The sequence below is a fragment of the Muscardinus avellanarius genome, assembly GCF_963383645.1.
Source record: "Muscardinus avellanarius genome assembly, chromosome: X".
NCBI lineage: Eukaryota > Metazoa > Chordata > Mammalia > Rodentia > Gliridae > Muscardinus > Muscardinus avellanarius.
Window position 1 is genome coordinate 61,686,851 of NC_137792.1, and position 72,089 is coordinate 61,758,939.

Consider the following 72,089-nt stretch of genomic DNA (forward strand, 5'->3'; position numbering starts at 1 on the left):
CTGTGTTGGGGACTCCGAGGCCAGGATCGGAGTCTTCCGAGGGGTTAGGCTGGTGCCGGGGCCAATGGCCGTGAGGCAAGGCCACGACTGAGGCCTCCAAGGTCAGGATTAGAGACTGCTGAGGGGTTAGACTGGTGCTGGGGCCAGAGAGGCCAGCATCAGAGCCTCCTCGGAGGCAAGACCGGTGCTGGAGCCTCCGAGGACAGGATAGGAGCCTGCTGAGGGGTTAGGCCGGTGTTAGGGCCAATGGCCGGCATTGGAGCTGACCGTGAGTCAAGGCCGCTACTGGGGTCTCAGAGTCCGGGTTTGGAGCCAGCCGAGGGGTTAGACTGGTGCTCGGTCCAGCGAAGCCAGCATGGAGCTTGCTGTGAGCAAGGCCAGTGCTGGGGCCTCCGAGCCTGGGATCAGAGCCTGCCAAGGGGTTAGACCGGGGCTGGGGCCAGTGAGGCCGTCATCAGAGCCTGCCGTGAGGCAAGGCTGGTGCAGGAGACTCCGAGGCCGGGATCAGAGTCTGCCAAATGGTTAGGTCCATGCCAGGGCCAGCAAGACCTGGATCGGAGCTCACTATGAGGCAAGGCCTGTGCTGGGGCCTCCGAGGCTGGGATCAGAGCATTCAGAGGGGTTAGGCAGATGCTGGGGCCAGTGGCCAGCAATGGAGCCTGCCGTGAGGCAAGGCCATGCTGGGGCCTCCGAAGCCGGGATAAGAGCCTGCCGAGGGGTTAGGATGGTGCCGGGTGCAATGGCCGGCATTGGAGCCTGCCGTGAGGCAAGGCCGGTGCTGAGGCCTCTGAGGCCGGGGTCTGAGCCTACCGAGGGGTTAAGCCGGTGCCGGAACCAGCAGCCAACATCGAAGACTTCCATGAGGCAATCCTGCTACTGAGGTTTCCGAGGCCCAATCAGAGTCTGCCGAGGGGTTAGGCCAGTGCTGGGGCCAGCAAGGCCGGCATCGGAGCCTGCCATGAGGCAAGGCCGCTACTGGCGCCTCCAAGGCCAGGATTGGAGCCTGCCAAGGGGTTAGGCTGGTGCTGGGGCCAGCGAGGCCGTCATCAGAGCCTGCGGTGAGGCAAGGCCAGTGCTGGGGCCTTCGAGACCAGGATCAGAGTCTGCCAAGGGGTTAGGCCAGTGCCGGGGCCACCAAGATTGGGATCGGAGCTCACCATGAGGCAAGGCCGGTGCGAGGGCGTCCGAGGCCAGCGAAGCCGTCATCGGAGCCTGCTGTGAGGTAAGGCCGGTGCTGGGGTTTCCGAGGCCGGAATCGGAGCCTGCCGAGGGGTTAGGCAGGTGTGGGGCCAGCGAGGCCGGCATTTGAGCCTGCCATGAGGCAAGGCTTGTGCTGGGACATCCGAGGCTGGGATTGGAGCCTGCCAAGGGGTTTGACCAGTGCTGGGACCAGCGAGGCCGACATCGTAGCCTGCTGTGAGGCAAGGCCAGTGCTGGGGCCTCCAAGGCCAGAATCAGAGCCTGCCGAGGGGATTCCAGATGCTGAGGCCAGCAAGGTCAGCATCGGAGCCTACTATGAGGCAAGGCCAGTGCTGGGGACTCCAAGGCCGTAATCGGAGTTTGCTGAGGGGTTACACCAGTGCCAGGGCTAATGACCGGCATCGGAGCTTTCTGTGAGGCAAGGCTGCTACTAAGGCCTCCGAGGCCAGGACTGGAGCCTGCCAAGGGGTTAGACCGGTTCTGGGACCAGCAAGGCTGGCATGGAAGCCTGCTGTGAGGCAAGGCTGGTGCTGGGGCCTCAGAGGCCAGAATAAGAGCCTGCTAAGGGGTTAGGCCGGTGCCGGGGCCAATGACCGGCATCGGTGACACCTGTGAGGCAAGGCCGCTACTGGGGCCTCCAAGGCCAGGATTGGAGCCTGCCGAGGGGTTAAACCGGTATTGGGGCCAGCAAGGCTGGAATGGGAGCCTGCTGTGAGGCAAGGCCGGTGCTGGGGCCTCCGAAGCGGGATCGGAGCCTGCTGAGGGTAAGACTGGGGCTGGGGCCAGCAAGGCCGTCATCGGAGCCTGCCATGAGGCAAGGCCAGTGCTGGGGACTCCAAGGTCGGGATCTGAGTCTGCCGAGGGGTTACCCCTGTGCCGGGGCCAATGTCCGGCATTGGAGCTTTCTCTGAGGCAAGGCTGCTACTGAGGCCTCTGAGGATGGGATTGGAACCTGCCGAGGGGTTAGACCAGTTTTGGGGCCAGCTAGGCTGGTATCAGAGTCTCCTGTGAGGCAAGGCCAGTGCTGGTGCCTCTGATTCCAGGATAAGAGCCTGCCGAGGGGTTAGGCTGGTGCCAGAGCCAATGGTCAGCATTGGAGCCACCTGTGAGACAAGGCTGCTACTGGGGCCTCTGAGGCCGGGATTGGAGCATGCTATGAGGAAATGGCTGGTGCTGGTGCCTCCGAGGCCAGAATTGGAGCCAGCCAAGGGGTTAGACCTGTGCTGCGGCCAGTGAGGCCAGCATCGTAGCCTTCTATGAGGCAAGGCATGTGCCGGGGCTTGTGAGGCCAGAATTGGAGCCAGCTGAGGGGTTAGGCAATTGCTGGGGCCAGTGAGGCAAGCATGGGAGCCTGCCTGTGCTGGATCCTCCAAAGCCAAGAAAAGAGGCTGGGTATTGTCCCCTAAGACTCCGACCCGCAGGGGCTTAGAGAACGACACAGACACCTCTTCAGCTGAAATATGAATTATTCTTTAATGGATCCTTAATATGTCTCTTCTTCTAATATGTCTCACAATATGTCTCTTCTAATATCTGACAATGCGTACAACAAGCACAATATATATCAGCATCGTAATCCCTCCCTCTATTCCCTACCAACCCCAAGTTTCCACAGCTAGGGCATGCACATTTCTGACTCTCTCATAGCACGAGGTGCTGCGTCACTGATCATTCTTCAGGCACGTAGCATGGCACACTGCGCATGCTCAAGGAGACGTCCATCTTGTGAGTCTCATGACTTGCTTGCAAGCCTAGGCGCCATCTTGAATACACGCTGGCAACAAGCCTGGGTGCCATCTCGGTCCAGCCGAGTGGGCCCCAACATCTCCCCCTTTTTGTTTTATTAAAATAAGGCTCGGGATCGTGCCTGTCTTAGGTTGTCGACCCTCAAGGACCATTCTTATCCGTCATTGGGAGACCAATAGCATGATTGTTTCCCTGTCTTAGGTTGATATGGTCCCGGGGACGATCTTACCCATCACTGACTACCGATCCAGCCATGAGCCATACATGGGGAGATGAGCCAGCTTCAAGGGCTGCCATAGCTTGCACCAATATGCGCTGTTGTTGCAGTGTGTGTTGTCGAGTTCGCTTGATATATCCAGTCAGGAAACAGCATGCTACCACCAGCAAGAATGCCCAGAATGCCATGCCACCCCAATCTTTTAAGAAACCCATTGTTCCATGTATCAAGTCCATCCATTGTTGTACTGTGGCGACTTCTACGTGGGTAGAATTAATTGCAACGATGGATGCTCGAAGCTCAATCATGGTGTGTTCAAATTCACGGCTCCAAGTCCCTAGAAGCATCTTGCTTAATTGTCGAGACAAATTACCTGCATGGGAGAAATTCTGATACTGCACATACGTTATACATAATCCAGATAATTTATGAATACATGGTACCATGGCCATTTGCCCTAAAATGTCAACCTGTTCTTGTAACAGGTCTACTCTTTGATTTACCATTAATATGCCAGCTTTAAGTTGTCCATTTATTTGAGCTTGCTGAGCCATGGCAGTAGCCGCATGTGAGGATAGGGCATTCATAGTGGCTGCAGTATTTATAGATGTTGCCAAAGCGGCAGCAGCTGTAACTGCCGTGGTCACAGAGGCCACAATTACAGCAATAAGAGCAGAAATTCCAAAATCCCTCTTTACTCGGTTCAGCAAAACTGGAAGGGAATTTATATCCACTCTTACTGGCCAAGGAACTGCTATAGGCAGTCGCATTACTACTGCCCAAGGGTGCATAGAAGCATTCCAGCAGAAAGTTAGAAAACAGGTATCAATAAAACAACCTAGACTATCATTAACCAAGGAACTATTAGAAACAAGCCAAAAAAATAGAGTAGTTACACAAACAGGAGTGGGTCCAAACGGGAGTTGTGGTTCCATTGAACAATTTACTTTGACGCTATCCTGAAAAGTATCAGAAAAATTCTGAGAATAGCTGCAATTTTTTACAGTTCCCCCTAAAATCATAGACATAGCTGTTATATCAGTACAGCCTCCTGCTATCCCACAGAGAAGCCAAATATTAAAAGGATTGGGCGGCTTATACTGTATAGGATTTTGATATGAATAATTATATCCTGCCCAAGTATGATTGCGCATAGTAGATATGCCTGGAGAAAAACTTAAATCATAGCCTGAAGAGGCCCAGACTACCTTGGAGTCTTGGCAGTAAGTCCATTTAAATGGCCAGCTACGTGGGCTATAACATTTTGGAGCCCACCGCGGCTGCAAAGGAGCTGTCTTATTTTCGGGATGTTCATATCTAGAAAATGCTAAAGGAGCATATCCTTCTAAAACAGTAACATTTCCTATGGGACTGGAATCATTAAATGGCTGAAATTTTCCCATAGTCTGATTATATAACTGCACACATGGATTAGGACTATCATAAGTATCATTCAAAATTTTATTAGCATAAAAACATAAACTGCCACTTAAAGTTATATTGAAGAATGCATAAGGCCTAATTTCTTCATCAAAGGGAATCCAGGGCAAATTTAAGGAACTAATGGTCATAAAGAACCGAGGAAAAATGGTAGCAGTGGTGGACACAGGTAAAGAAAGAGGGAAAGCAGAAATAATTCCCCAAAGATCTTTTTCACCCATTCCAATGTTGAACATTACCAACAGAGTTAGCCATATCCATTTGTTGCTTGGCATCTTCCATTGGTTCCTGTACATGGCGCACCAATCTTTCAGGAACCCAAATCAGCGAGTCTTTGTCCTGTGGGAAAACACACACTGACCCTCGAGCCCATGTTAGCACTGGATCCGGACCATTCCATGCTCCTGTAAGAATATCTTTCAAATTGCTTGCCCTGCATAGCGCTCATGAGGCCTGTAATGTCTTTCCGCTGCTTTAGTTTATCTTTTGGTGTGGTCCATTGAGCCCCTATCCCCCCTTTTGGTTTTATTAAAATAGACTTAATAGTGGCATGGGCTCGTTCTACTATGCCTTGGCCCTGTGGATTATATGGTAATCCATGATTTAATTGTATAGCCATTTGGGCACAAAAATGAGAAAATCTTTGAGAAACATAAGCAGGTCCATTATCAGTTTTAATTTGGTGAGGGATGCCCCAGGCAGCAAAAGCTTGCAGACAATGGGAAATTACATGTTGGGCCTTTTCTCCAGTATGAGCAGAGGCAAAGATAACTCCAGAACATGTATCCACGGAAACATGTACATATTTAAGAGAGCCAAATTCAAGAACATGCATGACATCCATTTGCCATAGGTGAAGAGGTCGCAAACCTCGAGGATTTACTCCTGTAGTAGGCTGTGGCAGTAATGTCAAACAATTTTTGCATTGCAATACAATGCGTCGAGCTTGTTCTTTAGTGATTTTAAATTTTAGTCTCAGCGTTTGGGAATTTACATGAAATTTATTGTGAAATTCTTGAGCCTGTAACACTTTGTCTTCATTTGAAAAAATAAGTACAGTTCGAGTATGAAAATCTGCAATAGCATTGCCTTCAGCAAGCGGTCCAGGAAGTCCTGAATGAGCTCGTATGTGGGTTGCATAGAAGGAACATTTTCGGTTCCAAATATATTGTTGTAACTTAAAAGAATAGTAGATTGTCCCTTAATATGTCCTACACATTCAAGGCTATTAAGTGCCTGTACCACATATAAGCTATCTGAAATTAAATTGAATGGAGTGGAATCATAGAGCATAAATACTTGAATCACTGTCAAAATCTCTACTGCCTGTGCTGATGAATGGGGAAAAAGAAACGTTTGTGGATCTGAGCCTTCTTTGAATATCACGCCCATACCTCCTTTGGATCCATCTGTAAAAATATTTGGCGCTCCAGCAATCGGTGCAGATCGAGTGATTTTAGGAAACATAATAGGATGAGCCAAAACAAACCTGAGCCATGGATGTTGTGGATAATGATTATCAAATTGTCCTGTGGCCATTACATGAACAATGGCCCAGTCAGAATTGGTGGCAGCTAGAGTGGCAAGCTGTTCTTTAGTATATGGAGTGATGATAAGATCAGGCTGCATTCCAAATGCAGTCAGAGTTGCCTTTAATGCCTTAATAATTATTTGTGAAACACAGGCTGGATACCATGGCAACACTTTTTTGGGAGAATGAGGGAGGTGTACCCACCTTATGGGACAGTCTTGCCACAACACTCCAGTGGGTGTGAGATCTGTGGTAAGAATACATAAGAGCAGTTTTTTCTGATAATCTTAAGATAGGCTCCACCAGACAGTACAGCCCTGCACAAATTCATCCAATCACTTGGAGTCATGGAGTATCTTTCAAAGGATTCTACCAGTGACAAGGTAAATGAAGCCTGCACTCCATATGTGGACACAGCTTCTTTTAATCTTTGAACAACCTTCCAATCTAATGGCTCATGATACCTTTGCTGATTCTGGTCAAGAAACACAGGAAATGCTCCTGGTGTAGGCAGAATCTCTGCCCACAGACTAGCCTCAGATGTCTTCCGCCTATCAGACTTTACTTTCTCAGTAAGATATGGCGGCGGACTAGGAGAGGGAGGGGGAGGAGAAGAAGGTTCAGGATGTTTCTTTTTTCTGTTATAAGACATTTGGAACCTGCGCCAAGATTCTAACAAGGCTTCTTCCTCCTTATCTCTTTCTGGTGGAACAGGCCATGTCTCTTGTTCCTCGGAGGAATCGGAGGATTTGCTTTCAGAGGACTCCTCATCCCTGTGAGAATCTGCCTGTTGACCTTGCTCTGAAATCTCTTCTTTTGCTTCCTCTAAAGCATTAGAGCCTTCAGCCAGAACTTGACTATACCTCCCTGTTTTATCTGCCAGGCATGCTTTAATTAAACTCCAGATAGCCAATGTCCCAGGTGGGAGAGCCCCTTTGGCATCGGCCTTAAGAAGATCCTGACCAAGACGTTTCCACTGAGAAGTGTTAACATATCCTTCTTCCAAAAACCATGGAGCTACCGCTTTAACTGTCCTAAGAAAATTTTCTAAAGTGGCTGCTTTCACTTTCACTCCTCCCTTAGACAGAATGTTACAAAGAGCCTCTTTGACCTTCATGGTAGCAACCTTAGACCCCATGATAAGTTTTACTTTGTCACAAACTCCTACACACCTATCGTCGCAATCTGCTGTGAGCCTATCGTTGCAATCTCCTGCGAGCCTATCGTCGCAATCTCCTGCGAGCCTATTGTTGCAATCTCCTGCGAGCCTATCGTCGCAAATTCCTGCGAATCTTTACAGCGCTGTCCCTCGCTTATCCGCGAGCCTTATCATATTTTGTCGCTTACCTGCGAACTTTTTGCTACGTTGTTTTTCCCGGGTTTCGGCGCCACTTATCATCCCCTAAGACTCCGACCCGCAGGGGCTTAGAGAACGACACAGACACCTCTTCAGCTGAAATATGAATTCTTCTTTAATGGATCCTTAATATGTCTCTTCTTCTAATATGTCTCACAATATGTCTCTTCTAATATCTGACAATGCGTACAACAAGCACAATATATATCAGCATCATAATCCCTGCCTCTATTCCCTACCAACCCCAAGCTTCCACAGCTAGGGCATGCACATTTCTGACTCTCTCATAGGCAGGCTGTTGGTAGCATGAGGTGCTGCGTCACTGATCATTCTGCAGGCACGTAGCATGGCACACTGCGCATGCTCAAGGAGACGTCCATCTTGTGAGTCTCATGACTTGGTTGCAAGCCTAGGAGCCATCTTTAATCCATGCTGGCAACAAGCCTGGGTACCATCTTGGTCCAGCCGAGTGGGCCCCGACAGCTGGGGAGCAGTTAGGCCTGTGCCAGGGCAATGGTCGGCATCGGAGACAGCCGTGAGGCAAGGCTTCTACTGGGGCCTCCAAGGCTGGGATCTGAGCCTGTAGAGGGTTAGGCCAGGGCTAGGACCAGCGAAGCCATCATTGGAGCCAGCCATGAGGCAATGCCGCTACTGGGGCGTCCGAGGATGTGATTGGAGCCTGCCGAAGGGTTAGACTGGTGCTGAGGCCAGCGAGGCTGGCATCGGAGCCTGCTCTAGGCAAGGCCAGTGCTGCGGCCTCCGAGGCCAGAATCGAAGCCTGCATATGTGTTAGGCCGGTGCTGGAGCCAGCGAGGCTGGCATCTAAGCCTGCCATGAGGCAAGGCCAGTGCTGGGGCCTCCGAGGCTGAGATTGGAGCCTGTCAAGGGGTTAGGCCTGGTGCTGGAGCCAATGAGACAGGCATAGAAGCCTGCCGTGAGGCAAGGCCGGTGCTGGGGCCTCCAAGGCCTAGATTGGAGCCTGTGGAGGGGTTAGGCCTGTGCTGGGGCCAGCGAGGATGGCATAAGAGCTTGCCGTGAGGCAAGGCCAGTGCTGGAGCCTCCAAGGCCGGGATCAGAGTCTGCCGAGGGGTTAGGCTGGTGCTGGGGCCAATGGCTGTCATTGGAGCTTTCCGTGAGGCAAGGCCACTACTGAGACCTCCGAGGCCGGGATTGGAGCCTTCTGAGGGATTAGACCAGTGCTGCGGCCATCAAGGCCAGCATTGGAGCCTGTGAGGCAAGGCTGGTGCTGGGGCCTCCGAGGACAGGATAAGAGCCTGCCAAGGGGTTAGGCCGGTGCCGGGGCCAATGCCAGGCATCGGAGCCTGCCTTGAGGCAAGGCCGGTGCTGGGGCCTCCGAGGCCTAGATCGGAGCCTGCGGAGGGGTTAGGCCTTTGCTGGGGCCAGCGAGGACGGCATCGAAGCTTGCCATGTGGCAAGGCCAGTGCTGGAGCCTCCGAGGCCGGGATCGGAGTCTGCTGAGGGGTTAGGCCTGTGCCGGGGCCAATGGCTGTCATTGGAGCTTTCCGTGAGGCAAGGCCACTACTGGGGCCTCCGAGGATGGGATTGGAGCCTGTCAAGGGGTTAGGACATGCTGGGCCCAGCAACGGAGCCTGCTGTGAGGCAAGGCTGGTACTGGCGCCTCCGAGGCGAGGATAAGAGCCTGCCGTGGGGTTAGGCCGGTGCCGGAGCCAATGCCAGGCATCGGAGCCTTCTGTGAGGCAAGGCTGGTGCTGGGGTCTCCAAAGCCGGGATAAGAGCCTACCGAGGGGTTAGGCTGTTCCCGGGGCCAATGGCCAGCATCGGAGCTTTCCGTGATGCATGGCCACTACTGAGGCCTCCGAGGCTGGGATTGTATCCTGCTGAGGGGTTAGACCGGTGCTGGGGCCTGCTAGGCTGGCATTGGCACCTCCTGTGAGGCAAGGCCGGTGCTGGGGCCTCTGAGGCCAGGATAAGAGCCTGCTGGGGGCTTAGGCTGGTGCCGGGGCCAATGGCCGGCATTGTAATCTACCATGAGGCAAGGCCGGTGTTGAGGCCTCCGAGGCAGGGATCAGAGCCTACTGAGGTGTTAGGCTGGGACCAGCAGCCAGCCTCAGAGCCTTCCATGAGGCAATGCCGCTACTGAGGCCTCCGAGGCCGGATCAGAGCCTTCCGAGGGGTAGACCAGGGATGGGACCAGCGAAGTTATCATAGGAGCCTGCAGTGAGGTAAGGCTGGTACTGGGGCCTCCGAGGCCAGAATCGGAGCCTGCCGAGGGGTTAGGCCGGTGCTGGGGCCATCGAGGCTGGCATTGGAGCTTGCCATGAGGCAAGGCCAGTGCTGAGGCCTCCAAGGCCAGGATCGGAATCTGCTAAGGGGTTAGGCGGTGCCGTGGCCCATGGCTGGCATCGGAGGTTTCCGTGAGGCAAGGCCACTACTGAGGCCTTTGAGGCCAGGATTGATGCCTGCCGAGGGATTAGACCGGTGCTGGGGCCAGCAAGGCTGGCATCGGAGCCTTCTGTGAGGCAAGGCCGGTGCAGGGGCCTCTGAGGCCAGGATTAGAGCCTGCCAAGTAGTTAGGCCAGTGCCAGGGCCACTGCCAGGCATCGAAGCCGGCTGTGAGGCAAGGCTGCTACTGGGGCCTCACAGTCCGTGATTGGAGCCTGCCGAGGGGTTAGACCATTACTGGGGCCAGAGAGGCCGGCATGGGTGCCTGCTGTGAGGCAAGGCCGGTGGTGGTGCCTCGAGGCCGGGATCAGAGACTGCCGAGGGGTTTGACTTGGGCTGGGGCCTGCAAGGCCATCATCGGAGCATGTCATGAGGCAAGGCCATTGCTGTGAACTCCCAGGCTTGGATTGGAGCCTGCAGAGGGGTTAGACCAGGACTGGGAACAGCGAGGCCATCATCGGAGCCTGCCGTGAGGCAAGGCCAGTGCTGGGGCCTCCGAGGTCGGAATCGAAGCCTGCCTAGGGGATAGGCAGGCGCTGGGGCCAGCGAGGCTGGCAATGGAGACTGCCATGAGGCACGGCCGATGTTGTGGACTCTGAGGCCGAGATCGGAGGCTGTCGAGGGGTTAGGCTGGTGCTGGGGCCAGTGGCCAGCAGCGGAGCCGGCCATGAGGCAAGGATGGTTCTGGGACCTCCAAGGCCAGGAAAAGAGATTTCCGAGGGATTAGGCTGTTGCTGGTGCCAGCGAGGATGGCTTCAGAGCTTGCCATGAGGCAAGGCTGGTGATGGGGACTCCGAGGCCGGGATCAGAGTCTGCCGAGGGTTTGGGCCAGTGCCGGGTCCAATGGCCAGCATCAGAGCCTGCTGTGAGGCAAGGCTGCTACTAGGGCCTGCTAGGCTGGAATCGGAGCCTATAGAGGGGTTAGGCCAATGCTGGGGCCCACCGCCATAAGCAGAGCCCGCCGTGAGGCAAGACCTTTGCTGGACCCTTTGAGGCCTGGATAAGAGCATGCTGAGGGTGTTGCAGGGGATAGGTTGGGGGGGAAAGGTGTGTGGTGTGAAATAATCCCCCCCCCACCACCAGACACACAGACAGACAAACAGAAAAACCGTGGATTCTTGTCCTAAGCTAAGAATAAGTATTCATCACTTGGACAGCTGTTGAAGATTTAAAGAAGTTTATTAAAAAGATAGAAATATAGAGATAGTTACAGCCCTGTGCCGGAGCGGGGCACAGGGGGGCAATTCGAATGAAAATGCCAACGAACTCCAGTTTACTGAGTTTTTATCCTGTCTAAGTTCAGCAGGTCCCTCTGATTTTGGAGATCATGTTACCCCTTATCTCCAACCCCGGCTCTGCTTCTGTTATCTCTCCAGCCAAATGTATGGCCTAAAGGGGGAGACATCTCTGTCTCCAAACACAGGCCCAGATTTATGGCCTGAGAGGGAGGCATCTCTGTCTCTAGACACAGGCTTTTACCTTTCGTCTTCTCCCCAAAATGTGTTAAATTGTTCTTAGGAATGCAAGGACATGTTAGCTAACCCTGGCTTTCTTAGTAAAGAAGACATATTTCAAGATTGGACATCTTTCCCAGTATTGACACATTAATACTTTTTAAACTCTCTTCCCAATACCAGTACAGAGGGGTTAAACCTGTGCCAGGGCCAAGTGCCGGCATCGGAGTTTTCCGTGAGGCAATGCCAGGATGGTGCTGGAAACACTGTGCCGGGATCGAAGTCTGCCAAGTAGTTAGGCCCGTGCCGGGGCCAGCAAGGCCTGGATCTGAGCTCACCATGAGGCAAGGCCTGTGCTGGGGCCTCTGAGGCTAGGATCGGAGCATGCGGAGGGTTTAGGCCAATGATGGGGAGAACGGCCAGCATTGGAGCCTGCCATGAGGCAAGGCCAGTGCTGGGGCCTCCAAAGCTGGGATAAGAGCCTGCCAAGGTGTTAGGATGGTGCCGGGAGCAATGACCAGCATTGGAGCCTGCCATGAGGCAAGGCCAGTGCTGAGGCCTCTGAGACCGAGATCTGAGCCTACCTAGGGGTTAGGCTGGTGCTGGGACCAGCAGCCAACGTCGGAGCCTTCCATGAGGCACTGCCACTACTGAGGTTTCCAAGGCCGGATCAGAGCCTGCCAAGGGGTTAGGCTGGTGTTGCGGCCAGCAAGGCTGGCATTGGAGCCTGCTGTGTGGCAACGCTGGTGCTGGGGACTCCAAGGCCAGGATAAGAGAGAGCTGAAGGGTTAGGCCAGTGCTGGGGCAAATGGTCAACATTGGAGACAGCCGTGAGGCAAGGCTGCTACTGGAGCCTCCAAGGCTGGGATCAGAGCCTGCCTAGGGGTTAGGCCAGGGCTGGGGCCAACGAGACCATCATAGGAGCCTGCCGTGAGGCAAGGCTTGTGCTGAGGCCACCAAGGCCAGGATCAGAGTCTGCCGAGGTGTTAGGCCGGTGCCAGGGCCAGCAAGGCCGGGATTGGAGCTCACCATGAGGCAAGGCCGGTGCTGGGGCCTCCGAGGCCAGGATCTGAGCCTGCCCAGGGGTTAGGCCGATGCTGGGGTCAGCAAAAACAGCCTTGGAGCCTGCAGTGAGGCAAGGCTTTTACTGGGGCCTCCGAGGCCAGGATAAGAGCCACCTGAGGGGTTAGGCCGGTGCTGGGGCCAATGGTCAACATTGGAGATGGCCGTGAGGCAAGGCTGCTACTGGGGCCTCCGAGGCTGAGATCGGAGCCTGCCAAGGGGTTAGGCCAGGGCTGGGGCCAGCGAGGCCATCATTGGAGCCTGCGGAGAGGCAAGGTCAGTGCTGAAGCCTCCAAGGCCGAAAAAATGGAGCCTGTAGAGGTGTTAGGCTGGTGCTGGGGCCAGCGAGGCGGGCATAGAAGCCTGCTGTGAGGCAAGCCCAGTGCTGAGGCCTCCGAGGTCAGGATAACAGCCAGCCGAGGATTAAGACTGGTGCCGGGGCCAATGGCTGACATCGGAGCCTGCCGTGAGGCAAGGCCACTACTGGGGCCTCCGAGGCTGGGATCGGAGCCTGCCAAGGGGTTAGGCAGATGCCGGGGCCAGCCAGCAGCAATGAAGCCCGCATGAGGCAAGGCCACTACTGGGGCCTCCAAGCCTGCCAAGGGGTTAGGCAGATGCCGGGGCCAGCCAGCAGCATTGGAACCCGCATGAGGCAAGGCCTTTGCTGGGGCCTCAGAGGCCAAGATAAGAGCCTGCTGAGGGGCTAGGCCAGTGCTGGGGCCAGCGAGGCTGGCATCAAAGCTTGTCATGAGTCAAGGTTGGTTCTGGGGCCTCCGAGGCCGGGATCAGAGTCTGCAGAGGGGTTGGGCTTGTGCCGGGGCCAATGGCCAGCATAGGAGCCTGCCGTGAGGCAAGGCCTCTACTGTGGCCTCCGAGGCTGGGATTGGAGCCTGTAGAGGAGTTAGGCCGATGCTGGAGCCAGCGGCTAGCAGCGGGGCCCGCCATGAGGGAAGACCGGTGCTGGGGCCTTCAAGGCCTGGATAAGAGCCTGCTGAGGGGTTAGGCCAGTTCCGGGGACAATGGCCGGCTTTGGAGGTTTCCATGAGGCAAGGCCGCTACTGAGGCCTCCGCGGCTGAAATTGGAGCCCAAGAAGGGCCTAGAATGGTACTGAGGCCAACCAGGCTGGCATCAGAGCCTGCCGTGAGGCAAAGCCTGTGTTGGGGTTTCCGAGACCGGGATCGGAGTCTGCCGAGGGGTTAGGCCAGTGCCGGGGACAATGGCCAGCATCAGAGCCTGCCGTGAGGCAAAGCCTGTGTTGGGGTTTCCGAGGCCGGGATTGGAGAATGCTGAGGGTTTAGACCGGTGCTGGGGACAGCGAGGCCAGCATGGGAGCCTGCTGTGAAGCAAGGCTGGTACTGGGGCCTCCGAGGCTGGAATTGGAGCCTGCTGAGGGGTTAGACCAGGGCTGGGGCCAGCGAGGCTGTCATCGGAGCCTGCCGTGAGGCAAGGCTTGTGCTGAGGCCTCCGAGGCCAGGATCAGAGTCTGCCGAGGTGTTAGGATGGTGCCAGGGCCAGCAAGGTCGGGATCGGAGCTCACCATGAGGCAAGGCATGTGCTGGGGCCTCTGAGGCCAGGATCTGAGCCTGCCGAGTGGTTAGGCCGATGCTGGGGCCAGCAGCCAGCATTGCAGCATGCCATGAAGCAAGGCCAGTGCTGGGGCCTCTGAGAACGGGATAAGAGCCTGCCAATGGTTTAGGCTGGTGCGGGCCAATGCCAGGCATCGGAGCTGGCCATGAGGCAAGGCCAGTGCTGGGGACTCCGAGGCCAGGATCAGAGTCTGCCGAGGGATTACGCTGGTGCTGGGGCCAATGGCGGGCATTGGAGTTTTCATGAGGCAAGGCCACTACTGGGGCCTCCGAGGCTGGGATCGGAGTCTGCCAAGGGGTTAGGCCGATGCTGGCCCCAGTGTCCAGCAGTGGGGCTCACCGTGAGGCAAGACCGGTGCTGGGTACTTCTAGTCCGTGATAAGAGCCTGCCGAGTGGTTATGCTGGTTCCGGGCCAATGGCGGGCATAGGAGCCTGCCATGAGGCAAGGCCGCTACTGGGGCCTCCGAGGCTGGGATCGAAGCCTGCCAAGGGGTTAGGAGGATGCTGGGCCCAGCGGCCAACAGCGGGCCCCGCCGTGAGTCAAGGCCGGTGCTGGGGCCTACAAGGCTGGGATAAGAGCCTGCCGAGGGGTTAGGCTTGTGCCAGGGCCAGTGGCTGGCATTGGAGCCTGCCATGAGGCAGGCCGGTGCTGAAGCCTCCAAGGCCGGAATCAGAACCTACCAAGGTGTTAGGCCGTTGCCAGGACCAGCAGCCGGCATCGGAGTCTTCTGTGAGGCAATGCCACTACTGAGGTCTCCGAGACTGGATCAGAGCCTGCCGAAGGGTTAGACTGGGGCTGGGACCAGCGAGGTCGTCATAGGAGCCTGCTGTAAGGCAAGGATGGTGCTGGGGCCTCCGAGGCTAGAATTGGAGCCTGCTGAGGGGTTAGGCCAGTGCTGGGGCCATTGAGACCGGCATTGGAGCTTGCTGTGAGGCAAGGCCACTATTGAGGCCTCCGCAGCCAGGATTGGAGCCTGCCGAGGGATTAGACCAGTTCTGGACCAGCAAGGCCGGCATCAGAGCCTCCTGTAAGGCAAGGCCGCTACTCGGCCCTCGGAGGCAAGGATAAGAGCCTGCTGAGTGGTTAGGCCGGTGCTGGGGCCAATGTGAGGCATGAGACCTGCCATGAGGCAAGGCCGCTACTGGGGCCTCCAAGGCTGGGATTGGAGCCTGCCAAGGGGTTAGACTTATGCTGGGCCCAGCGGCCAGCAGCAGAGACAGGCGTGAGGCAAGACTGGTGCTGGGGCCTCTGAAGCCGGGATAAGAGCCTGGCAAGGGTTTAGGCCAGTGCAGGGTCCAATGGCCGGAATCAGAGCTTTCTGTGAGGCAAGGCTGCTACTGAGGCCTAGAGGCTGGGATTGGAGCCTGCTGAGGGGTTAGACCAGTGCTGGGCCAGCAAGGCCGGCATCAGAGCCTCCTGTAAGGCAAGGCCGCTACTCGGCCCTCGGAGGCAAGGATAAGAGCCTGCTGAGTGGTTAGGCCGGTGCCGGGGCCAATGTGAGGCATGAGACCTGCCATGAGGCAAGGCCGCTACTGGGGCCTCCGAGGCTGGGATCGGAGCCTGCCAAGGGGTTAGGCCAATGCTGGGCCCAGCGGCCAGCATCGGGGCCCGCCATGAGGCAAGACTGGTGCTGGGGCCTTCGAGGCCTGGATAAGAGCCTGCTGAGAGGTTAGGCCGATGCCGGAGCCAATGACCAGCATCGGAGCTTTCCATGAGGCAAGGCTGCTACTGAGGCGTCCACGGCTGGGATTGGAGCCTGCCGAGGGGATAGACTGGGGCTATGGCCAGTAAGGACATCATCAGCGCCTCCTGTGAGGCAAGGCCAGTGCTGGGGACTCCGAGGCCGGGATCAGAATCTGCCGAAGGGTTACGCCGGTGCCGATGCCAATGGCGGGCATCGGAGTCTGCTGTGAGGCAAGGCCGCTGGGGCCTCCGAGCAGGGATTGAAGCCTGCCAAGGGGTTAGGCCGATGCTGGGGCCAATGGCCAGCAGCGGAGCCGACTGAGAGGCGAGGCCGGTGCTGGGGCCTCCAAGGCCAGGATAAGAGCCTGCCAAGTTGTTAGGCTGGTGCCGCGGACAATGGTCAAAATCGGAGCCTGTCATGAGGCAAGGCCACTACTGAGGCCTCTGAGGTGGGATTGGTGCCTGTCGAGGTGTTAGACCAATGCTGCGGCCAGTGAGGCAAGCATCGGGGCCTGATGTGAGGCAAGGCCAGTGCTGGGGCCTCCGAGGACAAGATCGTAGCATGCCGATGGGTTAGGCCAGTTCTGGGGCCAAAGAGACCGGCATCGGACCCTGCTGTGAGGCAAGGCCGGTGCTGGGGCCTGCGAGGCTGGGATAAGAGCCTGCCGAGGGGTTAGGCCGATGCTGGGGCCAGCGAGGCCGACATCAGTGTCTGCAGTGAGGCAAGGCCAGTGCTTGGGCCTCCGAGGCCATGATCGGAGCCTGCCGAGGGGTTATACCAGTGCTGCGGCCACCGAGGCCAGCATCGGAGCCTGCCGTGAGGCAAGGCTGGTGCTTGAACCCCTGAGGCCAGGATAAGATCATGCTGAGGGGTTAGGCGGTACCTGTTCCAGCAGCTGGCATTGGAGCCTTCCATTAGGCAAGGCCGCTACTGAGGCCTCTGAGGCCGGGATCGGAGCCTGCCGAGGGATTAGGGCAGTGTTTGGAGCAGCGAGGCCGGCATAAAATCTTGCCATGAGGCAAGGCCAGTGCTGGTGCCTCTGATGTTGGAATAAGAGCTTGCCGAGGGGTTAGGCCTTTGCCAGGGCCAATGGCCACCATCGGAGCCTTCCGTGAGGCAAGGCCACTACTGAGGCCTCCGAGGCCAGAATTGGAGGCTGCCAAGGGGTTAGGCCGGTGTTGGGGCCAGCAAGGCCAGCATCGGAGCCTGCCATGAGGCAAGGCCGGGGCTGGGGCCTCCAAGTCCGTGATCGGGGCCTGCTGAGGGGTTAGGCAGGTGCTGGAGCCAGCGAGGCAAGAATAGGAGCCTGCCGTGAGGCAAGGCCAGGGCTGTGGCCTCCAAGTCCATGATCAGGGCCTGTTGAGGGGTTAGGCTGGTTCTGGAGCCAGCGAAGCCATCATTGGAGCCTGCCATGAGGCAAGGCCTGTGCTGGGGCCCTCGAGGTCAGGATAAGAGCCAGCCAAGGTGTTAGGCTGGTGCTGCGGCCAATGGCCAGCATTTGAGCCTTCCGTGAGGCAAGGCCTCTAATGAGGCCTCCTAGGCCGGAATTGGAGGCTGCCGAGGGGTTAGGCCGGTGCTGGGGCCAACAAGGCCGGGATTGGAGCTCTCCATGAGGCAAGGCCAGTGCTGGGGCCTCCGAGGCCAGGATTAGAGTTTGCTGAGGGGTTAGGCCGATGCTGGGGCCAGCGGCCAGCACTGGAGCCTGCTGTGAGGGTTTAGGCTGGTGCCGGGGCCAATGGCTGACATTGGGGCCTGCCGTGAGGCAAGGGTGGTGCTGGGGCCCTCGAGGTCGGGATCTGAGCCTACCGAGGATTTAGACCGGTGCCCAGACCAGCAGCTGGCATTGGAGCTTTCTTTGAGAAAATGCCAGTACTGAGGCCTCTGAGCCCGAATCAGAGCCTGCCGAGGGGTAAGACTGGGGCTGGGACCAGCGAGGTCGTCATCGAAGCCTGCAGTGAGGCAAGGCCAGGGCTGGGGACTCCGAGTCCTAGATTGGAGCCTGCCAAGGGGTTAGGCTGGTGCTGGGGCCAGCGGCCAGCAGCGGAGCCCACCATGAGGCAAGGCCGATGCGGGGGCCTCCAAGGCTGGGATAAGAGCCTGCCAAGGGTTTAGGCCAGTGCTGCGGCCAGCGAGGCCAGCATCCAAGCCTGCCGTAAGGAAAGACGCTTGCTGGGGCCTCAGAGGCCTGGATAAGAACCTGCTGAGAGGTTAGGCCATTGCCGGGGCCAATGGCCTGCATCAGAGCTTTCCATGAGGCAAGGCCGCTGCTGAGGCCTCCGAGGCCGGGATCCAAGCCTGCCGAGGTGTTATATCGGGGCTGGGGCCAGCGAGGCTATCATTGGAGCCCGCCGTGAGGCAGGACCGGTGCTGGGGCCTCTGAGGCTGGGATAAGAGCCTGCCAAGAGGTTAGGCTGGTGCCAGGGCCAATGGCCGGCATTGGAGCCTGCCGTGAGGCAAGGCCGGTGCTGAGGCTTCCGAGGCCGGGATTGGAGCCTACTGATGGGTTAGGCAGGTGCTGGGACCAGCAGCTAGCATTGGAGACTTCCGTGAGTCAATGATGCTACTGAGGCCTCCGAGGCCGGATCAGAGCCTGCCAAGTGGTTAGGCCAGTGTCGGAGCCAATTGCCAGCATTGGAGCCTTCTGTGAGGAAAGGCCGGTGCTGTGGCCTCCGAGGCCTAGATCGGAGCCTGCGAGTGGTTAGGCCGGTACTGGGGCCAGCGAGGCCGGGATCGGAGCCTGCTGTGAGGCAAGGCTGGTGCCGGGGCCAGCAAGGCCAGGATCGGAGCTCACCATGAGGCAAGGCCGATGCTGGGGCCTCCAAGGCCAGGATCTGAGCCTGCCAAGGCTTTAGGCCGATGCTGGGTCAGCAGCCAGCATTGGAGCCTGCCGTGAGGCAAGGCCAGTGCTGGGGCCTCCGAGCCCGAGATAAGAGCCTGCCGAGGGGTTAGGCTGGTGCCCGGGCCAATGGCTGGCATTGGAGCCTGCCGTGAGGCAAGGCTGGTGCTGAGGCCTCCGAGGCCAGGATCTGAGCCTACCGAGGTGTTAGGCTGTTGCCGGGACCAGCAGCCGGCATCGGAGCCTTCTGTGAGGCAATGCCACTACTGAGGCCTCCAAGGCCGGATCAGAGCCTGCTGAGGGGTTAGACTGGGGCTGGGACCAGCGAGGCCGGCATTGGAGACTGCTGTGAGGCAAGGCGCATGCTAGGGCCTCCAAAGCCGGAATTGGAGCCTGCCTAGGGGTTAGGCCGGTGCTGGGGCCAGCGAGGCTGGCATTGGAGACTGTCATGAGGCAAGGCCGGTACTGTGGCATCCGAGGCCTATATCAGAGCCTGCTGAGGGGTTAGGCCAGTACTGGGGGCATCGAGAACGGCATTGGAGCTTGCTGCGAGCCAAAGCAGCTACTGAGGCCTCCGAGGATGGGATTGAAGCCTGCTGAGGGATTGGACTGGTGCTGGGACCAGAAAGGCCGAAAAGCTATAGAAAGGGCCCTATTTTGAAGCAACTAAGGTGACCAATCAGAGGGTATGGATTAGGGGAGGATAGAGCATCTTTAAACACAGGAGGTACATAAACAAATATATCAAAGTTAATCACCAAACAAGCATGGGATCAAGGGAGGGGAAGGGAATGGGATGGGGGTTGGATGAGGGCTAATTGGATGATGTGTGCTTGTATATCCTCTCAAGTCTTGTACTCCAATGTGATTGATATATGACTAAAATGCATCAATTAAAAATAAAATAAAATGGAAAAAAATTAAAAACAAATAAAAACAAATTCTAAAAATTTTAAAAATAAATAAATTTACCTGGAGTTGATTTTTCATTTCTTTGTGTAGACTAGACATCATCTAGTATCATGTATATTATACCATGGAATATGCTATACACAAAAATTGAAAACATGATGTGTTCATCTTTTTCTTCATTCTGAACATCTTACCCTCTATCTCCAACTCAGATCTAACACTAGAATCTTATTAAACCTAAACTTCAAAGGAGCAGCCTATGTGTGTGGATGTCTTCTAGGCATTCTGTCAATTTGGATGTTGAGTCTGGTGGACACAGGAACAAGACTGTAAACTCTTTAAACAAAGAAACACTCAAAACACAAGATAGCCGGGCATGGTGGCGCACGCTTGTAATCCCCGCGCTTGGGAGGCAGAGACAGGAGGATCGCGCAGGTTCGAAGCCAGCCGCGCGTGCTGGCTTAGGAGACCCTGTTTCCAAATAAAAATGTAAAAATAGGTCTGGGAGTGTAGCCCGGAGGAAAAAAACAAGATAAATTGATTGCCTTCTTGGAATATAGAAGGATAATATGTCTTCCCCTTCCCCAGGCTTTTAAAAGTCCTATAGTACATCAAGTGATTGCACATATATAGTACATCAAGTGATTGCATCTATGACTTTGTTTTTCACTATGATGTAAAATTAAAATGCACTAATAAAATCATGAAAATTTAAAATCACTTAGCAATGTAAAGCATAAAATAATTTTACACAGGCACAGTCACTTCAATAAAATACTAATATCATATCTGAAAGCAGGATTGGCAGGCTAAGAGTTTTTGAAGGAGGCCAGAAAATTTGTAGAGTATATAGGAAATCAATTCAGTAATTCACCCATACCATAAGAATGTCTTCTGCTCTATGAAAAGCACCGTTTGTTCTAGGCACTTAAATTACAGCTGTAAATAGGAGCTGTATAGATCCTTGATCTAAAAATAATCTCACATTCAACTGGTCATGGTGGCAAATGCCTGTGACCCCAGTACTTTTGATACTGAAATTGGAAGATCACAGGTTCATAGCCAACTCTCAGAAAATTGGGCATGCCCTTATAATGTAGGGAGCCTTTTAAAAATACATCTGGGTGTCTTTCTAAGAATTAGAATTTGCCAGGTGTAGTGACAAACACTTGTAATTCCAGCAGTTGGGAGGCTGAGTCAGGAGGATCCAGATTTGTAGCCAGCCTCAGCTACTTAGTGAGACCCTTTACAACTCAGTAAAACCCTGTTTCAAAATAAATAAAATTTAAAAAAGTAGGTCTGCAGATGTAGCTCAGAGGTAGAATGCCCGTGGGCTCCATTCCCATTAACAACAACAAAAAAAAAAGAGTTAGGATTCTTTTAGGCTCAATTCTCAGTATCACAAAAATAAAGCTAGCATTATTTTAAGGCCTGAAAAAAATAAATTGATGAAATACATAATGTTGCAAATTAAGATAAGTGCTACTGACAAAACAAAACAGATGAGGGGGAGAAAAAGTAAATGGGAAAGGTAAATTTTAAAAGGGCATTCAGAAAAAGTCTTACTAAGAAATTGAAATGTAAGTCAGGGTGGTGGCTCATGGTTGTAATCCCAGCATTCGGGAGGTGGAGACCTGAGGATCGGGGTATGTGAATAGCCTCAGCTACTTAGCAAGGCCCTTCACAACTAGTGATACCTTGTTTCAAAAAATAAATAAATAAGACTAAGGAGGGCATGGTGGCACATGCTTGTAATCTCAGCATTCAGGAGACTAAGACCAGAAGGTTCGCAGAGGATTGCAGCTACTTAGTGAGATCCTCCACAGTTTAGTGAGACTCTGTTTCAAAAACAAATAAAGAATAAAAAAAAATAGGAAGATGGCGACCGAGAAAAGCGGGGCTTAAGAGCCCCGCTAACAACCAATCTCCATTACCACAAAATCAGTGCCTTTCATAGCCAGAAAACACCATCACCAGAGAAACAAAAAATTCACCAGGCTCCAGAGAGAAAGCAGACTGAGAACAGAGCTCAGAACCACAGAGGAGATACACTGGCCTCACGCCCGAGGACGCAGCAGCAGCGCTTTACTGCCGGCGGCAGCGGCGACTTCACCGGACAGCTACAGCAAGCCGAGGTGAGCTGCTGCGGAACAGCCAGGCGGGATTTCTAGGGGCAGGGAGCATCTAAAGCTCCCAGTGGCTGAGCTCAGCACATGCTGCAGGGATTCAGAATGGAACTCAAAACCAAGAAGAAATACGCCAGCCTCACAGCCGAGGGCATAGCAGCGGTGCCATATTGCAGCGATTTCGCTGTAGCAGCAGCGAATTCACCAAGCCCAGTACAACTACATCTGCGTACTCAAGAACAGTGAGTCAAACTGCGGGCCACAGAGGAAAAATCCCAATACTGTACTCCCTGGGACTTGACCCAGTGGGGGAGTGGCGGTGGCAGAGATATCACACCATAGGAGAACATGCAACCTGGCACCCCCTACAGTCTAAAGCAGCCTCTATCGACTCTCTGGGTCGGAGACTCTGTGATACAACCCAGTAAAGGAGTAGTGGGGTCTGAGATACTACTGACTCGAGATCCAGAACAACTTAAGTGAAGTCATAGTGACACAAAGGAAGAACCCAGAGAAGGCACAAACTTCCAAAATCATGGGAAAGAGGAATAATACTAGAGCAATGAATGCCCACAACCCCACAACATCAGAACCCGATAAAACAGAAATTTAGAGATTTCTAGAAGATCAAATCAGGAAAATAACTGTAGAAATAATAGAGGTGCTTCGAAAAGAACTCAGAGAGAGCCAAAAAGAGATAAAGGATGCAATTAATGAAGTAAAGGCCTCAATTCAAAGCACGAACAACTGATTAGACCACATGGAGAACAGAATCTCGCTCTTAGAAGATGAGCAATCCAAAAATGAATGCATAGTTTCTAATCTAGAAAAAAATATCCCAACAGCAGGAATCTGATATTGAAGAAATATGGGCCCATTTTAAGAGAGCTAACCTAAGAATAATTGGAATAGAGGAGGGAAAAGAAAGTGAAACCAAAGGGATCAACAATCTCTTCAAGGAAGTAATAGCAGAAAATTTTCCAAACATAGAGCAAGAGGTTGATACACAGGTCCAGGAAACTTATAGAACTCCCTTTAGACAGGATCGGAGAAGAGGATCCCCATGCCACATAATTGTCAAAATGACCAATGTGGAAGCCAAGGAGAGAATCTTAAAGGCAACAAAAACAAAGGGCCAAGTGACATTCAGAGGCAAACCAATTAGAATTACTTCAGACTTCCCAAACCAAGTCATGAGAGCCAGAATGGCTTGGAGTAACATATTCCAAACTCTGAAAGAAAACAACTTCCAGCCAAAAATTTTCTACCCAGCAAAACTTTCTATCAAATTAGATGGAGAAATAAGAAGCTTCCATGACAAACAGAAACTGAAGGAATTTATGTCTTCAAAACCAGCACTAGAGAAAATACTCAAAGAGATTTACTACAAAGAAGAAATAGGTAACACACACCAGAACCAGAGAAACAAGATTTTCCATCCAACAGACAACTAAGATTGATTATATCTGGAGATTCATTATTTATGTTAGTCCTTTACCTATCTCTAAATGGTATTGTTTGCCTTTATTGTTGTTAATTTTTAGGATTTCTAGTTGGAATATTACTATACCTTCAGATATAGCGTTTGGAAATATTTTATCCCATTCTATTAGTAACTTTTAACTCTGTTTACATTGTCTTTGGATATACAATTTTTTTTAATTTTTTATGGAGTTTGTATACTCTTCTGTTGCCTGTGCCATTGAAATCATATCCAAGAAATCACTGCCAATTTCAGTGTTGTGAGGTTTTATGACCCAGATTTTCTCCTAAAAGTTTATAGTCTTAAGATTTATATTTAGGTCTTTTATCTATTTTGAGTTAATATTTGTATATGGGATTAGGTAAGGGTCCAATTTTATGCTTTTCCATGTAATTATTATTTTTCAACAATATTTAGTTAAAAGATTATTATTTCCACCACCAAATGTTCGTGGAAACCTTATCAAAAATAACTTGACAATATAGGGAAGAATTTAGCTCTAGGCTTTTATTTAACTCCAATGGTTTATATATCTGCCTTTAGAATAGTACTACACTGTTTCAATTATTGTAGCTTTATATGGTTTGAAATCAGAAAATATATATCTTCCAGCTTTGTTCTTTTTCAAGATCGTTTTGGGTATCTAGAGTCCATATTCCATATTAGGATAGATTTTTTTTCTGAAAAATAAATATATAAATATATGATAGTTTCACCTAAAAATAGAAAAAAAAATATTCTCTGGTAAGAAAGAAAGGAAAAAGGAAAAAAAAATAGTGCAGGAGGTGTAGCCCGGAGGTTGAATGCCTCTGGGTTACATCCCCAGATACATAAAATAAAATAAGATAAGACTAAAAAATAGGGCTTGGGTTATATCTTGGAGGTATAATGCCCCTGGGTTCCATCCACAGTACCACAATAATAATATTAATAATAATAATAATAATAATAATAATAATAATAATGTAAAAATAAAATGAAATATGACTAAATATCTAAATCAAATGAGAATATATGTCATAGAGCCTTTGGGGTTAATTAAAAAGCATGGCTGATAGTTCTGAAGTGAGATAGGAGCTTGTCTGATATATTCAGCAAAAAGCAAGAACTATGGATACAGGGTTATACATGAGAAGAGAAGAATAGCTAAGGCAAAGTTGCAGGGCATCATTGATAAAATCACACATTATAGACACAGATTACTCAGGATTAGAGTTTAGAAAATCTTAAATCTCCATTGCTTTAGGCAAGATAAATAATCACTTTGTGTCTCAAAATTGTATTATGTTGTTTAGTAATTTCCTCATAATATTGTTACTGAAGTTTGTAATCTGTTCAGAATTATTTTTGTGAAATGATATAAGGTTTAGTTTTAATTTAAAAAAATATATCAAATGATCTACTATCATTTGTTGATATTCCATCTATTTTCATTTTTCTGTATTACCAACACTGGCATATATGTATAAAATTACCATTTATCTGTAGGTTTCCTTCTGGGCTTTTATTTTTTGGCTCTATGGTTAGTGTTACTCTGTTAATACGAAACTGTCTTAATAGATGAAGCGTAATAGTAGAATGATTTTACATAACTTATTTTTTATTATTTAATGCAATCTTGAATGTTGCCGTTGCTTCTCCATAAAAATGTAGAATAATGTTTTCAATTTTTTAAAACCGAGTTAAAATTTTATTTTTTATTAAATAAAGTTTCTAGAATAATTTGGGAAATATCTTTATGATATTGAGTTATCTTTGAATGAAAATAGTATGTCTCTGATTATTTAGCACTACTAAATATATTTAATTTTAATTCCATCGTACAGTTTTCTTAATACAAGTCTTAGTCATCTTTTGATAGATTCATTCTAAAGAAGTTTTTGTATTTTGTTCATATTGTAGAGCCTACCTTTTAAAATCATTTTTAACTGTTTCAAGTATGGAGTAGTGTAATTTAATATAACATAGTGATTACTAATTTGTTCTCTAGAGTTAGCCTGCTTGGGTTTTAATCCTGGCTCTGCTATTGTTACTGTGTAAGCATTTTTTCTTCATTTTTTTTAAATTTTTGGTGGTACTGGTAATTGGAACCCAGGGGCTTTTCTAAATTGGGCTATACTCCCAGACCTATTTTTATATTTTATTTGGAAACAGGATCTCACTAAGTTGCTTAGAACCTAAGTAGCTGAGGCTGGCATGGAACCTGTTTGATCCTCCTGTCTCAGCCTCCCAAGCACTGGGATTACAACTTGCACCACCAAGCCCTGCTGCATAAGCATTTTTAAATTAACTAAATTTTTTCTGCCTTAGTTTCCTCACAAGTAAATTTGAATAATATCTGGTTGTGATAATTATTGAATGTTGTTAATATTATTAAAGCATATATGATTATACTTACTCTAGGATAATTTCTATGAAATGCTTATACTTCTTGTTATTAAGATTTTTGTTGTTATGAAAATTGAATCCCAGGGCATTATAGCTCTGAGATACACCCTTCAGAATTATTTTTATTTATTTTTTGTTTCTAAATAAGGCCTAGATAGTTTGATAAGTGTTTCACTACTTTCTCAGGTTGTCCTTCAAACTTCAGTCCTTTTATCAGCCTCACAAATACTGGTATTATGGGTATATATCACCATGCTCAGCCTATTAATATTACATACAGGAAATTCAAAATGGTGACTTAAGGACACAGCTCATCTCTGTAGCTAAAACACATAAAGTTAAACTACTGAGAAGGCAGCATCTTAATATACAAATAAATATATCTCATGACCAAAAAACAGATCCAGGGACCAGAGCAGAAGGAATCCAGTAACCCTGAACTGTGAAATCCACTGCAAAAATGCCTGAGCACATGACTGAGCTGCGGCAAATACAGTGGGCCACTGGATCCCTCATGGGCCACTGGCCCAAACCATGAGTCCCAGTGCAGCAGCCCCAAGGAATTCAGAATAAAAAACCCAAGGGTTTGGAAACAGCCATAGACTGCCAACATCTTAAGCCATGAGCTGCACACGAGCACCAAAGCAGTACCATTTGCTCACCAAAGATGGCACCCACAGCAGCACAGTGAGAACTCTAAAGACCTGGAAGGGTACCAGATAACTGTGTGCCCAGAGAAGCCATGGAAACCAGCATTTCAGCATGGTCTCCACAGCCCCAACCCAGGGCAGCCAGGTAACAGTGTGCAACCAGATGAGTCACAAGACCAGGCATGCACACAGTGTGTAACACTGGATATGGCGGTAACCATGTGCCCCCATTGTGCACCATGGGATATGGTGGGCTAGTCCAGTTAGAACATCCAGAAACACAGGAAATGTGCTCAATGTGCGATACCTACACAGGGCCACAAGGGGTTGATCCAAGAATACATTGTATGCCTCTTCCCCTGCAGGTAGAAAAGCACAGAGGGCAGAGGTACAGACTACAGGCTGGAAATACACAGAAAAAGGGACTTGCACAAAACTCATTAACAGTGACTCCCGAAGCATTGCCATGTAAATGCAAAGGTGTCAGAGGTAATAGAGTGGCCCAAATGCTAAGAGCGTGGGTTTAGAAGCTGATAATAGGGTACAGAGCAAATAAGATACATTGGAATATATCCCAGAAGACACCACAGTGATCAGATATTCAGATATTATAGAGACCTGCACCATATCTCTAAAATAGTAAGACTTGTTTTGTTTTGCTTTGTTTGTTTGTTTTTTTTTCTTTCATTTGGGTTTTTGTTTGGTTGTTTTACTTTGTTGTCTCACATGGTCACTAGTTCTTTTTATTTTATTTTATTTTTATACTTTTTTTCTATTTCTTACTCCTTATTATCTTTTGGTTATTTATTTTTTATTGTCTTTGATGTATAAAAGTTAGCTTTTGTATCTTGTTTTGTTACTTTATTTGTGGTTGTTTACTCCTTCCCCATACTCCTTTTACAAATTTCATCACTCTAGCCTATCTACTCCCTTCTCTCAAAACTATTTTTTCCTTTACTATACTGTCGCAGACTAAACTCAGTCGGGTCGTAATTGTCCGCTCCCGGTCAAATCCTCAGAAAGATGGGGCAAAAGGCAGGTGAAGTTCTGCAGAAACTTATCTGTAGTGATTCTTTCCCCTCTATGAATTCCTTAAGTTTTTAGGTACGACACTTTGGAAAGAACCTGAGGTGGACAAAGGCTTCTTGAGCCAATGACACTTTATTACAGAAACCCCGAAAAATTTATACCCTTCACCAGTAAAGTTAATAATAAGAGAAAAGGGAGTGAATGCAATCACTGTGAAATAATAATGAATGACATGTAAACAAAGGTAATAAAACTAGTCCTTCAGCTGGCTGTTGATCTTCGAGAGATTAACTCCTGATCCTCTCCAAGGTCTTGCAGATAAGCAGTTTCAGGGGACGACCTCCCAGGAGAAACAGGCATGCCCAAGGCTTGGGGGCTTCTCGGAGAATCTTCTTTAACTTTCTTGGAACTTTCCATCTTTTGGGCTCAGTTCATATAGCAAGTGTGGGGAGATGTGGTGATTCAGGTGGATGTGATAGGGTTTCTTCAGGTGTTGGCATCTTATCTTGTAAATCTGAAAGCTTAAGCAAACTCACAACACAGTTTGGCAGACAAAATACCACAAACAATACCACAAAGTTCTTGGATTTAATTGTCAGATGTATTTCCTTAACTGCTGAGGACTCATCTTTAGATAACAAGCCTATTAAAAGCCTATCCATCTTTAATAATCCATTTCCCTGTCACAAACTCTCTGCAACCTGCTTCTAACTTTCTAATTTCTTTCTTTCCCAGTTGGGACTTTCTTATGATAAGCTCTTCTTCATGCAAAAATGCTTTTCTTACTCTTACGGTATTTCCTTTCCTTCATACATATATATTTAGAACGTCTGTCCTTTATTTTGTCATATTCATTCCTAACCATGCGGCCAGACTCTCTGTCTCCGGGGATGCTCACACTGGGCATAAAAGTCAACAATCTTTTTCCTTGGGCCTATTGTATTTGGGCAACTAAGTTGTTTATCTTCTCTGTCTCTAGGCAGGATCTCAAGGGTAAACAGAGTTAGCTTACCGGAGTTAATGGCTTAACCTAAATTAGTGATAGGAATGAGGGTCGGAGACCCTTTGTGATTGCTGCAGCTGGAATGCTTATCATAGCATCTGAGTTCTGGCCAGTTTTTCATTATTATTGAGCAAAGCCAAGGACGTTTAGACAAATTATTAGAGAATTTATTTTCACGGACTCAATCTCTTTCATAGTCCTAGTCTCACATCACCGGAGCAATTCGTGTAGAGAGTTAAAAGGAATCATTACCAAGAAAATAACAGTCATGAAGGGTATCTAAAAGTGGGGGGTACTTTGGCCAGAGACGGCACCTCCTTCTCGAGGTTTGTTGCCGATTGGCTATGTGGAGTGGGGTCTCAATACATAGATGCCGAGGCAGCAGGCAGTCTCGGCACTATACCTCTTTGTCAAATAATTAAGTATTCTACTAAATACAAGAGTCCTACTATCTAACCTTCTCCCATTCTCAACCAGATACCACCTTATTATATTAAATTCTTCCTCAATCTAATTATATCCTCTACCTTACCTGACTTCTGCACCCATCATCCCAACTCCACCATCACCCAACCCTCAACATTGGAAAAAGTGCTGCTTACCTGTTGACACCTCTAAATTTCTACTACCAAAATTGGATTAGAATAATATCCACAAATGATGGGAGGACATAAGAAAAATAGGCCTGAAAACCTTGAAAATATGAGACCTAGGAATAGTGAAAAGACAATGGAAATCACAAATACCAACATAAAAGAAATTCAAGAAGGGGAATTCTGAATCCTGATCTACAAAATGACGAAAGGGTTTTAAACATGTCTACAGGATATTAAAGAGGAAATAGAAACACTATGAAATAATCTGAAAGAGGTCTGGAATGAAATGAAAGACTCGATGAATGAAATGAAGACAGAAATAGAAAGTAATTCTGGAAGATTAGATGAAATGGAAAGTAGAATATTACTGTTAGAAGACAGTTCATTGAAAACCAAAAACATAGTCAACATACAGAAGGCATTACAGCAACAAAACCTAAACATCCAACATCTGTGGGACAATATGAAACATCCTAACTTCTGAATAAAAGGCATTAAAGAAGGGATGGAGATACAAAGGTCATTCCTAATCTCTTCAGAAAATTAATTTCAGAGAATTTTTCAAACATGGAAAGAGAATTGAACTTACACATTCAGGAGACATACAGAACAGCAATGAGAAAGATGAAAGATGAACCTCCCCAAGCCATGTAATAATCAAAATGACCAACATAGAGGCCAAGGAAAGAATCTTAAAAGCAGTGAAAACAAAAAAAAAATGGGTGACAGGGGCAAAACATTAAAAATTACCCCAAACTATACAACTCAAGTCATGAATGCCAGGAAAGACTGGTATAATGTGATACAGATTCTGGAAGAAAACAACTTCCAAACTAAACTGCTATATCCAGCAAAATTTTTATTAAAAATGAATGGAGAAACAAAAGTGTTTTAAGATAAGCAGAATCTCCAAAATTCATGACTTGAAAGCCAACACTAGAGAAAATACTTAAAGAAGTAAACCATGAGGAAGAAAAACAAAGCAAGTTACAGAACCAGAAAAGAGATGAGGTTGATCAGCAGGGCATTTAAGTAAAGAAGAAATAATGTTATAACAAATAAAAGAACACAAAATGACAGAAAACAAAAAAAAAACATATTTTAATAGTAACTCTGAATGTCAAAGGACTTAACTCACTAATCAAAAGACATAGACTGGCAATGTGGATTAAAATCATAATCCAAATAAATGCTATTTTCAAGAAACTCAATCTATTGCCAAAGACATTCATAGACAGTGAAAGTATGGAAAAAGAAATGTGTTAATGGAGAGCAAAAGCAGACAGTGGTAGAAACACTGATACCCAACAAAAGAGATTTTAAGCTAAAACACATCAGAAGAGACAAAGCAGAGAACTTCCTTTAATTAAAAGGAACAATACACCAAGAAGATATAATGAGAGTAAATGGTTATGTCACAAGAAACCCTGCTGGACATCAGATCTCAAATAGACCCAAACACAGTAATACTGGGAGACTTCAACACACCTCTCACACCACTAAATCAATCTTCAAGGCAAAAGATGAGTAAAGATTCTTTAGAACTAATGAAAACTATAAACCAAGTGGACCTAATAGACATATACAGAATATTTCAACCAGGAACTACAGAATATACATTCTTCTCAGTAGCCCATGAAACCTTTTCCAAAATAGATCGCATCCTCAGCCACAAAGCAAGCACCAACAATTGCAAAAGATGTAACATAATTCTCTGAAGCTTTTCAGACCATAATGGAATGAAAGTATAAATCAACACAGGAAACACAAAAGAAATTATTTAAATACATGGAGATTGAATGATACATTATTGAAGGATGAATGGGTAATATCAGGAATTAGGGGAAATAAAAAAATTCTAGAAATGAATGAAAGTAAAGAAACAACTTACCAGAATCTATGGGATGCTTTGAAGACAGTGTTCAGAGGAATGTTTATAGCATTGAATGCCTACATAAGATGGACATAGAATCACCAAGTAAACAACCTAATGACACTACTCAAGGACCTAGAAATACTACAACAGTCTAATGAAGAAGGCAGGAAATTATTAAAATCAGAGCAGAAATAAATAAAATAGAGAAAAAAGAACAATTCAAAGAATTAACAAAACAAAAAGCTGGTTATTTGAAAAGATTAATATGATTGTCAAAGCCCTGGCCAACCTAACCAAAAGAAAGAGAGGATCAAATCATTAAAATCAGAACTGAAAAGGGAGACATCACCACAAAAAGTAGAGAAATTCAAAGGATTATTAAAAACTATTTTGAAAATCTATACTTCAATAGACTGGGAAATATGGAAGAAATTGATAGATTTCTAAGCACATATAAACTACCTATACCAAAACAAGAGGATATAGCAAGCCTAAACCATCCAATAGCAAGCAAAGACATAGAAACAGCAATAAAAATTTTGCCACCAAAGAAAATCCCAGGCCCTGATGGGTTTCCAGCTAAATTCTACAAAACTTTCAGTGATGAACTGATACCAATACTTAACAACTTATTTCAAGGAATTGAAAGAGATAGCATTCTCCCAAATTCCTTCTATGAGACCAGTAGCACATTAATCCCAAAACCAAATAAATATACCTAAAGAGAGCAAAATTACATACCAATATCCTTAGTGAACCTAGATGCAAAACTTCTAAACAAAATAATATCTAAATAAATTCAAAACCATATCAAGAGAATTGTACACTATGACCAAGTCATTTTCATCCTAGAAAAGCAAGGTGAGTTCAACATGTACAAATCAATACATATTATTCAGCACATAAATAGAACTGAGAATGAAAACCACATGATTATATCAATAGATGCTGAAAAAGCATTCAACAAAATCCAACACCCTATCATGTTAAAAACACTGCAGATGAGTGGATTGCAAAATTATGGGAAATAGAAACAATGGAATTCTATTCAGCTATAAAGAACAAAATCATGCCATTCCCAAGAAGATGAATAAATCTGGAGAATATTATGTCAAGTGAGTTCAGCCAAGCACAGAAAAAGAAGGGACATATGTTTTCTCTAATATGCCCAAACTATGGAGAATTGGGTATACCAGAGGGACTCCAGATAATGGAGGGGAAATCTCAGCAAAGCTAGAATGGAAGGATAGGAAAGGAAGAAGGCTGAGGTTGATTAATGGAGGAGCTACATCCAAATATGTGTAAAATTATGACTATAGCATGGTTAACCTGGACATTCATTGTTGGGAGGGGGGAAGAGAGGGTGCCAAGCACAGTCTAAATGTATACCATTTTCAATATGTTCCACATATAAAATAAAATAAAAATATTACTTACACATTTTATAGAGATTTTTGCTAAACTTCATGTCTCATGATTTTAGATAATTATTGACTTTTTAGAGAAAGTCAAATTGTTTGCAAATTATAACAGTTTTGTTTATTCTTTACTAGTCCATACACATTGGATAATTTTTCTTTGTACTACCCATATCTTACAGTATACACTTGAATAAAATGGTTATGTTTTATCTCTGACTTCAGATTATGAATATAATTCTTCAAATATGTCATTAATAATAATTTTTGGAATAGATTTTTAATAGGTAATAATTTTATTCATGTTAATCTTTTTCTTTCTATCTCTTTGGATGCTATGGGTGTATCCCTCCTTTAAATTGAAGATTAGAATGGGATGAATCAGTCAAACTATATAATACCTAGTCACTGAACCTTCAAAGTAACAAAATCTCTAGTAACAAATTGTGAAATCTGTGCCAAGAGGCATTTGGTTGGTAGAGACAGCAAGAAATTCTAATTAAATTCTATGTTTCAGCAAGGCTCCTATGTGGTGTTCAAATGTTAGAATTCACTTGGAGCTAATCAGAAATTCCATATTATGAATTAATAATATTCTCTGGTGATCAAGTTTTTCACTAAGTTTCTACCTAAACTAGCAACTCATAATAATGGGACTACCTAGAATTAAGTGTCATGAATGGTAACACTGAGATTCAGGAGTATTACTTAAGGATAAATTAAACTAAGAAAATTACTGCTATGGTTCCTTAAAATTTTAATTATAAAATTAAACTCTGAATTGTAAAAACAGTTTACCTTTAAGAAATTAACACAGTTGTATTTGGAGCAGATATTTTGCCATATAATAAAACCATAGAAGACAAGAAAAAATTCTCGTGATTTATTGAAAACAAAGATGAAAACATACAGTTAAGGGAAAATGAAAGAAGATAGAGCTTAATGTGTCAGCGGTTGCCAAAGGAGTCAAAACATCATTCACTATCAGTGGAGAATAAATTTGACTTGTTTTTTTACTAAATTACTTTTCAATTCCCAGCCCAAGTGCTGCATGCCAATATTTTACCTGGTGACATTTTAAAATTTATCAAAGTAATTTCATATGACACAAACACAGTTCATCTGGAGTCCACTATGTTCAAAGTCTAAATATTATCATCTTTAGATTGCTGTGATTCACAGAAAGAACAAATGATTTTTAAAATGTAGTCTTTTATAGGAAATATCCTTATTTCAGCAATATTTGGGGAGTTGCATTGAGTTTTTGCATATAAAACTGCAAAATTAATTTCCATTTAGATAACAATGGAAGGCTGCGTTTTCCAGTAAATTTTCATTTGATCATTAAGTATTTATTAAGTGTGTATCATGTGCAAGCTCTGAATAAAAGAAAATCTAGTAGTCCAGAAAAGATAGGTAGACAGAAAAAGTCAGTGTAACACAATAATTTTTCCTAAAAGAAAACATTAAAGAATGTAAAATTATTTTGAGGGGTGGTACTGGGGTTCCTGAAAGCCCTTCTACCTCCGGGCTACACTCCCAAACCTATATTTACATTTTTATTTGGAAACAGTGTCTCCTAAGCCAGCGCGCTCTGCTGGCTTCAAACCTGCACGATCCTCCTGTCTCTGCCTCCCAAGTGCGGGGATTACAAGTGTGCGCCACCATGCCTGGCCTAATGTAAAAATATTTTTTAAAGCTCAGCTACTTCTGCCTGCCTGCACTAGAACTGTGGTCAGGGTAGGCTTCAGAAAGGCATTTTTTCTGAATAGTCCTTTGAAAGAAGTAATTGCACCTTTGATTATCAGAGAAGCAGAACTGGTTTGTATGTGTGTGAAATAATCATGGTCTAATACAATACCATATATTGATTTTCCTTTTAGATTCTTGTTCCTTTGGGGTCTTGAGAAAGTTTTTACCTGTGCCTATGTGTTGCAGTGTTGGACCCATGTCCTCCTCAAGGAGCCTCAAGGTCTCTGGTCTAATTTCCAAGTCTTTTTTCCATCTTGAATTGACTCTTGTGCAGGGTAAGAAAGTGGGATTTATTTCCATTTTTCTGCATATGGTTAACCGGTTTTGCCAACACCATTTGTTAAACAGGCTATCTTTTTTCCATTGTACTTTTTGGCCCCTTTGTCAAGTTTCTAAGGTGGAAGTATAATGGATATCTAAGAAAATATGTAAGCCAGTATGGTTAAAGCCTATTCAGGAAGAGAAAGAATAGTTGATGTTGGTGACACGAATAAAGGTCATACATGGATAGTTTGTAGGCTATGGTAAGAGATTTAGGCAGTATTCTAAATGAGATAATTGTTACTGGAGAGTACAAGAAAAGGAAGAGCATCTCTAAATATCAAGGTTAATTTGTGAAAGGTTACCTTGGCAGCTTTGTTGATAATAATCTGTAGAAAGACAAAAGTGAAAGCAGGAAGACTACTTAGAAAGCAATCACAATACATAGTCAAGAGATGACAGCAGCAACATTATTGGGTGTGATTGTGATAAAGATGTTGGAATGTGGTTACTAACATCTGGAGAATGTATTGAAGGCAGAAGCACTATTATTTGCTAACGGATCATATGTGGGAAACTTCAAAAAATATTTCCTGTTTTTATGGGGCAGAAATCATGGGAAATGTACTTGTCATTTACCATGGGGAACACCTGTACACATGGTGCTTAGGAAAAAAAAAGTTTTTAAATTTGTATAAGTAAAGGAAGGGAGGTATAGCTAAAGAGAAAGATAGAAATTTTCATTTAAGATCTAGATTTTAAAAGTTTGGATATTTTTCTAAGGATTTTAAATCACAGAAGAACATTCTGAGTGCTTCATTTGATAATTACTTTTAATGCTATAAAGAAACACCTTTGGAGAGATGAGGTAGAAATTTATTATGAGATCATTTTAATAGTCCATACTAGATATAGTGCACTATTATTCTAAAATACTGGCACTGGATTTGGGGAAGTTGAAATTACTTTGAGAGAAATACATGAAATCTTTTGTATAGCCAATGACTTCTGAAGGCCTATTTTTCAGGCTTTATTTTTAGGATCTGATGACATTCCAGTGAATAAAACAGACTGTAATTTACAACTACATGAATGTTCTCCTCCTCCTCCTCCTCCTCCTCCTCCTCCTCCTCCTCCTCCTCCTCCTCCTCCTCCTTGTCCTTCTCCTCCTCCTCCTTCATTTTATTTGTATGTATTTAGGGAGTACTGCCTGTTGAAATCAGGGGCAATTTAACTCTGAGCTACACCTCTAGAACTTTTTTTTTTGCTTGAACAGGGTCTTGCTCAATTGGAGAGGGTCCCACTATGCTGATGAGGCTAACGTAGAACCTGTGATACTCCTGTATAAGCCTCACAAGTACGATCATGCACAATAGAAGTTACACACCTCCTTACAATAGAAGAAAGACATATAATGGTGTTCACATATTGGTAATTGGCATGAAAAAAATTTGCCAAGAAAGAAAATAGGGACTGTTGGAGAGGAGTTTTAATTCTCAATATGGAGGTCACAGAATGTCTCACTGAAAAAAAAAACGTAAATAAACAAAAGTGACTTTGATTTTTTTATAAATACCTTTTCAGTTAGCATTTTTGTTTTGTGAACAAAACACTGAAAAGAACAACACAGAGAATTCACAGGGTTTATTTTAGGACTGACATTTTTAGAGTTCAGTCAATAATCATCTGCTCACAGCAAAAATGGCTCAGTGGTAAGGCTTTAATAAAAGGTGGAAGAAGAAAGCTGCAAAATCCATTTTCTCAGTTCAAGGCTGTAGAAAAGAAGATAAAGTTTCCAAAATTATACACATTCCTTGGCCATGTTTCTGGGGATTCACCCCAAACAATCACATAAAACTTGACTGCATTGTCTAAAATGTGATCTTGGGAAGCATTTTAAATCTAAACCATAGCATGCATCCATTCTCTCAGCAAATATTTATGGAATGTATACTATGTCCCTAGGTAATTTTCTTTTTTTTAATTTTTAAATGGTGCATTGTAGTCATACATCTTAATGGGATTAAAGATGGTAGACATATATGCACAGATCACCCAATTAGCTCTAACCCAATTTCTGCCCCATTAATTCCCCCTCTCTCCTTCTCATGCTTGGCTTAGTGATCAACTTTAATACGTTTGTTAAAGTACATCATGTGCTTTAGAGAACTTCTCTCTTCCCCCTTCCTTTCCACTCAGGTCGCCTTATTTGCTTATCTGTAGAATCTCCTCCTTCTATGACTTATTTCTCTCTAGGTTTACGTTTTAGGGAGAACATCCAATTTATTTTTTGTGACTGACTAATCTCACTCAGCATAACATACTCCAGTTCCATCCATTTCCCTGTAAATGATGTAATTGTGTTTTTCTTTATGGCTGAAAATTCTGTTCTGTACATATACCACAGTTTTGTAACCATTCATCTGTTAATGGACATCTTGGCTGTTTCCATAGTTTGTCATTGGTGAATTGTGTAGCTATGAACATAGATACACATGCTTGAGTTTGGTAGTTCAGTTTCCTTTCTTTTGGGTAGATACCCAGAAGTGGTATTGCTGGATCATATGGTATGTTTCTTTCAATTCTTCTGAGGATCCTCTGTACTATTTTCCAAAGTGGTTGCACTAACTTGTAATCCCACCAACAATGATTTAGAGTTCCCATTTCTCCACATCCTTGTCAGCATTTGTAATTGTTTCTGTTTTGAATGATTGCCATTCTAGTTGGAGTTAGGTGAAACCTCATGGTAGTTTTGATTTGCATGTGTCTGATTGCTAATGATGTTGAGCATTTTTTACGCATTTATTGTCCATTTGATATTTTTTTCTTTTTGAAGTGTCTAGCTCACTTACCCATTTTTAATTGGGTTATCTGTTTTCTTAGTGCTAAGTTTCTTGAGTTCTTTGGATATTCTAGATATTAGTCCTCAGTTGGAGGGAGGAGTAGTTGACAAAAATCTTCTCCCATTATGTTGGCACTTGGGTGAGGTTCTTGATAGTTTCCTTTATTATAAAAAAAATTCAGTTTTATGCAATATCACATATTAATTCACCTTTTAGTTTCTTGTGGATTTAGGATCTTGTTGAGAAAGTTATCTGTCCCTATGTTTTGTAGTGTTGGACGTATGCCTTCTTCACAGAGCCTTAAGGTCTCTGGTCTAATTTCCAAATCATTGTTCTACCTTGAATTGACTCTTGTGCAGCATGAGAAAGTGGGATTTATTTCCATTTTTCTGCATATGGTTAACCAGTCTTGCCAAAGCCATTTGTTGAAAAGGCTTTCTTTTTCCATTGTATTTTTGGTACCTTTGTCAAAAATCCATTGGCTGCAAGTGTTTAGATTTGTTTCTGAGTCTACTATTCCACTCAATTTGTCTATGTATCAATTTTTGTGCCAGTACCATGTGCTTTTTATCACTATGGCTGTGTAGTGTAAAGTCAGGTATCATTAATCCTGCATAGTTTTTGTTGCTGAGAATTACTTTGGCTATTCTCGCTTTTTTCTTGTTGCAAATGTATTTAAGGACTGATTTTTCTATGCCTGTGAGGAATGATCTTGGTAATTTAATGGGCTTATAGAACTTATCAACTAATTTAGCAAAGTGTCTAGATAGAAAATCAATCTTAACAAATCAGATGTTTTTCTGTACATCAACTATAAATCCACTGAAAAAGAGATCCAGAAAATACTTCCACTCAGGATTTCCCACAAAGAAATAAAATACTTAAATTAACGAAGGAGGTAAAGGATCTCTACAAAGAAAATTATGAAATATTGAAAAAAGAAATTGAAGAATACCTTTAATATGAAAAGTTCTTCCATGTTTATAGATAGGCCAAATAAATATCATAAAAATGGCCATACTTCCAGAAGTGTTCTAGGTACTTTTCTTGGTAATGCCATTCATTCAGTAGATAAAAATTTTTGTTTTTCTATAACATCTGGAAGTGAAAGCTATTCATATTATCTTTAAAAAGGACCTATTTTGGGGTAATGTCTATATTTCAACTGTAATTTTCCTTTGATATCTTAGAAACCTACACTTTATTGCATGTTTCTACAGATCAGAGGCACCTATTAGAATAGTAGTTATAGGAACTCAAGGGAGGAATTATAATTTGGTCTCTGTAGTGAAGAACTCTAATGAAATAAAGTATATACTTAGATTTAATCTAATAATGATGCTCCTTTAAATTTCTTACATAATTGAAATGATGTCAGGAAAAACATTTTAAATTATAAGACAACATCTCATCAGAGACTTTTCCTGAAAACCCTGTCTACAAAGTACTGTCTTTTCTTTTTTTTCTTTTGTTTTTTACTGTACTGGAATGAACCCAGGGGCATTGTACCTCCAATCTACACCCCCAGCTCTATTTTTTTTTTGGTCTTATTTTTTTGAAACAGGATCTCACTGAGTTGCAAAGGGCCTTGCTAAGAATGTCTTGATTAATTTTTATTCATATTACTCCTCACCAGCTGATTTATTATCCATATAATTGTTTTTTTTTATTTTTGTTATTTTTATTATTGTTATTATCAGTAGCAGTAGTATTGTTTTTGTTGTTGTTGTTGTTGTTGTTATTGTTATTTTAGATGTTTATTGAACCAGAATATACACTCCACAACATCAGAAGATTTTTCTATCACATTCATTCACTGCTGAATCTCTAAAATCTAGAACAATGTTTGGCACATAATGTTAACTATTTTTGTTGCTATGGGTATTTTTTTGGTACTGGAGATTAAACTCAGGATAATTTTACCTTTGAGCTAAACCCCCAGCCCTTTTTATTATTTAACATGTATTACTTTTTAATTTTTTAAATTTTTATTCATGTATTGTAGTCACACATCTAAATGAGGTACAAGATTGTGGAGATATACATGTACACATCACCCAATTAGTCCTTACCCATTTCTCACCCTCTTTACTCCCCATCCCTTCTTCTCATGTTTTGCTTAGTCATTGATATTGATATGTTTCTTAAAGTACATCATGTACATTAAATAATTTTTCTCTTCCCCTATCCCATCCATTCAGTTAGGTCACCTTATTTGCACATCTATAGAATCTCCAATCTCCTTCTTCATCTAGAGAACCTCTTTTAACACATTTCTCCCTAGCGTTCACATATTAGGAAGAACATCTGATTTTTATTTTTGTGAATGACTAATCTCACATAGAATAATATCCTCCAGTTCCATTAATTTCACTGTAAATGACATAATGGTGTTTTTATTTATGCCTGAGTAAAATTCCATTGTCTACGTATCCCATAGTTTTATAATCCCTTCATCTGTTGATGGACATCTTGGCTTGTTCTATAATTTGGCAATGGTGGGGGATTGAACCCAGGGGCATTTTACCTCTGAGCTATACTGCAATTCCTTTTTTATTTTAAACAGTTTGTTCTAAGTTGCTGAGGGCATTGTTAAATTGCTAATACTGTCTTCAAACCTGTGATTCTCCTTTCTCAACTTCCCAAGTACTGAGATTAGAGTCATGTGCCAAAACTCCAGGTTTTATTTTATTTTTTGAAGCAGAGTCTCACAAAGTTGCTAAAGCTGACCTTGAACCTTTGACCCTCAGGTGTCAGCCTTCACTGTACTATGATTATAGATGTGCACTACCATACCCAGCCTATTAACATTTTTAAATATTTAAATTTTTTCTTAAATATGTAGATTTTAAACAGAAAGTGGAGGAGGAAGAAGAGAAGGACTAGGAGAAGAATGTTAGGAGACCATAGTCCAGTATAATTCAGTAGTAGTAATACATTTTGTGAGGTGCATCCATATATTCTAAGCTAATCCTTCACTTTTTGTGACTGGTTAATCTCACTTCATATAACATTCTCCAGATCTTTCCATTTTCCTCAAAAGAATATATAATTTTTCCCTCTTTATTGCTGAGTAGAATTTCATTCTGTTCATATTCTATAATTTTATAATCTATTAATCTATTGCTTGATAGCTTGAATTGTTCCATAATTTGCCTATTGCGAACACTGATGCTATAAACATTAATATGCATGTACCACTATAATATTCTATTTCAGTCCCTTTGGAAAAATATCTGGGACTGTTACAGCTGGATGGTAGGGTGTATACACTTCCAGTCTTCTGATGAATCTCCAGATTGATCTCCATAAGGGCTGCAATCCCAACAACAAAGTAGAATTTATTGTTGTTTCTTTTCTTCATGTTTTAAATTTTAATTGTGGTTACTTGAAATCTCAGTGTGGTTTTCATTTGTATCTCCCTGATTTCTAATGCTGTTGAATATTTTTATGAATTTATTGGCCATTTGCAATTTTTTTATTTGTACAGTGCCTATTTAGTTCAATTATGCATTTGTATTTAAATTCTTTGGGGTTTTTATGACAGTACGATTTTTAAGTTCTCTGCAATCTCTATTAAAATACCAATGTCAGCTGGGTGAGCTGGCACATGCTTGTAATCCCAGCATTTGGGAGGCTGAGACCAGAGGATCTCAGTTCGTAGACAGCCTCAGCTACTTAGTGAGGCCCTCTGCAACTTAGTGAGACCCTGTTTCAAATAAAGAATAAAACTCTGGGCTCCGGGCCAGACCGCGCATAGCATGCCAGACCCCCAGAGAAACCGGGACAAGTAAGACCCTGGGTCCCAGGCAGGGTTCCCGCGGCGCACGCCGGAACCCCAGAACAGCTGGGGCCAGGGTCACGGGACTCTGGGCCCCGGGCCAGACTGCGTGTAGCATGCCAGACCCCTGGAGAAACCGGGACCAGTAAGACCCTGTGTCCCAGACAGGGGTTGCTTGGTGCATGCCAGCCGGGGCCCGAGTCGTGGGACTCTGGGCCCCGGGCCGGACCACACATAGCACGCCAAACCCCTGGAGAAACAAGGCCCAATAAAACCCTGGGTCCCGGGCAAGGGTCAGGTGGGTCACGCCGAACCCTGGAACAGCCGGGGCCCGGGTCACAGGACTCTGGGCCCCAGGTGAAGTAGTGCGGAGCACGCTGGACCCATGGGGAAACAGGACCGGGTCACAGTGCTACTGAGTGTCTGATACCACTACCACCTCAAACCACACATACTGTCTTCTCTTATTGAAAAAAAAAAAAGGAAAAGAAAAATAAAAAAGAAAAATATTGGAGAGGGGTTAAGAAGGCCGTGGTGGATGCCAGGATACTGGAGATGCAGACAAAACTTATTCAAATGCACTGGAACTTATGGAAAAATTCCCCGTGAAGGAGGACTGCTGTTTCTCTATATTGTTAAGAATCTTGGACATCACCTGTAAGGAGAGAGTTTAGCCGAGACTAAGGAGAAAGGCAGTGTTGTAAGCAGTCTCCACGATGGTTGTGGAGACTTGTATTCAGGAGAAGCAGAAATCGGATCCTACCAACCTTATTTTTTTGGAGAAATTACACCAAATGATGAATACTACCGTCACGCATGCTTAGGATCACTGGACAACATTCAGAGTGGAAAAAGAGCTTGGGAAAGATTTGAACTGTTGGAGGCAGTGGCAATGGCAGTGGCCAGTACTCAGGGGAGGTAGAGATCTGATGCATCACACCTGGAACCTTTGAAATAATAACCCCAGAAGCAGAATGCTCCCCCCACGTACCCCCGAGAACATGGGACAATTGGTTGGGTGAAGAGGGTGCTCAGATTGGAGCCTGCCAAGAAGTGAGGCTGGCGACGGACACAGCAAAGCGGGGATTGGAGCCTGCCATGAGGCAAGGGTGGTACTGGAGCCTCCGAGACCCGGATCGGAGCCTGCCAAGGGGTTTGGGTGGTGCTGGGGCCAGCGAGGCCGGCATTAGAGCCTGCCATGAGTCAAGGCTGGTGCTGGGGCCTTTGAGGCCAGGATCGGAGGCTGCCAAGGGGTTAGGCTGGTGCTGGGGCCAATGGCCGACATCGGAGCCTGCCATGAGGCAAAGTCTCTACTGGGGCCTCTGAGGCCAAGATCGGAGTCTGCCGAGGGGTTAGACTGGGGCTGGGGCCAGTGAGAACGGGATTGGAGCCTGCTGTGAGGCAAAGTTGGTGCTAGGTCCTCCGAGGCTGGGATTGGAGCCTGCCAAGGGGTTAGACCGGTGCCCGGCACAGCAAGGCTGGGATCGGAGCTCACCGTTAGGCAAGGCCGGTTCATGGGCCTCCAAGGCCAGGATCGAAGCCTGCTGGGGGGTTAATCCAGTGCTGGGGCCAGAGGCCAGCATAGGAGCCTTCCGTGAGGCAAGGCCGTTGCTGGGGCCTCCGAGGCTGGGATAAAAGCCTGCCGAGGGGTTAGGCCGGTGCTGGGGCCAATGACCGGCATCATAGCCTGCCATGAGGCAAGACCAGTGCTGGGGCCTCCAAGGCTGGGATCGGAACCTGCCAAGGGGTTAGGCCAGTGCCGGAGCCAGCGGCCAGCATCGGATCCTTCCGTGAGGCAAGGCCGCTACTGAGGCCTCCGAGGCCAGGATTTGAGCCTGCCGAGGTGTTAGACCAGTGCTGGGGCCAGCGAGGCCGTCATCAGAGCCTGCCATGAGGCAAGGGCAGTGCTGGGGCCTCCGAGGCCGGAATCGGAGCCTGCTGAGGGTTTAGGCCGGTGCCAGGGCCAGCATGGCCAGGATCGGAGCCTGCTGTGAAGCAAAGCTGGTGCTGAGGCCTCCAAGGCCGGGATCGGAGCCTGCTGAAGGATTAGGCTGATGCCGGGGCCAATGGCAGGATCGGAGCCTGACCAGAGGCAAGGCTGCTACTGGGGCCTCCGAGGCTAGGATCAGAGCCTGCTGAGGGGTTAGGCAGGTTCTGGGGCCAGCGAGGCCGGGATCGGAGCCTGTCATGAGGCTAAGCCGTTGCTGGGGCCTCCGAGGCAGGGATCAGAGCCAGCTGAGGGGTTAGGCTGGTGTCGGGCCAGTGAGACCAGAATTGGGGCCTCCCATGAGGCAAGGCCGCTGCTTGAGCCAGCGAGGTCTCGATCAGTCCACCAGGTAGCCAGGCCACTACTGGGGCCATCAAGTGTGGGATCGATACTTGAAACACGGCATGCATATAGAAATATTGCAGAAAATAAAAATCAGGTGCTTCCCCTAATCAGCATATACTAGGAGGAAACGGGCAACAGGAAGAGGTCAAGCTATAGAAAGGGCCCTATAGAGAAGCAACTAAGGTGACCAATCAAAGGTTATGGAATAGGGGAGGATGGAGCCTCTTTAAAAAGCAGGAGGTATATAAACAAATGTATCAAAGTTAATCACCAAACAAGCATGGGATTGAGGGAGGGGGAGGGAATGGGATGGGGGCTGGATGAGGGCTAATTGGATGATGTGTGCTTGTATATCCTATCAAGTCTTGTATTCCAATGTGATATATGATTACAATGCACCAATAAAAAAATTAAGAATAAAAAATAGGGCAGGGGTGTATCTCATAGGTTGAATGTCCCTGGTTTCCATCTCAAGACCCGCAAAAAAATAATAATAATAAATAAAAAATAAAATAAAATAAAATACCAAGGTCATTCTTCACAGGTCTAGAAATATTGTATTAAAATGTATTAAAATTTATTTGAAAAAAAGAAGACCCAGAATAGCCAAAGTAATTTTCAGAAATAAGAAGCATGCATGAGGCATCATAATTCCTAACTTCAAATTACACTATAGAGTTATAGTAATAAAATATTATGACATTAGCATAATAACAAACACATTTACCAATGGAATAGAATTGGACATACAGAAAGAAATCCATATGCTCATAGCCAATTGATTTTTTACAAAGGTGTTAAAAATATGCACTGGAGAAAATTCAGTGTTTTCACTAAATTGTGTTGGTCATCCATTTGTGGAAATAAAATAGAATCTCAACATCTAACCTTGCAATAAAGATGGATCAAGGATGTGCAAATTAGAGAAACTTATAAATTACTATAGGAGTGAATGGGTTCAACACTCTAAAACATAGTAACAGGTAGACAATTTCTTAGTAAGATTCCTAAAGCACAAGAAACTAAAACAAGAATTAATAAGTGAAATTGGATTAAATGTTAGTACTTCTGTACTATGAATAAACCATAACGAACATTAGTAGGGAGTCAGCTACTTCTTCAATGGAGGACAAAGAACTCAGGATAGTTGAGCCATTTTCTAGTCTTAGCATGGTATATTGGAGTTTGGTCCAAGAAAATTACTTCATTGATTTTTATTTGGTTATTTTTTACCTTGGGTTAAAGACTGCAAGAGTAGGCTTTTATTTAATGGAAGCTGAGAAAGATCACTATCTGCCAGATCTTTTCTCTTATATTTACCTGGTGATTGAAGTCTATTTACAATGGGCATTAAAGCCTAAAAAATATATATACTGCTAATGGTCATATCACATTCCATTTTCATTTTTCAAAATTAATGTGCATGGTTGCTGGGTGTAGTTGCACATGCTTGTAATCCCAACGTTTGGGAGACAGAGACTGGAGGATCATGGTTCGTACACAGTGTCAGCTACTTAGTGAGTTCCTTCGCAACTCAATGGTACCCTGTTTCAAAAATAAAAAACTAAACAATGAATAGGGCTGGGGGTGAAGCTTGGAGGTAAAATACCCCGGGTTCCATCCTTAGTACCACAAAAATAAATAAATAAAATAATAATGTCCATAGTAAAACAAATTTACTATCATAGGGAATCATGGGAGAACAGGAAGTCACAGAGGACTAAATGTCCAAGAATGGAATAAAGGGCAAGAAGCTTGCCTTTGAACAAGAAAAGACCATAATATCAAAAATTGTTCTTTTGTCCAAGATATTGTTATGGGCCATGTATTCCTAGGAACTCTAATTCTTTCAGACATAGGTCTCCAGAAAAGTCAAATAGTATTTTTACAATGAAAATGTTTTTCTTAAGATTTTTTTCTCCACTCACCCTCAGACTGATTTACTACTTCAGCATGGATGACAGACATGCATCAGACCTACAATCCTCATGAGTTCTTTTAATTCTAATTAATTCACAGGCAGTGCAAATCAAATTTGGACTCAAACATAATTTTTAATATTTAATGTTAGAATAGAAATTAAATATATTTTGGATAGTACATTTCCTTGGAAAGAGTAAACTTTCTTTCTTTCTTTCTTTTTTTTTTTTTTTTTTTTTTTTTTGGTGGTACTGGGGTTCCTGGAAACACTTCTACCTCCAGACTACACTCTCAGACCTATTTTTTTTTTAAATTTGCAAACAGGGTCTTTTAAGACAGAGAGGCTGGTTTCAAACCTGCGTGATCCTCCTGTCTCCACCTCCCAAGCGTGGAGATTACAAGTGTGCGTCACCACGCCTGGCTGTTTTGCTTTCTTGATGCCATTTGTTTCAACTTCTATTTGATCTTTGTCATTTTCTCTTGTACTTGTACCTTTCCTTCTTGTCTTGTTTTCTGTCTGGGTCCTATTGTAGTGTCCCTTATTGAAATTCACAACTTCCCCCCTTCAGTTTCAAATTGCATTGAGTTTAAACTTTAATAAAATAATTTAGCTTTATATTTTCTTTTTTAACCTTTTTAATTTCATAAGTTTATATAAGCTAACTTCCACAAAGTAACATGAATATTTAAAATTTTAAGGAAGCCACATAAGACACTCTCAGACACATTACAGGAGATAATATGGTGAAAGAAAAAGGAAGAAACTAATACAAAATAGATCAAAGGCTTGAATTATTAAGAAAAATAAGAATATAATATTGTCCTGGATTGTGATAGTGATGGTCCTTTAGGAATTTAGTTTTTTTAAGAATAAAAGAAATAAAATGTTTTGTACTTTTTTAGGTCTGAAAAGTGTATGAACAGAGAGATTCTGTCTTTTTATGTAATTATAACAAAATACCTGAGGCTGAAATTTTATAGAGAGATATGATTTACTTACCTATAGTTCTAAAGATTAAATGGCAAGGTACCAGCATGTGCTTCTTTCTTCTAAGGACCCATTTTTATGTCATCACATAGGCTGGAACTTATTTCAACCATTAATTTATAATACCCAGTTTTTCACACAATACTATGCACTCATTTTTCCCTGTTCTTTTAAATGCAGAATTTTCATAATGGCAAGACTCTAGAGCTAAATAAAAATCATATTTACATACTAATTGAATATTTCAGTCCTGAAGTGCCTCAGAGGCCATTTATTTCCAAAGCCACAAATAATGCTAAAACTCTGCTTTTTCTGTTTGGGGATCTCAACTGATAGGTGCTCAAAACCTGTAAGAAGCAGCTCATTGTAATGTAGGACACTCCTGCTACTGAAAACATATGCTGTACTTCAAACTGAAGTTTATCTCCTTGTATTTCTGGCCACATATTCAGGATCTATCCTTTGATGCCACCAAATATAAAACTTCTCTCTTGTTCAAGTAATAGCTCTTTAGATAGTTGAAGAGAACAATGCCATTATGTTCCTCTTGAATCTTACATTTTCTTATTACATGGAATATTCTGACCTGAATTCTGTGTATAGCATTGGTTAAAGCCATACATCATCACTGATTCATTTCTTTGACTATTCTTCTGGCATTTAAAACAGAATACAATATTTAATAGGTGGGTGTTATAACTAATAGAGAATATTTACACCTATATCACTGCACAATTTTTACTTTTCATTCTAAATTTGTAGTAACTTTTTAGCTATCATCATATACCAATGGTTCTCAAACAGTTGGGCCTGGATCACAAGTATTGCATTAGTGTCACCTTGGAACATATTTTGGGAGTACTATGATTGCTCTCCCCTCAAGCTGCATCCCAGCCCCTTTTTAAAATTCTAAAACAGGGTCTCCATAAGTTTTTATGATTGAACTCCAATTCGTGATCCTCTTATCAGCCTCCCAAGAACTGGGATTATAGGAACGTACTACCATGGCGAGACATGATCTGATTTTTAGTTAAGAGGAACTGGCTTTCTGTTCAGATGAGAATAAGGTGAATGGCATAAAAGAGGTACAGACAAAGTACTCTGGGCATTGAAAGAAATGAGAACTGAGAACTCCTGGATGATTAGGGAGAATTCACAAAAAAAGTACTTTGAATGTGAAGTGGATTTTTTAAGCTGGACAAAGTGAAAGGAATTTCAGGCATGTCAAAAGGCAAGGGAAAAGGCTGGGAAGTAAGAGGATATGTAGAATATTTGGTGAATAGCAAACGTTTACAGCCAGTTCTATGTTAAGTCCAGAAAAGAGGAAAGTTAAGTTGAGGCTCTATTCTTGTAGGTATAAAAGGGCAGATTCAAGGTTTTATACTTTATCCTTCAAGTTAGAAAAAGCTGTTGAAATTTTTCATGCTGGAAACTTACACCACTGAAAGTATGTTTGACTCTTTTTACTGTGTAATATAATTATTTGTCAAGCATCACCATTTTTCTTCCTATGTTTCTTCAAATCTATATTCTCTCCTTTATAAGTAATACCACTATTCCTTAGTGAAAATGGCCCTTGTCAAATGGACTGTTAAAACGTTTTTCCTGACACTTCTACTTATGCTAAGTTTCTCATCTCCAGTATTTATATAAGATCTTCACATAAAATTGATGTGCCTGGAAACCATATGAATTTATACATATGAGGTTATTCAATCAGTGTTTTGCCTTCTGTTTTTGTCTCTTTTTAAATTTTATGGATACTATTAACCATAACTAATATAGAGAACCAACTAAATTTTCCCAATATTTTCAGGTATTTGTGAACATATAAAGCAGTAAGAAGAATTAATCATAATGGATGTTCTCTCCAGTTATTAGACTTATGCTTAAAAAGGATACTTTTTACCAAATCAGAAGTTTTATAAAAGTTCTCAGAAACCCATCTTCTATCATTATTTTATGATTGAATTATTTTATTTTGGTTTAAGCTAAAAAAGAACAATCATATTACCTTGGTTACTAATGTCATGAAATATCCCATTTGGAACAAATACTGTAGCATGACTTTCATATGTCCCATCTGGAGTGCAAATAAAAGCCTTGTCTTCAGTAAGAAGGGAGCCATCAATGTGGAACATCCTAATCTTTTCTCTACTGGGGCATGTCTACTTCTATTTCTCTCTTGCATGACTATATCTCAAGTCTCATAACCTACCTCTCATTCCATCTGATAGAGTTTTAAATATTTGTGTTTATGGTTATATTGGTGTCGACATTACCTAAAAAGGGATGAACATACTCTCAGAGACAATGATGGGCATAACTACTGGTTTTTTTTTTTTTTTTTTTATCAGACTATTATATTGGTGCAGAATATGGGGATCTGCCTCTTTATATTCTTCAAAGCCATGGAGGCTATGCTTTGCACATAATAAATGCTTAATAAATATCTGTCAGATGCAAGCACAATGCTATTTAGTGTAAATAATGTGGCTTCAAAATTGAGTCAAAGGTGTTTAGTAGAATATATTTATGTAAATAATCTGATGAATAATTGTAAAGACTGTGGTGATTTTAATGTCAACTTTATTCATCAGGCAAATTTGTCAATTATTTGTGCCTTGCCCATTGACTGGTTGAGAATAAGCTTCTGGCATAGAGATATTTAGTACTGGTTATGTTGGAGAGGGGAAGATTAGCCTTTTTCTGGATATAGCACTGATTCCCACTTGAGAAGAAGAAAGTTCAAAGAAATCAATATTCAGAATTTATTCCAAAACAAATGAAATCCAACAATTTTGCTTCATTTATCACAATTACAATAATTATTATCTACTGAGTACCTAAAATGTGTCAGATAATTTACTAGTGCATTGCGTATATTATCTCATTATTGTGAAAAAGTATCTTGAAGGGTAGGTTCTCATTTTTTGTAAAAAAAAAAAAAGAAAAGGAAGTTGTAATGGATGAAATAGTTTCCTTCTAAAACTACTATGTTGAATATTAATCTTGGAGACCTTAGAATTTGATGTATGTGTAAACTGGGCCTTTAAATAAGTAATTAAAGGCAAACTGTGCCAGGTATGGTGGCACATGCTGATAATCTCAGTCCTTGGAGGAGAAAATGGAGGAGAAACCTCACCAAAGCTAGAATGGAAGGATAGGAGAGGAAGAATGCTGAGGTTGATTAATGAAGGAGCTACATCCAAATTTGTATAAAAACATAAATATAGCATGGTTAACCTGGACACATAGTTTGATTCTTAGAAAGAAGGATGACAAACTGGGTGTGGTTTATGTTCCTGTAATCCCATTACTTGGGATGCTGAGAAATGAGTCATATGTTCAAGGCCAAATCATGGTAAGGCTGTATTTCTACATTTTAAAAAAATGATTAGAACTGTAGCTCAGTTGTAGAATGCCTCTAGGTTCAATATCTAGTACAAAAAGTTAGAAAGAACGACAGCTTCTATTATACAAACCTTACCACCACCTTTGCCATTTTTTCAAAGCATTCTGACTCTGCCTTGGTGAGTTTTCTTTGGAATAAAAATCAAGAAATTGTTTACCAGAGAAGTTTTAGGAAAATCATATAGATGTGTTTTACGGTTTTAAATGTCTTCAGTTTCAGATAGGCTATTAACAGTCAAAGTTGTATAGTAGTGCTATTTTCACTATCCCTCACATGGGGCTTTCTGTGAAATCCAAATTTTATGTAGAGTAATTTTGCTTCAGCTAAGTGATAGCTGTGCCATCTGTCCAATTTGTCTTCGATATTCAGAATTGCAAATGACTTTTAATATTAAAGTTATTGCTCCAGGAGATTATTTTTATGACATTTAAAATGCTGTTTATAATGAGTTGTAATCTGAAATATCTGCATGTCAAGGCTTTGTTCAAGACAACATTAAAGGGTTAAATCAGATAAGTGGACCTGAGTGAGGTTAAAGAAAAGAAAAAGGCTTACAGGTACAGAGAATGGGCCCCTCTCAATAAAATGAAAAACCTTTTAAGATTCATGTTCTCTACTTTCAAGCAATTATAGTAAGTGCCATTTTATAGATCAGGGTACTCAAGGCATAATGTAGAGGATTTTGGGAATTTGTTTCGAAAAAACTTTGACAGAGTTCTTATAGATTAGAAAATGTATAGAAACTGGATACTCTAGAATGTGGCATAAAATAAGCATGATTCTTGAGAAAAATTCAGCTTTATAACTTATTAACTGTATGACTTTGAACAAGTGATGTAATTTTCTGAGTCTCAGTTTTCTTCCCTGCAATACTGGTTCAATGATGATAGTCTATCTCATATAGTTGTTATGAGGATTAAATCAAAGTATATGTATCTCCTAATAAAGATGTAACACACAGTAAATGTTCAGTGAATATATAGCTTTTATGTTATAAATAAAATAATCATTATTTTCAATATCACCATATATTTTCATGAGCATCTTTGCTATAGTATCACTTTCTAGCTACCAACAGATTGTTTTCTCTAATACATCGGTTTTGTACCATTCTCCAAATAGTGGATTGCTATGGGTATTTTATGATATTGATTACATGAAATATCTTCTGAATTCATCATTAAAATAATTCTTATACACTTGTTTTGCTTACAAAGAAACAGGAGGACAGAGGAGAAAGAGAATTCTCCAGTGCACTGCATTGCAGTTTTGTTTTTAGGGGTTTTGTTTGTTTGTTTTTGTTTACTGGATTTAGCCTTGAAACCAGGCTTATTGGTGCTATGCTAAGGGATCTCTTCTCCATCCCTTTACTATTGCTCTCATTCTTTTTGTTTTATTTTGCTTTTATATACTGTGGTAAGTGCATTTTAGTCTTATATGTAGTTCAGAGTAATAGAAACATACATGCACACAGCATTTGATGAGCTTACCTCTGGTTCTCTTCCAAATCTCTCCCCTTCCCCATACATAATAGCTCAGTATTACTATCTCTTTTTAAAAAGTGCCTTTCTTCTTTGTCCTTGTTATTTCAAGAGTACAAGAGTACATTCAGCTTCAGAAAAGAGCCTCTTTTTATACTCCCTGAAAAAGAAAGGCAATTTTTCGAGTTTTTCTTTTGTCTTCTTTGACACTATATTAAATTAAAAAATCAAACAACCCCTTACTTACTCTAGACACATATAAAATGCTCAAAAGCCACATTTTATTAGGGGTACCATATTTGACAGTACAGATGCTATAGACCAAAAATTTTTGATGTTGCATAGAGTTCTACTGAATATCAAAGACCTACAGTCTTTTCCTAATATGGAGAAGCTTCTTGAAAAACAGATTTTCAATTGGATCAGAACTACCTTGGCTGCCTGATATCTAGATTCAATGAAATCAAATTTACCTTGTCTCTACCCAAGGCCAGATCCACATATATTTTATTTTTATACTTATTTTGAAATACATCCAGAATATATTCATTTAGATATAAATATAGGACTTCCGGGAAGATGGCGACGGAGAAAAGCGGGGCTTATGAGCCCCGCTAACAACCAATCTCTATTACTACAAAATCAGCGCCTTTCATAGTCAGAAAACACCATCAGCAGAGAAACAAAAAATGTAATTACAAGGGACAGAGAAAAAGAGGGCTGGAAAAACAAGACACAGAAAGAAACCAGATCACAGTGCTGTGGCTGGAGCTGCGGCGCGGAGCGGCAGGCGCCATCTTTCCTTGCAGCACCAGGCCCCAGAGAGGAGGGGAACTCTGAACGGAGCTCAGAGCCACAGAGAAGATACGCCGGCCTCACACCCGAGGACGTGGCAGCAGCGCCTTACTGCCGACGGCAGTGGCGAGCTCACTGGACGGCATCAGACCAACGCACTAAACAGCCCACCAGGCTCCAGAGAGGAGCGGTGGACAGCGAGCCTAGGTGAGCTGCTGCGGATCAGCCGGGAGGAATTAGGCAGATTTCTCGGCGCAGGGAGCATCTAAAGCTCCCAGAGGCTGGGCTCAGCGCACCCTGCAGGGACTCAGAGCAGAGTGCAAAACCAGAAAAGAAATACCCCAGCCTCACGGCCGAGGGCTTGGCAGCGGCGCCATATTGCCACCGGAGGCAGCAGCAGCGAATTCACCAAGTCCACTACAGCTCCATCGGCGCACTCAACAACAGTGAGTCAAACTGCGGCCCCTAGAGAAGAAATCCCAGTGCAGCACTCCCAGGGACTTGACCCAGTGGGGGAGTGGTGGCGGCAGAGATATCACACCATAGGAGAACGCCCAACCTGGCACCCTCCATGGTCTAAAGCAGCCTCGATTGACTCCCTGGGTCTGAGACTCTGCCATACAACTCAGTAAAGGAGTAGTGGTGACTGAGATACCACAGACTCGAGATCCAGAGCACCTTAAGTGAAATCTTAGTGACCCAAGGGAAGAACCTAGAGAAGGCACAAACTTCTGAAATCATGGGAAAGAGGAATAACAATAAGGCAATGAATGCCCACAACCCCACAACATCAGAACCCAATAAAACAGAAATTCAGAGATTTCTAGAAGATCAAATCAGGAAAATAACTGTAGAAATACTAGAGGTGTTTCGAAAAGAATTCAGAGAGAGTCAAAGAGAGATAAAGGATGCAATTAATGAAGTAAAGGCCTCAATTCAAAGTACAAACAACCAATTAGACCACATAGAGAATAGAATCTCACTCTTAGAAGATTATCACTCCAAAAATGAATGCATAGTTTCTAACTTAGAAAAAAAAAATATCTGGAAGCAGGAATCTGATATTGAAGAAATATGGGCCCATTTTAAGAGAGCTAACCTAAGAATAATTGGAATAGAGGAGGGAAAAGAAAGTGAAACCAAAGGGATCAACAATCTCTTCAAGGAAGTAATAGCAGAAAAAAAAAAAAAGGAAGTAATAGCAGAAAATTTTCCAAACATAGAGCAAGAGGTTGATACACAGGTCCAGGAAACTTATAGAACTCCCTTTAGACAGGATCGGAGAAGAGGATCCCCACGCCACATAATTGTCAAAATGACCAATGTGGAAGCCAAGCAGAGAATCTTAAAGGCAACAAAAGCAAAGAGCCAAGTGACATTTAGAGGCAAACCAATTAGAATCACTCCAGAATTCCCAAACCAAGTCATGAGAGCCAGAAGGGCTTGGAGTAACATATTCCAAACTCTGAAAGAAAACAACTTCCAGCCAAAAATTTCCTACCCAGCAAAACTTTCTATCAAATTAGATGGAGAAATAAGAAGCTTCCATGACAAACAGAAACTGAAGGAATTTATGTCTTCAAAACCAGCACTAGAGAAAATACTCAGAGATTTACTACAAAGAAGAAATAGGTAACACACACCAGAACAAGAGAAACAAGATTCTCCATCCAACAGACAACTAAGATTGGTTATCTGTGGAGATTCATTATTTATGTTAGTCTTTTACCTATCTCTAAAGGGTATTGTTTGCCTTTATTGTTGTTAATTTTTAGGATTTCTAGTTGGAATATTAATATACCTTCAGATATAGCATTTGGAAATATTTTATCCAATTCTATTAGTAACTTTTAACTCTGTTTACATTGTCTTTGGATATACAATATTTTTTTATTTTTTAGGGAGTTTGTATACTCTTCTGTTGCCTGTGCCATTGAAATCATATCCAAGAAATCACTGCCAATTTCAATGTTGTGAGGTTTTATGACCCAGATTTTCTTCTAAAAGTTTATAGTCTTAAGATTTATATTTAGGTCTTTTATCTATTTTGAGTTAATACTTGTATATGGGATTAGGTAAGGGTCCAACTTTATTCCTTTCCATGTAATTATTATGTTTCAACAATATTTAGTTAAAAGATTATTATTTCCACCACCAAATGTTCGTGGAAACCTTGTCAAAAATAACTTGACAATATATGGAAGAATTTATCTCTAGGCTTGTATTTAACTCCAATGGTTTATATATCTGCCTTTATAACAGTACTACACTGTTTCAATTATTGTAGCTTTATATGGTTTGAAATCAGAAAATATATATCTTCTAGCTTTGTTCTTTTTCGAGATCGTTTTGGGTATCTAGAGTCCATATTCCACATTAGGATATATTTTTTCTGAAAAATAAATAAATAAATGTATGATAGTTTCACAAAAAAAAAAGAAAAAAAGAAAAAAATATTCTCTAGTAAGAAAGAAAGCAAAAAGAAATATTGAAATGTTATCTTTAAGTCATCAAAAGCTTGGTATCAGACAAATGAAACTGTTCTGTGAGATTAAAAAAATAGATATAAATATAGTTGTTTTATACATATAGATATAGAATGTAAGCATATCTGTATTATAATTCATATAGCACATATAAAACTAGAATATATACTGCTAACTATATATAATAAATAAATATAGATATCATCTTAATTTCCTTCAGCATTGCATTTTGTTATGCTGTCATTTGTAAATTTTCATAGGAAACGAGCAATATGGCAGCATGCTATATGCAGTATTGCTGTTGCTTACATGTGATAGTCCATCAGAAAGAAAGGTATCCATCAGGTTACTATAACTATATATATGCTATATATACTATAACTATATGTATGCTGTATATATGCTATTATGCTATATTACTTTAACACAGATGAATGTAAATTATCACAAAATTGTCTATTACAATTAATTTAATTATTAACTTGCCCTTATTTGTGCATATACAATACATATATAGCTGATATATGCTTTGAAAAGTCAACTTTTTTCTCAAAAAAATCAATCTAACTATATTTAAAGAAAATCAGAAAACTGAAAGTGACATTTTAAGATCTCCTATGAAATGATCTTTATTGAGGCCCTAGTCTGTGCCAATAAGTATATGCTGAGCATCAGACCAGGAGATTGGGAGGGAGATAAAAGGAGGTGCCAAGAACTGGGCTCCAAGGCTTAGGAACAGTATAATCCTAGTTATTGAAATGAGAAATTAGAGCACATGATAATTTCCAACTCTGCCCTATATTACTTCTGCTCTGTTTTTATATTTCATATAGAGGAAACCCAGGAAGAAATAGAAAGGGTTATATTAACATCTCAAATCCTCCATGAAAATTGCATTTTAAAAGATATTTAATTTTATAATATTTTACTAGGCAGATTCAAACAAAATTTAGAAGCTATATTTTATTTATTTGTTCATTTTTGTGCTTTTATTGGTGCTTTTCCATCTCACATCATAATTTAAATCACGTTGACAATGACATATATGCACATAGCATTTGGTGCCTCCCCTACCCCCCCCCCATTTTTCTTTCTCCCAATACAAAGTACCATGATTGACATTTGTATATATACATGGTAGTATTTTCATTAATGAACCTCAATCTTCCTCCTCTACCCTTTATCTCTTCTTTGGCTCTACCAAGATTTCTCCTCCATTATCTGGATTCACTCTCACTCCCCCAATTACTTCCTAGCTTGCTCACATTAGAGAAATCATATGACTATTCATTTTCTGTGATTGGCATAATCAATATAATGTTCCCCAGTTTCTTCAATTTTCTTGAAAATGACACAATATTGTTGATTATTGTTGAGTATAATTCCATTGTGTTTATTTCCCATAATTTTGCCATCCATTTGTCTGTAATTTTTTTCAGTACTGAATATTGAACCTAGGGTATTCTACTTCTCTCTCTCTCTCTCTCTCTCTCTCTCTCTCTCTCTCTCTCTCTCTCTCTCTCTCTCTCTCTCTTTATTTTGGTGTTACTGGGGTTTCTGGAAACCCTTCTACCTCCAGGCTATACTCCTAGACCTATTTAATACATTTTATTTGGAAACAGGGTCTCTTAAGCCAGTGAGACTGGCTTTGAACCAGCACAATCCTCCTGTCTCCATCTCCCAAGCACGGGGATTACAATCATATGCCACCATGCTTGGCTAGGGTAGTCTACTTCTGAGCCATAGTCCCAGCCCTAGTTTTTATTCTTTATTTTTAAACAGGGTCTCAGTAAGTTACAGAGGGCCTCACTATGCAGCTGAGGCTGGCGGCAAACCCAGACTCTCTTTCAAGCCTTCTAAGTACTAGGATTACAAGCATGAGGCACTATGCTATGCTCATTCATTTATTAATAGACACCTGGGTTGGTTTCATAATTTGACCATTATAAATTGTGCTTCAGGGAACATGGGTATGCATATATTACTGTAGTCCTCTGCTCTAAACTCCTTTGGAAAGATACCCAGTAGTGGTATATCTGGAATGTATGGTGGATCAATTCCCACTTTTCTAAGAAATTTCCACACGGATACCCATAGCAGCTGAATTACTTTTCAATCTCAACAACAATGCAGAATATCAGTTCTCATTTTCCACATTCTTGCCAAGTTGCCAACATTTATTTTATTTTGCCATATTTAATAATTCTGATTGTTGTTAAATGGAATTTCAGTGTAGTTTTGATTTGAGTCTCCCTAATTGCTAATGATGTTAAAGTTTTTTATGCATCTATTGGCCATTTGCATCTATTCTTTTGTGAAGTATCTATTGAAATCAGATGCCCAAATTTCTTGATTGGAATATTTCTTTCTTTGTGGAATGTCTTTTAAGTTCTTTTGTATCTTCTAGAAATTAATCTTCTGTCAGATGGATAGCTGGTAAAGATCTCCAAGTATGTAGGGTTTTTCTTTAGACTCTTGATGACTTTTTTGATGAGGAGAAAGATTTTAGTTTGATGCCATCCAAATTATTAATTCTTATTTTAATTTTCTGAGCTTTGGATGTCTTGTTGAGAAAGTTTCCACATCTGTGTATGTTTTGGAGTTTTGAACGTATGCCCTCCTCTAACAGCTTCAAACTCTCTGGTCTAAATTCTAGAATATGTATATATAATCGAGTTGATTCCTGTGAACAGTGAGATTTAAGAATTTAGTTACCTGTTTTATAAATAGATAACCAGGTTTTTCAGGACTATTTGTTGAAATCGATGTCTTTTCACGAGCATATGTATCTGGAAGATTTGTTGAAGACCAATTGACTATAACTGTGTGAATTTGTTTCTGTATTTTTTATTTTGTTCTATTGGTCTTTGTGGATTGTTTTTGTTACAATATTATGCTTTTCCATTACTATAGCTCTGGAGTATAATTTTAAGTAAGGAATTGTGATGCTTCCTGCATTATTTTTAATTTATAAATTTGTATTAGCACATTGTAGTCATACGTCTCATTGGGGTATAAAACTTGTGGAGATATAGATGTACACATCACCCAATTAGCCCTTACCCAATTCCTATACCCTTTCCTTCTTCTCCCTCCTTCCCATGCTTGGTATTGTGATTGATTTTGATATGGTTTTTTAAGTACATCATGTGCTCTAAAGAGTTTCCCTCCCCCCCCCACCATCCCCTCAGATTGATCACCTTGATTGCTCCTCTACAGGATCAGTTCTTCATCTAGAGTTCCTCCTGTCACCCATCTCTCCCCAGTTTTAACATATTAGGGAAAGCATCTGATTTCTTCTTTTCTGTGACATTTCCCTGTAAAGGCCATAATTTTGTTCTCCTTTGGGGCTGGGTAAAATTCCATTATGTACATATCTTATAGATTTCAATCCACTCATCTGTTGATGAAGATCTTGGCTGGTTACATAGTTTGGCAATGATAAATTGTGCAGCTATGATCATAGATACTCATGCAATAGTTTGGTAGTTTTGTTTTCATCCTTTTGGCTAGATACCCAGAAGTGATATTGCTGGATCATATGGTAAGTTTACTCTCATTCTATTGAGGATCTTCTCTACTGTTTTCCGAAATGGTTGCACTAATTTGCAAACCTATTAATCATGTTTCTACTTCTCCACTTCTGATCAATTACAGTTTCTTTCTCCCCTGGAAGTCCTTTTATTTTCCAAACTGAATCCTGCTAACTGAAATTCTGAAAGCCAGGTAACTTTGACAATATGATCCACTCATAACTCATTTTATTTGATAGTGTTCATTTGGATCTGGGAGTCTGCTGAGGGATGGGGTGATGCAGGGACAGCTTCAAGTGCTTCCTGACCACATGATTACAGGGATCCACTGGCCCTTTGCTGTGGGACAGGCCCCAGTATTGGCCTCACTGCTCAGCAGACTCCAGTCCTGGCCTCTCTGCCTCCAGGCATGGTCTCACCGAGTGGCAGGCCCTGGTCCCAACACAGCTGGTTCCAGGCCCTGCTTCACCAAGTGGCAGGCCCCAGTCTTGGCCTCAGTGGCTCCAGTCCTGGCCTTGCCAAGTGGCAGGCCCCAGTCTCCATCACTGTGGACAGGATGACTTCAGAGGTTGCCATATTTTCATATATATATATATATATATATATATATATATATATATATATATTCCCTACATATATATACACATATATACATATATACACATATATACATATATACATATATATATATATATATATATATATATATATATATACACACACACACACACACACATATATATATATATACACACACACACACACACACACACACATATATATATATATATATATATATATATATATATATATATATGTAGGAAAAAACAGTATGTGTCTTTTACAGAAGCTGAGAGCCCAAATACCTAACAGCAATTCATTTTTTCTTCCCACCAAAAGTGGAGGTTCACAGCTTCACCACAGAGAGTTGGATCCACTACTCCAAGTGCACCACAGCCCCCAGTGTGGAGGCTATGAGTGCCAAGGACTTCTGGATTGCGCAGCATGGTGAGCTTGGCCTGGCCATGCAGGGCTTCCTCCGATGTGCCCTGAATATTTTTCTTACATAGTATGTTGTCCAGAATTCCTGAGCATGTGTGGCAGTAGTAGTCTACTTTCAGGGAGTTTTCTTCAAATATTCAAGGTGGATTGGATTGGATTCGTCTGCCTCTCTCAAATACTGGCTACTGTCACCACTACCATACTGATCTGCTCTTTTATTTTCTTCTCTTCTTCTTTTCTTTTCCTTTCTCTTCTTTTCTTTTCTTTTTAGTAGGAGAGAACAGTATGTGTCTTTTGCAGGAATGGGAAACTGAATACCTAGCAGCAATGAATTTTGTCTCCCTTCCATAGGCAGAGGTCCACAGTTTCACCACAGAGAGCCGGATCTGTTGCTGCAAGTTCACCATGGTTCACAGGGCTGCATAGATGAGCATGGCAGCCATGTGTGCCAAGGATTCCTGGGACAAAAGACGCGGCAGGCCTAGCTGGGCCATGTGGGGCTTTCTTCGCCACACCCCAAACATTTTTCTAACATAGTATGTTGTACAGAATTTCTGAGAAGTCTACTTTCAAGGAGATTTCTTCAACAGTTCAGGGTGCATTGGATTCATCTGTCTGCCTCTCTCAAATAATTGCCACTGTCTCTGCCATCTTGGTCTATCTCTTCTCTCTTATATTTTATATTAAAAGTCATGACTGGAAATGTCTCTGTATGTTGTCCCAATCAGACATTGAAACAAAATCTTGTCCAGGTTTTCACAGAGAAATACATGCCCTATTCAGCTGCTGCCAACTGTCACTGCTGCCCTCTTACTGGAACTCCTTCATGCATGATTTTTATTGCTGAGAAATGTTTTAGTTATTCTGGGTCTTTTGTTTCTCCAGACAAATTATGACTAACTTTTCTAGGTCTATAAAAATGACCTTGGTATTTTAATAGATACTGCATTGATTCTATAGATTACTATTGAAAGAATGGCCATTTCTATTATTATTCTGCCTATCAAAGAGCAAGCAATTTCTTTCCATTTTCATTTTTTCTTTCGTGTTTTATAATTTTAATTGCAGATATATTTTATCTCTTTCATTAGGTTTATCCCTAGGTAATTTAATGGTTTTGAGGCTATTGCAAGTAGAATTGTTTTCTGTATTTCTTACTCTGGGGATTCATGCTTCGCAAATAGAAAAGCTACAAATTTTTAGGTTGATTTTGTATCCTGCTACTTTTCTGAAGTGGTTAATAAGTTCTAGTAGTCATTTGGATGAATTTTTGCATCTTTTATATATACATTATGTCATCTGCACATAAAGATAATTTTAATTACTTTAATTTTTACAATATAATTAATTTTTTAAAAAATTTATTGGTGCACTGTATTCATACATCATAGTGGGATACAAAAAACTTTTGTAGACATACATGCACACATCGCCCAGTTAGCCCCTACCCAATATCCACCCCATTCCCTCCCCATCCCTCCTTCCCACGCTTGGCTTAGTGGTTGACATCTAGTATTATAGCAATTTATCCAAAATTAAAAATGATAATCTCACATAACAGTTTCATTTGTCTGATACTAAGCTTTTGATAACTTAAAGATAACATTTCAATATTTCTTTTTGCTTTCTTTCTTACCAGAGAATATTTTTTTCTTTTTTTTAGGTGAAACTATCATATATTTATATATTTATTTTTCAGAAAAAAATCTATCCTAATATCGAATATGGACTCTAGGTACCCAAAACGATCTCAAAAAGAACAAAGCTAGAAGATATATATTTTCTGATTTCAAACAATATAAAGCTATAATAATTGAAACAGTGTAGTACTGTTCTAAAGGCAGATATATAAACCATTGGAGTTAAATAAAAGCCTAGAGATACATTCTTCCATATATTGTCAAGTTATTTTTGACAAGGTTTCCACGAACATTTGGTGGAGGAAATACTAATCTTTTAACTAATTATTGTTGAAAAATAATAATTACATGAAAAAGAATAAAATTGGACCCTTACCTAATCCCATATACAAATATTAACTCAAAATAGATAAAAGACCTAAATATAAATCTTTTTTTCTTTTTTTTAATTTTTTTATTGGTGCATTATATTCATACAACTTATTGGGGTAAAAAACTTGTGTGTACAAACATGTACTCATTGCTGATTTAACCCCTACCCAAATCCCACCCCATTTCCTCCCCGTCCCTCCCTCCCTTGCTTGGCTTAGTGATTGACTTCAATATGTTTAAGTACATTGTGAGCTTTAGAGATCTGTTCAGCAAAGGAAACTATCAAGAATATCAATCGAGAGCCAACAGAATGGGAGAAGATTTTTGCGACCTACACCACTGATAGAGGACTCATATCTAGAATATACAGAGAACTCAAGAAACTCAACCATAAGAAAACAAAGCATCCAATAACAAAATGGGCAAATGAACTAAATAGACACTTCACAAAAGAAGAAATTCAAATGGCCAATAAATGCATGAAAAAATGCTCAACATCACTGGCAATCAGAGAGATGCAAATCAAAACTACCCTGAGATTTCACCTAACTCCAACTAGAATGGCCATCATTCAAAACACAAACAACAACTTCCGGGCGTGGTGGCGCACGCTTGTAAACCCCGCGCTTGGGAGGCGGAGACAGGAGGATCACGCAGGTTCGAAGCCAGCCGCACTGGCGTAAGAGACCCTGTTTCAAAAATATAAAATAAGTCTGGGAGTGTAGCCCGTAGGTAGAAGGGCTTCCAGGAACCCCAGTACTACCAAAAAAAAAAAAAACCCACAAACAACAACAAATGCTGGCGAGGATGTGGAGAAGTGGGAACTCTAAGACATTGTTGGTGGGATTGCAAATTAGTGTAACCACTTTGGAAAACAGTATGGAGAATCCTCAGAAGAATGGGAACACACCTACCATTTGATCCAACAATACCACTGTTGGGTATCTACCCAAAAGAAAAGAAACCAAACTACCAGAATAATGCATGTGTATCTATGTTCATAGCTGCACAATTCACCATAGCCAAACTATGGAACCAGCCAAGATGTCCATCAACAGATGAATGGATTACAAAACTGTGGGATATGTACACAATGGAATTTTACTCAGCAATAAAAAACTCAATTACATCATTTTCAGGTAAATCTTAAGACTGTAAACTTTTAGAAGAAAATCTGGGTCATAAAACCTCACAACATTGAAATTGGCAGTGATTTATTGGATATGATTTCAATGGCACAGGCAACAAAAGGGTATACAAACTTCCTAAAAAATAAAATATTGTATATCCAAAGACAATGTAAACAGAGTTAAAAGTTACTGAAAAATGGGATAAAATATTTCCAAATGCTATATCTGAAGGTATATTAATATTCCAACTAGAAATCATAAAAATTAACAATAAAAGCAAACAATAAAATTTAGAGATAGGTAAAAGACTAACATAAATAATGAATCTCCACAGATAACCAATCTTAGTTGACTGTTGGATGGAAACTCTTGTTTTTCTGGTTCTGGTGTGTGTTACCTATTTCTTCTTTGTAGTTAATCTCTTTGAGTATTTTCTCTAGTGCTGGTTTTGAAGACATAAATTCCTTCAGTTTCTGTTTGTCACGGAAGCTTCTTATTTCTCCATCTAATTTGATAAAAAGTTTTGCTGGGTAGAAAATTTTTGGCTGGAAGTTGTTTTCTTTCAGAGTTTGGAATATGTTACTGCAAGCCCTTCTGGCTCTCATGACTTGGTTTGGGAAGTCTGAAGTAATTCTAATTGGTTTGCCTCTGAATATCACTTAACCCTTTGTTTTTGTTGCCTTTAAGATTCTCTGCTTGGCTTCCACATTGGTCATTTTGACAATTATGTGGCGTGGGGATACTCTTCTCTGATCCTGTCTAAAGGGAGTTCTATAAGTTTCCTGGACCTGTGTATCGACCTCTTGCTCTATGTTTGGGAAATTTTCTGCTATTACTTCCTTGAAGAGATTGTTGATTCCTTTGGTTTCACCTTCTATTCCATCCTCTATTCCAATTATTCTTAGGTTAGCTCTCTTAAAATGGGCCCATATTTCTTCAATGTCAGATTCCTGCTGTCAGATATTTTTTTCTAGATTAGAAATTATGCGTTTATTTTTTGGATTGCTTATCTTCTAAGAGCAAGATTCTATTCTCCATGTGGTCTAATCAGTTGTTTGTACTTAGAATTGTGGCCTTTACTTCATTAATTGCATCCTTTATCTCTTTTTGGCCCTCTCTGAATTCTTTTGGAAACACCTCTATTATTTCTACAGTTATTTTCCTGATTTGATCTTCTAGAAATCTCTGAATTTCTGTTTTATCAGGTTCTGATGTTGTGGGGTTGTGGGCATTCATTGCTCCATTGTTATTCCTCTTTCCCATGATTTCGGGAGTTTGTGCCTTCTCTGGGTTCTTCCCTTGGGTCCCTACGAATTCACTTAAAATGCTCTGGATCTCGAGTCTGTGGTATCTCAGTCACCACTACTCTTTTACTGGGTTGTATCGCAAAGCCTCAAACCCAAGGAGTCAATAGAGGCTGCTTTAGACTATGGTGGGTTCCAGGTTGCGTGTTCTCCTATGGTGTGATATCTCTGCCACCGACTCTCCCCCACTGGGTCAAGTCCCTGGGAGTCATTACTGGAATTTCTCCTCTGGGGTCTGCAGTTTGACTCACTATTGTTGAATACGCAGATGGAGCTGCTGCTGCCGCTGGTGGCAATATGGCACCACTGCGGCGCCCTCAGCCATGAGACTGGCATATTTCTTCTGTTTTTGAGCTCTGCTCTGAGTCCCTACAGGGTGTGCTGAGCCCAGCCACTGGGAGCTTAAATGCTTCCCATGCCAAAAAATCTGCCGAATCCCTCTGGGCTATTTCACAGTGGCTCACCTCGGCTCACTGTCCTGGCTCTTCCACAGTGGTTCACCTCGGCTTGCTGTATGATGCTCCTCTCTGGAGCCTCGTGGTCTGTTGAGTGCATTGGTCTGGGCCAGTAGGGTGAGCTTGCCGCTGCTGCCAGCAGGAAGGTGTTGCTGCCATGTCCTCGGCCGTGAGGCTGGCGTATCTCCTCTGTGGCTCTGAGCTTGGTTATGAGACGCCCTCCTCTCTGGGGCTGGTGATTTTTTTGTTTCTCTGGTGATGGTGTTTTCTGGCTATGAAAGGTGCTGGTTTTGTGGTAATAGAGATTGGTTGTCAGCGGGGCTCTTAAGCCCCGTTTTTCTCAGTCGTCATTTTCCCGGAAGTCGAATTACTATATTTTATTCAAAATTTTTTGATATCCTCCTTTATTATTGTTGTGGCAAGACTCTTAAAGACTATATTGAAAGGGAATGGTGGTAGTGGGTATCCTTGTCTTTTCCCTAATATTAGAGAAAATTTCTGTATTTTTCTTCCATTCAAAATGATGATGGCTTTGGGTTTATTTATATTGCTTTAATGATGTTGAGGTATGTTTCACTACGAAAATTTTCTGCAATTTTTTTTAATTTTTTAATTTATTTTTATTTTTTATTGGTGCAATGTATTCATATATCATAATGGTATAAAAATACTTTTGTAGACATGCATGCAAACATCACCCAGTTAGCCCCTACCCGATCCCCACCCCGTTCACTCCCCATCCATCCTTCCCATGCTTGGCTTAGTGGTTGACATCTAGTTTTATAGCAATTCATCCAATATTAACGAAGATAATCTCACATACCAAGCTTTTGATGACATAAAGATAACATTTCAATATTTATTTTTGCTTTCTTTCTTACCAGAGAGTATTTTTCTTTCAGTGAAACTATCATACGTTTATTTATTTTTTCGAAAAAATCTATCCTGATATGGAATATGGACTCTAGATACCCCAAACAATCTCGAAGATGAACAAAGCTAGATGTATATTTTCATATTTCAAACCATATAAAGCTACAAAAATTGAAACAGTGTAGTACTGTTCTAAAGGCAGATATATAAACCACTGGAGTTAAATAAAAGCCTAGAGATAAATTGTTCCATATATTGTCAAGTTATTTTTGACAAGGTTTACACGAATATTTGGTGGAGGAAATACTAATCTTTTAACTAAATATTGTTTAAAAATTATAATTACATGAATAAGAATAAAATTAGACCCTTACCTAACACATATACAAATATTAACTCAAGATAGATAAAAGACCTAAATATAAATCTTAATACTATAAACTTTTAGAAGAAAGTCTGGGTCATAAAACCTCACAACATTGAAATTGGCAGTGATTTCTTGGATATGATTTCAATGGCATAGGCAACAAAAGGGTAAATATACTCCCTAAAAATAAAAAAAATATTGTGTATCTAAAGACAATGTAAACAGAGTTAAAAGTTACTAATAGAATGGGATAAAATATTTCCAAATGCTATATCTGAAGGAATATTAATATTCCAACTAGAAACCCCCAAAATTAGCAACAATAAAAGCAAACAATATAATTTAGAGATAGGTAAAAGACTAACATAAATAATGAATCTCCACAGATAACCAATCTTAGTTGTCTGTTGGATGGAAAATCTTGTTTCTCTGGTTCTGATGTGTGTTACCTATTTCTTCTTTGTAGTTAATCTCTTTGTGTATTTTCTTTAGCGCTTTTTTTTTATTGTTGCATTGTAATCATACATCACATTGGAATATAAGATTTGAGAGGATATACAAGCACACATCATCCAATTAGCCCTCATCCAGTCCCCATCCCATTCCCTCCCCCTTTCTCGATCCCATGCTTGTCTGGTGATTAACATTGATACATATGTTTATATACCTCCTGCTTTTTAAAGATGCTCCATCCTTCCCTATTCCATACCCTCTGATTGGTCCCCTTAATTGCTTCACTATAGGGCCCGTTCTGTAGCTCGACCACTTCCTGTTGCCCATTTCCTCCTAGTTATTGTTGATTAGGGGAAGCATTTGATTTTAATTTTCTGCGATATTTCTCTGTGCATACCGCGTTGCCAATACCGATCTCACTCTTGATGGCCCCAGTTGTGGCCTGGCTACCCGGTGGACTGATCCAGACCTCTCTGGCTCAAGCAGCGGCCTTGCCTCATGGGAGGCCCCGGTTCTGGCCTCAATGGCCCTGACACTGGCCTAACTGCTCAGATGGCTAAAATCCCGGCTTCGGAGGACCCAGCACCGTCCTAGCCTCACGGCAGGCTCCTATCCAGGCCTCCCTGTCCCCAGTACTGGAATAACCCCTCGGCCGTCTCCGATCCCGGCCTCAGAGGCCTAAATTAGTGGCCTTGCCTCACGGAAGGCTCCAATGCTGGCCAGTGGCCCCGGCACCGGCCAAACCCTCCAGCAGGCTCTAATCCCGGCCTCGGAGACCCCAGTATTGGCCCTGCCTCACAGCAGGCTCTGATGCCAGCCTCGCTGGCACCAGCACCAGCCTAACCCCTCAGCAGGCTCCAATCCTGGCCTCAGAGGCCTGAAAAACAGTCTTGCCTCACGGAAGGCTCCGATGCTGGACATTGACCCCAGCACCGGCCTAAACCCTTGACAGGCTCCGATCCCGGCCTCGAAGGCCCCAGCACTGACCTTGCATCACAGCAGGCTCAGATCCCGGCCACGCTGGCCCAGGCACTGGCCTGACCCCTTGGCAGGTTCCGATACTAGCCTAGGAGGCCCCAGCACCTGCCTTGCCTCACAGCAGGCTCCGATCCAGGGCTCGCTGGCCCCAGCACCAGCATAACCCCTCAGCAGGCTTCAAGCCCGGGCTCAGAGGCCCCAACACCAGCTTTGCCTCACAGCAGGCTCGGATCTCAGCCTCACTGTCCCCAGCACCAGCCTAAACCCTCGACAGGCTCCAATCCCAGCCTCGGAGGCCCCAGCACCGGCTTTGCCTAACGGCAGGCTCCAATCTCTGCCTCGCTGGCCCCAGCCTCAGCCTAACCCCTTGGCAGGCTCTGACCCTGGCCTCAGAGGCCTCAATAACTGCTTTGCCTCACGGAAGGCTCCAATGCTGACTAGTGGCCTCGGCACCAGCCTAACCCCTCAGCAGGCTCTGATCCCGGCCTTGGAGGCCCCAGCACCAGCCTTGCCTCGCGGCAGGCTCCGATCCCTGCCTCGCTGGCCCCAGCATCGGCCAAACCCATCAGCAGGCTCCGATCTCGGCCTCTGAGGCCTCAATAATGGCCTTGCCTCACAGAAGGCTCCTATGCGGGCCGTTGGCCCCAGCACCAACCATCTAACCGCTCGGCAGGCTCCGTCCCGGCCTCGGAGGGCCCAGCACTGGCCTTGCCTCACGGTGGGCTCCAATCCCAGCCTTGCTGGTCACAGCACCGGCCTAAACACTCGGCAGGCTCTGATCCCGGCCTCAGAGGCCTCAATAACCGCCTTGCCTCACTGAAGGCTCCAATGCCTGCTAGTGGCTCTGGCACAGGCCGAACCCCTCAGCAGGCTCTGATCCAGGGCTCAGAGGCCCCAGCACCAGCCTTGCCTCACAGCAGGCTCTGATCCCAGCCTCGCTGGCCCCAGCATCAGCCCAACCTCTCGGCAGGCTCCAATCCCAGCCTCGGAGGCCCCAGCGCCGGCCTTACCCCTAAGCAGGCTCCGATCCCAGGCTCAGAGGCCCCAGCACCAGCCTTGCCTCACAGCAGGCTCCGATCTCGGCCTCGCTGGCCCCAGCACCTGCCTAACCCATCGGCAGACTCCAACCCTGGCCTCAAAAGCCTCAATAGCCCTTTGCCTCATGGAACGTTCCGATGCCGGCCAGTGGCCCCTGCACCAACCTAAACCCTCAGCAGGCTCTGATCCCATCCTCGGAGGCCCCATCAACAGCCTTACTTTGGAACAGGCTCCGATCCCAGCCTCCCTGGCCCCAGCACCGGCCTAATCTCTCTGCAGGCTCCGATCCCGGCCTCAGAGGCCTCAATAATGGCCTTGCCTCATGGAAGGCTCCGATGCTTGCTGTTGGCCCCAGCACCAGCCTAACCCCTTGGCAGGCTTCAATCTCGGCCTCGCTGTCCCCAGCACTGGCCTTACCCCTGGCAGGCTCCAATCCCGGCTTCAGTGGCCTCAATAGTGGCCTTGCCTCACGGAAGGCTCCAATGTCGGCCAGTGGCCCTGGCACCATTCTAATCACTCAGCAGTCTCTGATCCTGACCACGAAGTTCACAGCACCGGCCTTGCCTCATGGCATGCTCCGATCCCGGCCTCGCTGGCCCCAGCACCGGCCTAAACCCTCAGCAGGCTCCGATCCCCACCTTGGAGGTCTCAATAGCAGCCTTGCCTCCCGAAAGGCTCCGATACCAGCCAGTGGCCCTGGCACTGGCCTAACCCCTCAGCAGGCTCTGATCCCGGCTTCGGAGGCCCCAGCAATGGTGTTGCCTCGCGGCAGGCTCCGATCCCAGCCTCGCTGGCCCCAGCACCGCCCTTTGTGGAAGCTTCTTATTTCTCCATCTAATTTGATAGAAAGTTTTGCTGGGTAGGAAATTTTTGGCTGGAAGTTGTTTTCTTTCAGAGTTTAGAATATGTTACTCCAAGCCCTTCTGGCTCTCATGACTTGGTTTGGAAAGGCTGGAGTGATTCTAATTGGTTTGCCTCTGAATGTCACTTGGCCCTTTGTTTTTGTTGCCTTTAAGATTCTCTGCTTGGCTTCCACATTGGTCACTTTGACAATTATGTGGCATGGGAATCCTCTTCTCCAATCCTGTCTAAAGGGAGTTCTATAACTTTCCTGGACCTGTGTATTGACCTCTTGCTCTATGTTTGGAAAATTTTCTGCTATTACTTCCTTGAAGAGATTGTTGATCCCTTTGGTTTCACCTTCTTTTCCCTCCTCTATTCCAATTATTCTTAGGTTAGCTCTCTTAAAATGGGCCCATATTTCTTCAATGTCAGATTCCTGCTGTCAGATATTTTTTTCTAAATTAGAAACTATGCGTTCATTTTTGGGTTGCTCATCTTCAAATAGCGAGATTCTATTCTCCATGTGGTCTAATTGGTTGTTTGTACTTTGAATTGAGGCCTTTACTTCATTAATTGCATCCTTTATCTCTTTTTGTCTCTCTCTGAATTCTTTTGGAAACACCTCTATTATTTCTACAGTTATTTTCCTGATTTGATCTTCTAGAAATCTCTGAATTTCTGTTTTATTAGGTTCTGATGCTGTGGGGTTGTGAGCACTCATTGCTCCATTGTTATTCCTCTTTCCCATGATTTCGGAAGTTTGTGCCTTCTCTGGGTTCTTCCCTTGGGTCACTATGACTTCATTTAAGGTGCTCCTGGATCTCGTGTCTGTGGTATCTCAGACCCCACTACTCCTTTACTGGGTTGTATCACAGAGTCTCAGAACCAGGGAGTCAATCAAGGCTGCTTTAGTCCATGGGGGGTACCAGGTTGGGCGTTCTCCTATGGTGTGATATTTCTGCCACCACCACTCCCCCACTGGGTGAAGTTCCTGGAAGTGCAGTACTGGGTTTTCTCCTCTGGGGCCCACAATTTGACTCACTGTTGTTGAGTGCACAGATGGAGCTGTCGTGGACTCGGTGAATTCGCTGCTGCTGCCACCGGTGGCAATATGGCGCCGCTGCCACGCCCTCAGCCGTGAGGCTGGCGTATTTCTTCTCTGGTTTTGAGCTCTGCTCTGAGTCCCTGCAGCGTGTGCTGAGCCCAGCACTGGAAACTTTAGATGCTCCCTGCGCTGAAAAATCTGCCGAATCCCGCCCGGCTGTTCCGCAGTGGCTCACCTCGGCTTGCTGTCCGCCGCTCCTCTCTGGAGCTTGGTGGGCTGTTGAGTGCATTGGTCTGTAGCCGTAGCCATCCGGTGAACTCGGCGCTGCCACCGGCAGTAAAGCGCTGCTGCTGCATCCTCAGTCGTGAGGCCGGCGTACCTCCTCTGTGGCTCTGAGCTCCGTTCTGAGTCCCCCTCCTCTCTGAGGCCTGGTGCTACAAGAAAAGATGGCGCCCGATGCTCTGTGCTGCGGCTCCGGCCACAGCACTGCAGTCTGGTTTCTTTGTGGTGTCCCATTTTTCCAGCCCTCTTTTTCTCTGTCCCTTTTAGTTACATTTTTTTGTTTCTCTGGTGATGGTGTTTTCGGGATAAGAAAGGCACTGATTTTGTGGTAATAGAGATTGGTTTTTAGCTGGGCTCTTATGTTCCGCTTTTCTCCATCGCCATCTTCTCCGCAAATATAATTTATATTAGAAAAAGTCTATTTGATTAAATAATCTAATAATCTTAACACTGGATTTTATTTGTAAATGAACCAGTCATATAAAGTTTTGTTTTAAAAACAATAAAAGTCAAAAATGTATTAGTTACTAAGGTATTTTTTGAACAGTTACTTTATACTGCATAGTAACTTTTTCTCAATACTGAAATAAGTGCTGATGGCCTCATGATATCTCACACCTTGTTTATAGAACACTACATAAAACACTCATTTTGGTCTATGAAATAAAACTTAAAAATTGTATTTCTATTATAAGATTCTGTAAAATAATTTAGTTATAAATACACTAAATTCACATCAGGCAGATGGATAAACAGTAGCATCTTGTCATTTTTATTTATTTTGCATATACCCAAGAATTTGCCACAAAGCAGCTTCTCAGGTTTTGAAATAATGAAAGTCCAAGAGAGTCTCATTTATTGTTACTTTTCCATTCCAATGGTTGTGTCCTGGGAGTTATTACTCCAATATAAAGCAAAAAGAATGCCAAAACATCTACCTCAGTAGATAATATTGAAGAAGAAAAAGCTGTGTCGTACTCATCTATTTTATCTGGATCAGAATTCAATAGTTAGTGTAGAAAATTATAAATTTTTATTAAAACCTAGATGTGTGTTATGGGCTGAACTGTGCTTCTATCTACCCTAAATTCATATTTTGAAGTCCTAATCCCAGTCTCTCATAATGTGATGATAGAACTCAGGATCTATACAAAGATAATTAAATTAAGCAATTACTCTTTGCCATAACCAAATATGATAAATATCTTTACAAAAATGAAATGTTTAAATGCAGATCCATATAGAGAGAAGATGATATAAGGAGACAGGTAGAAAAATCTTATAAAAAATAAAACCTGTTGATATCTCAATATTATTCTATTTATTTTCATACAAATTTTTATTCAAAATAAATGGTATACATTTAAACTGTACTTGGTGCCCTCTCCCCCCTGCCCCCATTTTCTCTTCCGCCCCTTCCACCAATGATTGTCCAGGGTAACTATGCCATATTCAAACTTTTACACATATTCGGATGTGTTCACCCTTCCTCCTCTCCTATCTTTCCATTCAAACTTTGCTTAGATATCCCCTCCATTATTTGGAGTCCCTCTGGTATCCCCTATGTTCCCTAGTTTGAGCATATTAGAGGAAACATGTTCCTTCTCCTGTGCTTGACTGATCTCACTTAACATAATGCTCTCCAGGACTTTCCATCTTATTGCAAATGACATGATTTTGTTCTTCTTTATAGCTGAATAGAATTCCATTGTGTGTATTTCCCATAATTTTGCAATCCATTCATCTGTTATTGGGGACCTGGGTTGGTTCCTTATTTTGGCTATTACGAATTTTGCTGCTATGAACATAGGTATGCATATGTTGCTATACTTCTCTGATTTCAAGCCCTTTGGAAAAATACCCAGGAGTGGTAGAGCTGAATCATATGGTGGATCTATTCCCAGTTTTCTTTATGCTTGACACTCTGACTGGGGTTAGATGGAATCTCAGTGTAGTTTTGATTTGCATCTCCTGATGGCTAATGATGTAGCACATATTTTCATGTATCAATTGGCCCTTTGTATGTCTTCTTTTGTAAAGTGTCTATTCAGTTCAGTTGCCTATTTCTTGAATGGGTTGTTTGTTTTGCTAGTGTAGAGTCTTTTGAGCTCTTTGAATATTCTGGATATTAGCCCCCTATCAGAGTAGTGGCTGGTGAAGATATTCTCTCATTCTGTAGGCTTCCTCTTTAGGTTCTTGATGATTTCCTTTGATGAGAAGAATTTTTTTTTGTTTGATGCCATCTCACTTGTTAATTATTGCCTTAATTTTCTGAGCTTTGGAGGTTTTGTTGAGAAAGTCACTGCCTGTGCCAATATTTTGTAGTATTGAGCCTATGCTCTCCTCTAATAACTTCAGTCTCTGGTCTAATTTCTAAATCTTTGATACATCTTGAGTTGATTCCTGTGCATGGTGAGAGGTAAGGATTTAGTTCCATCTTTATACAAATGGATAGCCAGTTCTCCCAGCACCATTTGTTGAAAAGGCTCTTTTCTCCAGCATATGAGTTTGGTCCCTTTGTAAAATATTAATTGACTAAAGATGTGTGGATATTTTCTGTATCTTCTATTTTTAATCCACTGGTCAGTATACCTGTTATTGTGCCAGTACCATTCTGTTTTTACTACTATTGCTCTATAGTATAATTTGAAGCCTGGGATTGTGATGCCTCCTGCATGTTTTTATTGCTGAGAATTGTT